Source organism: Apteryx mantelli, chromosome 34 (genome assembly GCF_036417845.1).
Source record: "Apteryx mantelli isolate bAptMan1 chromosome 34, bAptMan1.hap1, whole genome shotgun sequence".
NCBI classification, from domain to species: domain Eukaryota; kingdom Metazoa; phylum Chordata; class Aves; order Apterygiformes; family Apterygidae; genus Apteryx; species Apteryx mantelli.
This window is the reverse complement of record NC_090011.1, coordinates 1,621,320-1,687,222: the sequence shown is the minus strand read 5'-3', so window position 1 is coordinate 1,687,222 and position 65,903 is coordinate 1,621,320. Positions and strand designations below refer to the sequence as shown.

General features: G+C 56.8%; 4 protein-coding genes and 1 long non-coding RNA gene across 7 annotated transcripts; 3 read left to right on the top strand and 2 right to left on the bottom strand.

Moving 5' to 3' along the window:
• Positions 1 to 16,903: 16,903 nt before the first annotated feature.
• Positions 16,904 to 18,438, bottom strand: LOC136994876 (butyrophilin-like protein 8). The gene is made up of 2 exons (XM_067314272.1): positions 18,096 to 18,438; positions 16,904 to 17,719 (listed from the first exon to the last, which is right to left on the bottom strand). The coding sequence occupies exons 1-2, from the start codon at positions 18,340 to 18,342 to the stop codon at positions 17,388 to 17,390; spliced, it is 579 nt and encodes a 192-aa protein (XP_067170373.1). The 5' UTR covers positions 18,343 to 18,438; the 3' UTR covers positions 16,904 to 17,387.
• A 14,225-nt stretch (positions 18,439 to 32,663) lies between these two features.
• On the bottom strand, positions 32,664 to 36,772 carry LOC106496128 (zinc finger and SCAN domain-containing protein 31-like). The gene is made up of 3 exons (XM_067314343.1): positions 36,395 to 36,772; positions 35,812 to 36,007; positions 32,664 to 34,591 (listed from the first exon to the last, which is right to left on the bottom strand). The coding sequence occupies exons 1-3, from the start codon at positions 36,674 to 36,676 to the stop codon at positions 33,738 to 33,740; spliced, it is 1,332 nt and encodes a 443-aa protein (XP_067170444.1). The 5' UTR covers positions 36,677 to 36,772; the 3' UTR covers positions 32,664 to 33,737.
• Positions 36,773 to 42,209: 5,437 nt separating this feature from the next.
• Positions 42,210 to 46,874, top strand: LOC106496129 (uncharacterized). 3 transcript variants are annotated; one of them, XM_067314324.1, is made up of 3 exons: positions 43,062 to 43,810; positions 44,444 to 44,629; positions 44,897 to 46,874. In XM_067314324.1, the coding sequence occupies exon 3, from the start codon at positions 44,921 to 44,923 to the stop codon at positions 46,625 to 46,627; it is 1,707 nt and encodes a 568-aa protein (XP_067170425.1). In that variant the 5' UTR covers positions 43,062 to 43,810; positions 44,444 to 44,629; positions 44,897 to 44,920; the 3' UTR covers positions 46,628 to 46,874. The 3 variants fall into 3 exon arrangements, with proteins under 3 accessions (XP_067170426.1, XP_067170425.1, XP_013812181.2); XM_067314325.1 differs by lacking the exons at positions 43,062 to 43,810; positions 44,444 to 44,629 and adding an exon at positions 42,210 to 42,288; XM_013956727.2 differs by lacking the exon at positions 44,444 to 44,629.
• An 89-nt stretch (positions 46,875 to 46,963) lies between these two features.
• Positions 46,964 to 49,173, top strand: LOC136994905 (uncharacterized). The gene is made up of 2 exons (XM_067314326.1): positions 46,964 to 48,359; positions 48,555 to 49,173. The coding sequence occupies exons 1-2, from the start codon at positions 48,115 to 48,117 to the stop codon at positions 49,084 to 49,086; spliced, it is 777 nt and encodes a 258-aa protein (XP_067170427.1). The 5' UTR covers positions 46,964 to 48,114; the 3' UTR covers positions 49,087 to 49,173.
• A 10,219-nt stretch (positions 49,174 to 59,392) lies between these two features.
• On the top strand, positions 59,393 to 61,721 carry LOC106496126 (uncharacterized). Its single transcript, XR_010886703.1, has 3 exons — positions 59,393 to 59,460; positions 60,304 to 60,342; positions 61,435 to 61,721. It is a non-coding gene; the product is annotated as an uncharacterized lncRNA (long non-coding RNA).
• Positions 61,722 to 65,903: the final 4,182 nt, after the last annotated feature.

Genomic DNA, 65,903 nt, shown 5'->3' with positions numbered 1-65,903 from the left:
CCCTGAGCTTTGGGAAAGCATGTTGAAGTTAACTGCCATGGCTTCAGTCTCTTGCCCGTAGCGTGTGTGCTCTTAGAGTAGAGGAAAGTACTAGGGATGCTGGCCCAGTCTACACCCAAAGGGTTGAGCCACGGATGTTTTATTGTTTGCTGAGATCAGATAGGAAAAGAGGTGCCTGGAAAGAAAAGAGGCTCCTTCCCAGGACACTAACCTCATCTGTTGGAGGAGAATGATAAGAGACCGGAGGTGTTTTGGGTTGCAAGCTGAAAAAGTCAGCCTTGCTTTCCTGCGTTCAAGGATGTGGACTCTGATCCGTGTCAGCATTCACTGCGATTGCCTGTCCCCACCCAGCACCAGTGCAAATAGATGGTTGCCTTCGTCCCGCCGGGCAGGTCCATGTCCAAGAGAAGGAGGGAAGGAGGTGTCCAGACAGGGATCTGCCTGGCAGGGAGCGGAGCCCCTTCAGGGCCTGGCCAGGCTGGAATGACCAGGAACCCTTTGCCAAGGAAAAAAAAGAATTCTCTGGAGTTTTTCGAAGCTGATACAGGTGGTGTTTCAATGCCCATTTCTTTTCCTCCTTAAATATAAACCATCTGCCCTTTCCAAATAGAGACACTCAGCGCACTAAAACCACTGGGAAATGCAAAGCACAAGAAATCTATAGGTTTAAAAGTACACTTCATTTTTACCCCTCACCTCCACACTGACCCTGGGCACTACAGCAGTGTATGCATGAGCCTGTGTGGTGGCAATTACTGACCCAGGGAGACTCCCAGTATGGGTCAGGGTCTGTCCTGTACAGCAACAAGGGAAGGTGGGAACATCTGCTTGGACCGGAGAGCCTCCGTGGCAGGAGAAACACATGCACCCTGCTCTCTGAGCCCCTCCATTATTAACCCCAGGCATGGCAAAGAGATCCTTGTGACAGCCTTGCTCACAGCAAGAAGCTAACGAAGGTCTGTCTTTGTTCCTCTACCAGCGTTGTAAAAGCTCGGAGAGAAAGGTCCTTGCACCGCATCTGTATCACTGTGCAATTAAGATCTTGACGTGGGAGGGGATCATGAGGACTGTGCTGGGTCCAGGACAGACATGGAGCAAAGGGTGTCAAGTTTGGGGTGTGGAAATATAGGGAAAGGAAAGCAAATGGACAGACTGTGCAAGGATGGGCAAAGAAAGCTCCTGAGGTGAGCAAGAAATGGTCAGGTATGGGAGCCGGTGGGAAGTGCAGCACAAACTAGTGCATTTGAAGGAAGCACTGAGTCACTGCATACCTCGCAGTCCTTCCCTTCTCATGTCCCCTCCATCTACACCATTCTGGGAAAGGGATATTGGATGAGGAGAGCATCCTAGGCTGGGGATGGAGGTGGGTGGAATAGCCCAAAATGTGGGGGCTGCTGTGTGTGGGCAGCCTCTGGGATGCCAGTGCCCGGGGAGGGGTGGTGGGGAAGGACCAACCTGGAGTGCTCAGCACATCCCTGGGGTTAGTGGGAAGCACACTCAGAGTCATCTGGCCAGGTCCCGGCTCCAAAGTGAGCGCTGGGGGAGAAGGAAAGGTGGGAGAAAGGCAAGGGGGAAATTGGACCACACCCTGCTGAACCTTGCCCCAGGGAAAGGGAAAGCCCCTGGGGTTCATCACTCATGAACCTGGCAGGTGACATTTTCACCTTTGCAGAAACTATTGGTGAGGGCAGCTGTCGCGAAAGGAGTGATGCACTTCACTCATGAGAGGGAAGCAGCACTACGTTTATTGCAGTAAGACAGCGACTTAACACAGTTCAGTTGTAAATAAGAATGATTTAACGAGGTTCGATTGGCAAGGTTCACTCAGTTAGTTACTGCATGAAGGACGGGGTCAGATGCATGTGCAACAGAGACCCTCCCGTTGAGTCACAAGGTTCAGACTGGACCCCCTTGCTTTCCAAACTCCTTTGGAGAGGAGCCTAGGTGCGTCTGGATCCAGTCCTAGTCCCAGACTTGGTCAATGGTTTATGTCTAAGGGATTATGTGCACAATTAATCAAAGATATAACTCAGCAAAGCTTTGTGAAGTTTGCAAAAGTTCAGCATGCTATTAATCACTTACCGAGGATCTGTCGCAGGTAAGGAATCTCTCAACCTCGAGGAGTAACCTTGAGAGGTGTCCCTGCTCAAGAGGACGTTCTGCAGTGCAGCCCGCTGCCATGCAGGAGAGCTCAATGGGCTCTGCTGCCCCCTATTTATGAGGGGGGAGATGATTGACTCATAGTCATATTTGCATACTAGACGGGCCTTATTTGGTGCATGCTCAATTAGCCCCTACATATGTGCTGTTTACAGGAAGGTCAGGTTGAGGGGGAGAGAGCACATCGGGATGGGAGAAAGGAGTACACCGTCACAGCAGCACTAACAACCTCACCTACATGCGGATGAGATGTTGTCTTCGCAAACAGCTCCCAGCTGGAAGTCTGCTTCCACATTTTTGGAAAAGTGCAGTCTCGTGCAGGTGTCTGAGCTGCTGTGGAGCCACACAGACATGACACAGAGCTGCCTGAGCCTGCTGGCCTGGGGTGCAGGTCCCTGACAAAAATCAAGGCCGCATTTGATGTGGTGGGTTCAGCGAACATCCTCTCCTCCACCCCCACCTATAGCGCCTGTCCTGGTCTGTCTCCAGCGACGTCCATCTGGTCTCAGACTCCAGCCTTCAATAGAGATGCCATGGCTGGGGCATGCTAGAGAGGAAATGGGGAGTGGTGAGAAGCATCAGAGAGGAGGAGGGAACGGGTCAGGTTGGGGAGGAACTGGAGCTGCTCCTTGGTCACAGAACATCGATGCAGCCCCAGTGGTGCTGCAGCATTGGGGTGCTGCTCCCCGGCCCCATGGTCCTGTCTCTGGGCCTCCTGCTCCACGGTGAGTCTCTGCGCCTGGCTGGTCTGTGGGAGGGTGACGAAAATACCACTGAGAGCAGCCTTGACCATCTGGTGTAAGGGCCAGCCCTCGCAGTTTCTCCACGAAAACCAGCATGCTCATGCAGGGGTTGGCTTCCCTCTTTTTTCTCCAGCTGGATGACAGATTTCAGAGCACATCCACACCTTGGGTATGGAAGTGGCTCTAGGGCGGCCATGGCACAGGGAAAGGGTGCTGGGATGTCTGAGCTCAGTGCACAAGATCAAAATTGCAGAAGTTTACCCTGCAGAGGTGTGGGGAGGAGTGCAGTGGTCGAACAGCTGAGAGGCGTTGGCTAAGAAACCTTCCCTCTGTGCACGGCAAAGAAAGCATTCATACGAGGATCTTCAGCCCTGAAGCTCCCCGGCTCCAAGGCTGGCCCATACCAGATCCTCTCCCCATCACAGGGAAGGGGAATGGGATGGTCAGAGCTGGCCTGCCTATGCCAGGGGAACTGTCAGTGGGAGCATATCTAGCAGTGGGGAAGAGAGGTGTCATTTGTCATTCTTGGACACACCGAGAAAGGTCTAACTCAGCACTAAACTCCTTTCTCTTTGCTTTCCCCAGCTTGGCAAGCTGTCAGCCAGAAACTCTGTGAAGCTCCAGGTCAGTCTGTCTGTCTGTCTGTCTGTCTGTCCCCATTCTGCCCAGCTCACTCTCCCCTCCCTGGGAGGCTTAGGGCTTCCCCACCAATCCTGTGCTTTGTGGGGCTCCTCTCTGTTTAGGTCTCTTTGCACCAAGTCAACCAACACACAGGCTGGACAAGTGGTCTCCTTTGAAACGCAGTCCTGCACCGGGCTCTGCCCCTCTCTCTGAGACCCGGCAGTGTTGGCGCTGGGCACTCAAACCCCATCTCCAAACCCCTCTGCCCATCAACAGCCTCTCCCTACCCTTCAGAGCAGTGCGGAAGGGGGATGAAATCTGCAGGTGGAAGAAAATACTCTTCCCTGGCATCCCTGCTGCCTTGCAGCAGCAGTCTCAAGTGGGGACAGGGCACAGACACCCCCACCCCGGCATCCATCCTTTGCTGCACGGACAGATGTCTCCCTCCCTCCCTTCCTCCCTCCCTCCCTCCCTCCACTTGCTCTGTTCCATCCCCAGGTGACCTCCAAGCCCCCAGTATCTTCCTGAGACCCACAGCAGCCCGGCTGGGTGAAACTGTGCTGCTCCAATGCACGGTGGTCATCAGCAGTCCCATTACCCGCGTCATCTTCTGCCGCGACGGGCAGGAGGTGAGAGCCATGAAGGGTGAAAAAAGCATGATCTACAGCCATTACAAGAGTGTGTCCGTGGCCAGCTCCGGCAATGACTCTTGTGTATATGAGATCCGAGACAGCCTGAACCAGGTGACCTGATCCCAGCTCAGCCTCATGCAACACCTGCATGTCCAGGGGAAGGGGAAGAAAGACCTCGTCCACCTCGAAAGTGTCTGAGCCATCCCTGTCCCACCTCACCCCATCTGTGGCACGGGGACACCTATTCTGACCCCAGGGTGAGCAGCTCCCATCCCCTCTCTTATCAGCTCCATATCATTTGCTCAGGTGACAAGCCTGAAGGCCCCCAAACTGCTGCAGTGCCCAGCAAGCAGACGACTCTGGCAGGTAAAAGGGACCATGATGTGTGAGCTGGAGCTCTGCCCTGCTCGGGGGTCCAGCCAACATCTCCCTCCCACAAGGCCTCATTTGTGGGGTGAGGCTGTGCTGGGGGCCTGTTTCAGGTTGGGCCTTGCCCGATTCCAGCTCAGCCCCATGCAACGCCTGCATGTCCAGGGTGAGGGGTTGTCCTAAACATTTAGACCGCATAAGATAATTTTGCAATGTGTCTGGGTTGATTTGGGGGTCTCAGAGTATTCATTTTTAGTCCTACCCAAATATGGAGGTACAGTTGAGAACAGCTAGAGAGAGAGGGCTGTAAACTCAGTGCCCAAGACCTCAGGCCTTATTTTCGCTCCCTGCAGCATCCTCGGCTGCACAGAGCCCCACATCTTCCTCCCAGCACTTGGCGCTGGCCCAGCTCGTGCCCCATGCCTTGCCGCTGTTACGGGGCTCCGCAGGTCAGACAGAGCAAAGAGCAGTGGAGGAAGGATTGTGGCCTTCCTCCCATCTCCAATCACTCCTGCATTTATCGCCTAGGTGATGAATTCAAGGTGAATAACATTGTTCCTGGGTCCGAGGAGAGTCCTGGAGGTAAGGGACTCAGGTCTGGTGTTGGGGAATGGCACCAAGACCATTTCATGCCAAAGAAGCGATGTTTGGCTTGGCGGAATAAAAATGAAGCTGGAAGGCAGATTTGCTTGATTTCCTGATAATTTTTATTTGCATTTCATGATAGGCAGCATCCTATCTCTTGCTCTCAGAATCAGGATCCCATCTGTCCTGCTCCTGGTTGTGCTGGGATTCCTTCTGGCAAGAAAAGGTGTGTGAGCTGCTGATGCCACAAAATGCCCTTAGTGGTGCAGACAGGGCTGAATAGACCATTCTCGAGCGGTTGAGGGGCAGCATCAGAGACACAGTCATCCCCTAATTCCCAGGGCACTAGTGGGAAATTGGGATCGGAGCAATACATAGCATTTGGGTTATGGTCATGCTCTGGAGATGGGGAGAACTGCAGCTCCTGCCTGCTGCCTGCTGAGCGCAGGGCCACGGTGCAGGCAAAGTCGCTCCTTCACGGCCACCTTCCCACTTCCCTTGCTGCATGCAACCTCTCTCCCTCCTGCCTGCAGCATTGGTGGCTCCCAGATGAGGCCAGGGCCAGGGAGGGACAGGGTCAGGGTGAGGCCCTCAGTCCCAGCCTGGCGAAGGGGCACATTGGGGCTGCATCTAGGTGCATTGGTCCTTGCGTTGGGAGCTGGATCTTGCACTGCGGGGTGTGTCCGCCCATATCCCAGGTGCAGGCTCTTGCACTGCAGGATGCATTGGTCCCTGTGCTGTGTGCTGATTCTTACACCATGGGGTGCATTGATCCCTGTGCTGGCTGTTGGCTCTTGCATTGGTCCCCATGCCGGGTGTTAACACCCATCCCTCTCCCTATTTCCAGAGGCCCCTCGCTGCTCTGTGAGAGCTCCTTGCTCCAGGCAGCAAGGGGCAGAGCTCCTGGCAAAGATTTGTGGGTTAGACAATGGTCGGAATTTGCCAGCCTAGCAAATGCATCAGACTGAGAGGGCAGTCTGAGCCATTTTCTGCTCTAGAAAAGAACAGACAGACAAAGTAGCCCTTTTTGGCTCTGCTTTCCTCTGGTGCCAGCTGGTGGGTCTGGCCTTCTCTTGCTCCCTTTGCCCTCTGATCCTGGGATGTGCAAGGAAGTGCCGGCAAGAAACGTTGGTGCTGGTATTTCCTGGTGCTGTGCCAGGGTCAGAGTCCAAGACTGGGTGCAATGCTGTTTCGGTGAAGAGCCCGGCAGAGCCGGGGCAGACAGCAGGGTCCTGGCTCCCGCAGAGAAGACCTCGGGTCCCTGCTAAGTGCCTGCTGGTGCTTTAGGCTCTCCTCCCCGAAAGTGCCCCAGTGCTGAGAGCGAGGCCCCCTCGCTTCGGGTGCTCTTTGGAGTGTCTCTGCAGGCATGGAAGGAAGCTGAAACTCCCTTCCAAGTGGATATTGCCCCATCGCCCGAATGTCACAGTCTCATCAGCCGCAGCATGGGCTCCCGCTCCACAGCTCCCCCGAGCAGTGACCTGGCGACGCAAGGGATACTCTGCATGCTCAGCCTGGGACTGTCCCTCCTGGCACCACGTCCCGGCTCTGGTAATCCTGTGCATTTCCCCACCTCGCTCTCCCTGACCTCTTCTTTTTTGCCAGCTGCCACTCAGAGTGCACAGCTCCTTCCTTGCCTCCAGGCATGGTGCATGGGCTGTGCGTGTGGGCCCTGGCTTGGCCACCCTGTTCCCCCTGCTTCTTCCCGACGTGTCCTGGCAGGGTTTGACCCCCTCTCCGCCTTCCCCCCATGTCATGGTTTCTCGCGGTTGTTTGTTGCAGCGGAGATCTCACTGTCCACCTCCCTGCTGCCCGTGGTGGGGGAGCTGGGCCAGGATGTGGTGATACCCTGCCAACTCTCCCCACCGGCCCCCCTGCCCAGCCTGGAGGTGCGCTGGAGGAAGTATGGTCTCAGGACTGTCAGTGTCCACCACCATGGTGGGGAAGGAGCTCAGGAGATGCCGGGCAAAGGCTATGAGGGCCGGACCGAGCTCTTCCCCCAGGAGTTCAGCCGTGGGAACGTCTCTCTGAAGCTGAGGAGCCTTCGCATAGAGGATGCAGGGAGCTACCAGTGCTTTGTGGGAAGTCAGCAAAGAAACTTGGAAGCCATCGCTGTGCTCCAAGTAGAAGGTGAGGCGAGGGCTGTGGAAGTGCAAGGGTCTCCTCCGAGATGGGGTGTTCTTGCCACAGATGGTGGTCCATGGGTGGCAGGCTGAGGTGGAAGCTGCATCCCTGCAGGATTCTCATCGAGGTTGCATCCTTGCGGGATGCCTGCAGAGGCTGCATCCTTGCAGGGTACTGGCAGAGGCTGCATCCTTTTAGGATGCTCATCAGCCCCTTGTTTGGGAGGCAGGGCAGAGCCCATGCTGGCAAGGGCAGGATGTGTGCAGCAATGGGACCAGTCGTGCACCACTTAATAGCCTCCCAGACAGGGATCTGGAGGGCATGCTTGGCCGACACCTTGATCTTTGCTCTCTGGATCAGCTGCTGGGGTGCAGGTGCTCACTGATGAAGGATGAGGACCCTGGGTGTGCTGAGGGTGGGACAGGGCTGCCATCCCCACTGAGCCACAGGATATTTTCCTTGTCTGTCCCTGCAGCTGTAGCCCTGGTTTACTTACATGTCACGAGGCCCGAGGGGTCAGGGCTGGGGCTGTCCTGCAAATCCGCCGGATGGTTCCCCGAGCCCACGGTCCGCTGGGTCACGCAGGACGGGCAGGCCCTGGCAATGGAGCCGGTGACCACCATCACGCAGGACCAGCAGCAGCTCTACACTGTGGAGAGCCACATCACTGTCCCCGGAGGAAAGGACACTGACAAAATACTCTGTGTCGTGCAAAGCAGCCTGACGGGCACCGAGCAGCACTCGGCTGTTGAGCTCGGAGGTGGGTCTCGAGTTGCAGATACACAGCTGTAGGGAGGATGAGGCAGTGATAAACCCCATCTCCCGCAGAGAACGGAGTGCGGGGGATACCAAAAAGTGACTTCTTGGAGTGCGGGGGGTGGGGACAGACACTTCTCTTGCAGATGCCACATGCCAGCTGAACGGGATGGGCAATGTGGGTAGCCCAGGCTGCTGTTTGCTGTTTGCTGGCAGCAGGAGGGATTTGGGCAGGGTGTCGCTGCAATCTCAATGATTTCCACAATTTCTCTTGGCAATGCCAGGAGACATCTTCCCTCATGCATCTCCCTGGCTGCCCGCCTTCTGTGTGCTGCTCGTGTTGTTCCTCCTGGCCCTTGCAGCTGGAGCATTTGTTATTCACCGAGGTAAGGGGAAGGGAGGGTCTTGGGCTGCGCTTTGCCCCTGAGGTACTGCTGGCTGCATGATCGTGGGGAGGTGCAGGGGGCAGGTCCATGCCTGGCCAGCAGTTGCATGGCTGTTGGCTGTAGGGAGCATTTCCCCACATGTGTTGTGTGGCCTGATGGCCCCAGGCTGTCTCATGGTGGAGGGAGTGGGGACACCACACATCACAAGGCAGTGCCCACTGTTGTGGACCCTGGGTGTCTGCTTGGCACAATCTGCCACCTCAGGGGTGAGGGGAGGCTGTCCCAGTTTGGCCAACCCTGAAATGTCTCCAGAGCTTGGCCCCATGCCCTGTCCCATCCCACGGGACACACCAGGTGCCCACCAAGAGCCCAGCTTGGTGGTCCCTGGTCAGGGGGGTGGCCTGCCTGCTGGATGCAGGGATGAGTCCTGCAGGAGTGACCTGCTACTGCAGGCTTTGTGCCATCTGATGGGACATCTCTTGCTCCTCTGCAGCCAACGGGAAGGCAGCCGGCAGGAAAGTGGAGCAGGAGGCGGCTCTCCTGGACAAGGGTAGGTGTCCTGTGCCTCCCGCCATGCCTTGTGCCTCCTCGTGCTCCATGTGAGGCCAGCAGTGCCAGTGCCATGCGGGGAGCTGGGCTGCGTCTGCCCAGCGCCCTCGCTGCGGAATGGGTGATCACACTGGGGGGCGGCATGGCCAGCGAGGGTGCCACGAGCCCCTCTGCACCATGGGCAGGGTCTGGCCACGGAGCGACCCTGGGGATGTGCTCCATCACCTCCAGCCACACTGGGCTCTGCTGGGGATTACCCCAAGGCATTGGGGGCACCTCTGGCCCCATGTGGGGCAGGCTGTGGGGTGCCTGCACAGCCCTTGCAAGGCATGCGTGTGGCACCTGTCCCAGGGGCTCTGCTCTACAGACAACACCTCCTTCTTCCTCTTGCAGATGCGCTGCTGAAGACCATGGAAGCAGGTACTGGGAGTGCCCCTGGGTGCTGGTGGGTCTGCTCCTCCTCGGGGAGAGATGCAACTGCCCCCCTGGCTATGCCAGCTCTCAGGGATGGGGTCAGGGCAATGCCCAGCTCGGGTCCCCACCTGAGAAGAGAAGCACCTTGGTGCCCGATGTGCTGCCCCACCAGGGCAGCAGCCCTGGCTTGTGGCCAGGCCCCTCATACCTCCTTCTCTTCCCTTCCAGAGAACACAGAACTTCGCAAGAGTAAAGGTGAGCTCTGCAGAGAAGGAAAAGGGGAGCTGCCAAAAAAGCATGGGGTGGGATCCCGCTGAACCCCCAGCAAGGCTGAGCACCTCCTGCAGGCTCCCATGGGAGGAGGTTGACCAGGGATCAGCCTCCAGAGAGGAGGCTCATGCACGACACCACACAGAGCTCCAGGCACTTTTGCAGCTTGTCCACTCTGCCCCTGCCATCTGCCCCACGGCACAGCACCTGTAGCACTCACCGAGGGAGAGAGCAAGGAGGGGAGTGAGGCTTCTTTCCCAGAGCCCTCGTGCAAGATGAGTAGTCCTCACTCAGCACAGCCTCCCAGGATTGCCCGAGCAGGCCTCAGCAGCTTGGGACGAGGGCCAGAGGGCCCCAGGCAGCTCAGGGCTGGGCACAGTGTCCCCATGGTGAAAAGCCATCCTGGACCAATGTGAAGGACAGGTTGGGGGGAGTTCCTGTCTGTGGTGTGCAGAGTGCATGGGGAGTCTGGTGGCTCCAGGTCCCCTCCAAGCTGTTGCCACAGCTCAATACTGGCAGGGACCAGGAGCAGCCAGGCAGGAATGTGCCCAGAGAGGTCCAAGAGGCATCGGGTGGTATCCCTGGGGTGCAGGAGACCTGCAGGCAGCACAGGCAAGGGGTCTTCTGCCAGCATGCCTCAGGGAGAGGTGGGCAGTGCCCACAGGGCTTCCGGGAGGGATTGCAGGTGCTAAAGACCCTCTTTTCATTTCAGAGAAAGCCACCCAAGAGCTGGGTAAGAGCTGATGCTTTCTGTCCTTCTCCATGGAGTCTCCTGCACCCTTGTGCACATCCCCCACCTCAGCACCATCTCCCACCTCCTGCCCGACCCCTTGGCCAGGGCTGGGCATTGGCTATCACCCAGGAGGTGCCCGGGTACCCACAGTCCCAGGGAGGGGCCTGGCCCTGGCAACATGGGGCATTTCCTGTCATCCCCTGCCCCACAAAAGCCATCCCAGAGCTTCCCGAACTAGGGCCCCTGCACCCCTACCCTCACAGCCCCTCTCCTAACCATTCACACACCTTTTCCTTTACAGCTTTCCGAAGGGCGCGGAGCTACCAGGGTGAGTGCTGGCTCTGGTGGGAGCTGCAGGGGGTGGCATCTCCTGGGAGAGGGGTGGGTGGAAGGTGCTTGTGGTGCCAAATCTGGGTCACGCTGGCAGCTTGTGTCTGTCTCCCCGCGCTCGGAGCTGTGCAGGGATGCTTGACTGAGATCAGCATAGCATGACCCTGTCAGTGGCACGAGGCCATCAGGTCTCTGCCCACTCTCCATCACCCGGGGCACGTGAGCAGCACAAAGCTGGGGTCTGCCCTTCCCTCCGGGGCTGGTGGATCCCAGCACGCCCCACGGATGACAGCACTGTCCTACTCTCTCCACAGTGGCCATCACCCTCGACCCAAGCCATCAGCACCCTGAGCTCATCGTGTCAGAGCAAGGCCAATGCGTCCAGTGCCGGCCCTCCTCACTGGGGCCAGCCCCCTGCATTGCCGTGGGGCACCAGGGGTTTTCATCCCAGAGGGCTTACTGGGAGGTGGAGGTGGGGGATGGGGAGGACTGGGAGTTGGGGGTGCTGAGCGAGAGCACCAGGGCCCGGGTGAGACGAGGGGAGGTGGAGGAACGACCCAAGGAGGGCTTCTGGGCCCTGGGGAGAGCGGGTGGACGGTACCACCCCCTCGAGGCCGACACACTGCTGCAGAGCCAGGAGAAGGCAGTCGTCATCGGGGTGTATCTGGATGGAGAAGCGGGGAAACTCATGTTTTATAATGTTGCCCAAATGGCCCTGATTGTGGACATCCCCGTGCCTGACTCGGAGATGCTCTACCCCTTCCTCAGCCCTGGCCCCGCCATGGGGGGAGCCGCTGGGGATCCCCTCCGCATCTGCCCCCCCAGAGACTGGGATTTCCCACAGCAATTAGTGCTGAAGAGATCTGCCAAAGATGCCCAGAGCAAGGATACTACAGAGCATCGTGACCACGCTGCCCAGGAAGGGCAGGGAAACGATTTGGGACCGTCTTCAGCAAGTCCAACCCCCATCACCTCCTGCTCCAGCAACTGAGAGCTGCAGGAGTCCCAACAGCCACATCCAGACCCATCCCAAAGGCCTGGGGAGCTTCGGGGTCCCCCCAATGGAGACAAAGCTGGGACCGCAGCAGAAACCACTGAGGAGAAAAGCTCCTCGCACCCCACCTGGTGCTCAGAGCCAGAGCAGAAAGCCTAGGCATGACCTCAGTAGCATTGCTCCTGGTGTCAAGACAGGCTGGCCACCCCCGCAGAGCCAGGCCCGGCTGCTGGTGAGGCCAGGTGGCTTTGGGACAAGGGACATCCCTCTCCATGTGGGGAGATAAATGCAGTGGGGAGGGGGGGCAGCGGGTGGACAGGGCTGCTGGCGAGGGGATGTGCAGTGCCCAGGACTAAATCTGGGGTGCCCCACACCCATTTGCAAGCTTTTGAGTAGGAAAGTTTGAAAGCTTCTTTCCACTTGCAATTCCCAAATACAGCAATCCTTTCTGCACCTTCCTATGCCTCTTGTGTCTCACTGAACCTCTCCCCACAGCTCCTGTCAGGAGTTTTCCTGCACGTCTCCCCAGGTCTGCGTGCATGAGGCTGTATGTCCCTGTGCCCACAGCAGTCCCGTGCACCACGTGCTCCATGTGCAGAGCCCTGTCCACCTGACTTAGTTTAGTGGGTGCTACAAACACATTTAGAGCATGCCACAGGCACAGGCTGAGGGTCGGGGTGTTGTGCAGACCTGCAGGTTTCCCAGGATGATGCTTTATCCATACAGCAAGCAAGGGCTGTGGTGGAAGTTGCAGCCAAAAGGCTAAGGGGTGTGAGAAAGCAGTAAGGGGTTTCTAAATCCTATCCAGAGCTGCGGCGACGAGGCCAGAGACAGCAAAACGTGAGGCCTGGACAGACAAGGTGGAGGTGCAGGGTTGGCTCGAAATAGCATCAGCTGCTATTAGTGCAGGCAAAGTCTCTGCTTTCCCTCTGCTCTCCTGCTTCCCCTTCCCAGGCTGCAGCCACCCTCCCTCCTGCCTGTGGCATCGTCTGCACCCGTATCGGGCTGGGGCTGGTGAGGGACGGGGGTCAGGGTGAGGCCCTTGCCCCAAACCTGCTGAAGTGGCACACTGGGGTTTGTCCCAGTGCAGGCGGGTGCTGGAATGAGGCCCTGCTCCACTGCAAGGCCGTGAGGGGAGGGAAGAGCCCTGGGGACATGCAGGGGCAGTGCTGGATTTCCCCTTGGGAGAATGGGGCGACCATCTCCCCGTGAGCTCATGACAGAAGCGTTGCTGGCCACATGGATAAAGGATCATCCTGGGAAACCTGCAGGTCTGCACGACACCCCGACCCTCAGCCTGTGCCTGTGGCATGCTCCAAGATGTGTTTGTAGCACCCACTAAACTAAGTCAGGTGGACAGGGCTCTGCACATGGAGCACGTGGTGTGCGGAGCTGCTGTGGGCACAGGGACATACAGCCTCATGCACGCAGACCTGGGGAGACGTGCAGGAAAACTCCTGACAGGAGCTGTGGGGAGAGGTTCAGTGAGACACAAGAGGCATAGGAAGGTGCAGAAAGGATTGCTGTATTTGGGAATTGCAAGTGGAAAGAAGCTTTCAAACTTTCCTACTCAAAAGCTTGCAAATGGGTGTGGGGCACCCCAGATTTAGTCCTGGGCACTGCACATCCCCTCGCCAGCAGCCCTGTCCACCCGCTGCCCCCCCTCCCCACTGCATTTATCTCCCCACATGGGGAGGGATGTCCCTTGTCCCAAAGACACCTGGCCTCACCAGCAGCCGGGGCTGGCTCTGCGGGGGTGGCCAGCCTGTCTTGGCCCCAGGAGCAATGCTACTGAGGCCCTGCCTGGGCTTTGCTCTCTGGCTCTGAGCACCAGGTGGGGTGCGAGGAGCTTTTCTCCTCGGTGGTTTCTGCTGCGGTCCCAGCTTTGTCTCCATTGGGGGGACCCCGAAGCTCCCCAGGCCTTTGGGATGGGTCTGGATGTGGCTGTTGGGACTCCTGCAGCTCTCAGTCGCTGGAGCAGGAGGTGATGGGGGTTGGACTTGCTGAAGACGGTCCCAAATCGTTTCCCTGCCCTTCCTGGGCAGCGTGGTCACGATGCTCAGTAGTGTCCTTGCTCTGGGCATCTTTGGCAGATCTCTTCAGCACTAATTGCTGTGGGAAATCCCAGTCGCTGGGGGGGCAGATGCGGAGGGGATCCCCAGCGGCACCCCCCATGGCAGGGCCAGGGCTGAGGAATGGGTAGAGCATCTCCGAGTCAGGCACGGGGATGTCCACAATCAGGGCCATTTGGGCAACATTATAAAACATGAGTTTCCCCGCTTCTCCATCCAGATACACCCCGATGACGACTGCCTTCTCCTGGCTCTGCAGCAGTGTGTCAGCCTCGAGGGGGTGGTACCATCCACCCGCTCTCCCCAGGGCCCAGAAGCCCTCCTTGGGGCGTTCCTCCACCTCCCCTCGTCTCACCTGGGCCCTGGTGCTCTCGCTCAGCACCCCCAGCTCCCAGTCCTCCCCATCCCCCACCTCCACCTCCCAGTAAGCCCTCTGGGATGAAAACCCCTGGTGCCCCACGGCAATGTGGGGAGCTGGCCCCAGTGAGGAGGGCTGGCACTGGATGCATTGGCCATGCTCCAACACGATGAATTCAGGGTGCTGGTGGCTTGGGTCGAGGGTGACGGCCACTGTGGAGAGAGCAGGACAGCGCTGTCATCTGTGGGGCATGCTGGGGTCGACCAGCCCCAGAGGGAAGGGCAGACCCCGGCTTCATCCTGCCCACATGCCCTGGGGGATGGAGAGTGGGCAGAGACCTGGTGGCCTCGTGCCACCCGCCGGGTCATGCTATGCTGATCCCAGCCAAGCATCCCCACACAGATCCAAGCTTCTGGCATGATCCAGACTTGGCACCACAAGCACCCTCCACCCACCCTGCTCCTGGGGGGCTGCAGCCTACGCAGATCCCACCAGACCCAGCACTCACCCTGGTAGCTCCGTGCCCTTCGGAAAGCTGCAAGGGAAAAGGGTGGGCACTGTTAGGAGAGGGGCTGTGAGGGTGGGGGTGCAGGGGCCCCAGTCCGGGAAGCTCTGGGATGGATTTTGTGGGGCAGGGGATGACAGGAAATGCCCTACATAGCCAGGGCCAGGCCCCTCTCTGGGTCTGCGGGTACCCGGGCACCTCCTGGGTGACAGTCAACACCCAGCCACAGCCAAGGGGTTGGGCAGGAGGTAGGAAACAGCGCTGGGGTTGGATGTGCACGAATGGGTGCAGGAGACTCCTTGGAGAAGGCCACAAAGCATCGGCTCTTACCCAGCTCTTGGGTGGCTGTCTCTGAAATGAAAAGAGGGTCTTTAGCACCTGCAATCCCTCCTGGCAGCCCTGTGGGCACTGCCCACCTCTCCCTGAGGCATGCTGGCAGAAGACCCCTTGCCTGTGCTGCCTGCAGCCCTCCTGCACCCCACGGATGCCACCCGATGCCTCTTGGACCTCTCCAGGTACATCCCCACCTGGCTGCCCCTGGTTCCAGCCAGTCTTGAGCTGTGGCAACAGCTTGGAGGGGACCTGGAGCCACTAGACTCCCCATGCACTCTGCACCACAGCCAGGAGCTCCCCCCAATCTGTCCTTCACCTTGGTCCAGGATGGCTTTTCACCGTGGGGACACTGTGCCCAGCCCTGAGCTGCCTGGGGCCCTCTGGCCCTCGTCCCAAGCTGCTGAGGCCTGCTCTGGCAGTCCTGGGAGGCTGTGCTGAGTGAGGACTACTCATCTTGCATGAGGGCTCTGGGAAAGAAGCCTCACTCCCCTCCTTGCTGTCTCCCTTGGTGAGTGCTACAGGTGCTGTGCCGTGGGGCAGATGGCAGGGGCAGAGTGGACAAGCTGCAAAAGTGCCTGGCGCTCTGTGTGGTGTCGTGCATGAGCCTCCTCTCTGGAGGCTGATCCCTGGTCAACCTCCTCCCATGGGAGCCTGCAGGAGGTGCTCAGCCTTGCTGGGGGTTCAGCGGGATCCCACCCCATGCTTTTTTGGCAGCTCCCCTTTTCCTTCTCTGCAGAGCTCACCTTTCCACTTGCGAAGATCCGTGTTCTCTGGAAGGGAAGAGAAGGAGGTATGAGGGGCATGGCCACAAGCCAGGGCTGCTGCCCTGGTGGGGCAGCACATCGGGCACCAAGGTGCTTCTCTTCTCAGGTGGGGACCCGAGCTGGGCATTGCCCTGACTCTGTCCCTGAGAGCTGGCATAGCCAGGGGGGCAGTTGCATCTCTCCCCGAGGAGGAGCAGACCCACCAGCACCCAGGGGCACTCCCAGTACCTGCTTCCATGATCTTCAGCAGCGCATCTGCAAGAGGAAGAAGAGGTGTTGTCTGTAGAGCAGAGCCCCTGGGACAGGTGCCACACGCATGCCTTGCAAGGGCTGTGCAGGCACCCCACAGCCTGCCCCACATGGGGCCAGAGGTGCCCCCAATGCCTTGGGGTAATCCCCAGCAGAGCCCAGTGTGGCTGGAGGTGATGGAGCACATCCCCAGGGTCGCTCCGTGGCCAGACCCTGCCCATGGTGCAGAGGGGCTCGTGGCACCCTCGCTGGCCATGCCGCCCCCCAGTGTGATCACCCATTCCGCAGCGAGGGCGCTGGGCAGACGCAGCCCAGCTCCCCGCATGGCACTGGCACTGCTGGCCTCACATGGAGCACGAGGAGGTACGAGGCATGGTGGGAGGCACAGGACACCTACCCTTGTCCAGGAGAGCTGCCTCCTGCTCCACTTTCCTGCCAGCTGCCTTCCCCTTGGCTGCAGAGGAGCAAGAGATGTCCCATCAGATGGCACAAAGCTTGCAGTAGCAGGTCACTCCTTCAGGACTCAGCCCTGCATCCAGCAGGCAGGATGCTGCCACCACCCTGACCAGGGACCACCAAGCTGGGCTCTTGGTGGGCACCTGGTGTGTCCCATGGGATGGGACAGGGCACGGGGCCAAACTCCGGAGACATTTTAGGACTGGCCAAACTGGGACAGCCTCCCCTCACCCCTGAGGTGGCAGATCATGCCAAGAAGACGCCCAGGGTCCCCCACAGTGGGCACTGCCTTGTTGATGTGTGGTGTCCCCACTCCCTCCACCATGAGACAGCCTGTGGCCATCAGGCCCCACACCACATGTGGGGAAATGCTCCCCATGGCCAACAGCCATGCAAGCTCTGGCCAGGCACAGACCTGCCCCCGCAGCTCCCCACGATCATGAAGCCAGCAGTACCTGAAGAATAAAACGCAGCCTGAAACCCTTCCTCCCTCTTACCTCGGTGAGCAACAAATGCTCCAGCTGCAAGGGCCAGGAGGAACAACACGAGCAGCACACAGAAGGCGGGCAGCCAGGGAGATGTGTGAGGGAAGACGTCTCCTGGCATTGCCGAGAGAAATTGTGGAAATCAATGATATTGCAGTGACTCCCTGCCCAAATCCCTCCTGCTACCTGCAACCAGCAGCCTGGGCTACCCAAATTGCCCATCCCGTCCAGCTGGCATGTGGCATCCTGCATGCCTCAGTTCTCCGCTTTTGCAAAGGACAGATAAGGGGGAAATCATCTTTTTGCAACCTTCCAGAAAAGTTGTCTTTTTGCAAGATTTCCTCCAAGTCAGACCTGACAGAGAGGGGTTTGGACATGCACAGTGAGAGAGAGAGAGCATGCTGATATTAGTGCCCTGTGGAGATCATGCTAATTAGTGAAAACCCGCTCAGGAAGCCACTTTTTGGTGTCCTCGCACTCCATTCTCTACAGGAGCTGGGGTTTATTGCTGCCTTGCACTTGGCTGCGTTTCTGCAAGTTGGGACTCACCTCCAAGCTCAATGGCTGAGTGCTGCTTGGTGCCCGTCAGGCTGTTTTGCACAGTGCACCATATCTCACCAGCATCCTTTCCTCCAGGGACAGTGATGTGGCTCTCCACGGTGTAGAGCTGCTGCTGGTCCTGTGTGATGGTGGTCACTGGCTCCATTGCCAGGGCCTGCCCGTCCTGCGTGACCCAGCGGACCGTGGGCTCGGGGAACCATCCGGTGGATTTGCAGGACAGCCCCAGCCCTGACCCCTCGGGCCCCATCACAGAAATGCGCACGGGTGCAGTAGCTGCAGGAAGAGGAAAGTGGGTGCAGATAATGTGGTGCCTGGGCTGAGGACACCCCTATCCCACCTTGTAGTTTCCCTCCTTTTTTGGCTGCTGCTGGAATATTCTCTTAGCAATGGAGCAGGATTGATGGTGAAGGTTTCCCTCCTGGCCAGAGTTGCCTCTCCCATCCCAGACCACTTTTCTCCTTTTCACTTATTCAGGTGTTGAGTCTTGCAACCTTTTTTCTGGGGGGTCAATGAGAACTCCGAGTTGTGCAAGTCATGCATTCCTATGGAGGCCTGGATCCTCTACCTGCAGCTACCTTCCCGCACTTATGTAGGCAATGCAATGCCCGCTGCTCGAGAAGACCCTGGAGTGCCCACAACTGCATCTCACCTTCAATCTGGAGCTCAGTGAGGGCCTCGTGGTTTCCTTCTGCACTTTTCACAATACACTGATAATTTCCAGCTTCCCTCACCCTCAGACTCTTCAGCTTCAGAGAGAGGTTTCCCCTGATGAACTCATCGGGGAACACCTCCGTCCGGTCCTTGTAGTCTCTCCCTTGCGGCTCCTGCTTTCCTCTGTCCTTGTAGCTGTGTATAATTATATATTCGGGTTCGTATTTCCTCCAGAGCAGCTCCATGTCACGTAGGCGGACAGGGGGTGACAACTGGCAGGGCAAGATGATGTCCTGGCCAAACACCCCCACGACTGGCTGCCGGGAACTGGAGAGGGAGACTCCGCCTGGAAAAAACAACAGGATTAACATGAGTGAGACAGGATCCTGGCTTGGGTGAACAGAAACAACCTGGCATCCCTGGAAGACCATGCACCCCATGTTACGGGGGGTATCTAGGTGAGGATCAGATGAAGGGCCTTACCGCAACTGGGACATACTGCCCAGAAGAGGACCATGCAAAGCCATTGATGCATCATCTCAGGGGCTCTGGGCAGAGACCTGCAGAGAGAAAGAAGGGATGGGAGATGCTCTGGGGACATGCAACGGTCGCACATCTGGCGGACGCAGCAGGCTTGAGGCACAGAGCCAAACTAGGATGACACCATCTTGCAAAGAGGCATGAGATCCCATCACCTGCACCATCCCGCCTCTCTGGATGCTCAGTAAACCCCCTCGCAGATACATTAGGGATGCTGCAGCTGGAAAGCATCTCTTGGCTGCAAGAGTCAGTGTGGGGCTGAGCTGGGGGCTTCTGCGGGGGGTTTATCACAGCCCTTGAAAGGCCAGGAGGACAGAGAGACCTCCCTCATTAGCCCTGAGCTTTGGGAAAGCATGTTGAAATTAACTGCCATGGCTTCAGTCTCTTGCCCATAGCGTGTGTGCTCTTAGAGTAGAGGAAAGTACTAGGGATGCTGGCCCAGTCTACACCCAAAGGGTTGAGCCACGGATGTTTTATTGTTTGCTGAGATCACATAGGAAAAGAGGTGCCTGGAAAGAAAAGAGGCTCCCTCCCAGGACACTAACCTCATCTGTTGGAGGAGAATGATAAGAGACCGGAGGTGTTTTGGGTTGCAAGTTGAAAAAGTCAGCCTTGCTTTCTTGCATTCAAGGATGTGGACTCTGATCCGTGTCAGCATTCACTGCGATTGCCTGTCCCCACCCAGCACCAGTGCAAATAGATGGTTGCCTTCGTCCCGCCGGGCAGGTCCATGTCCAAGAGAAGGAGGGAAGGAGGTGTCCAGACAGGGATCTGCCTGGCAGGGAGCGGAGCCCCTTCAGGGCCTGGCCAGGCTGGAATGACCAGGAACCCTTTGCCAAGGAAAAAAAAGAATTCTCTGGAGTTTTTCGAAGCTGATACAGGTGGGGTTTCAATGCCCATTTCTTTTCCTCCTTAAATATAAACCATCTGCCCTTTCCAAATAGAGACACTCAGCACACTAAAACCACTGGGAAATGCAAAGCACAAGAAATCTATAGGTTTAAAAGTACACTTCATTTTTACCCCTCACCTCCACACTGACCCTGGGCACTACAGCAGTGTATGCATGAGCCTGTGTGGTGGCAATCACTGACCCAGGGAGACTCCCAGTATGGGTCAGGGTCTGTCCTGTACAGCAACAAGGGAAGGTGGGAACATCTGCTTGGACCGGAGAGCCTCCGTGGCGGGAGAAACACATGCACCCTGCTCTCTGAGCCCCTCCATTATTAACCCCAGGCATGGCAAAGAGATCCTTGTGACAGCCTTGCTCACAGCAAGAAGCTAACGAAGGTCTGTCTTTGTTCCTCTACCAGCGTTGTAAAAGCTCGGAGAGAAAGGTCCTTGCACGGCATCTGTATCACTGTGCAATTAAGGTCTTGACGTGGGAGGGGATCATGAGGACTGTGCTGGGTCCAGGACAGACATGGAGCAAAGGGAGTCAAGTTTGGGGTGTGGAAATATAGGGAAAGAAAAGCAAATGGACAGACTGTGCAAGGATGGGCAAAGAAAGCTCCTGAGGTGAGCAAGAAATGGTCAGGTATGGGAGCCGGTGGGAAGTGCAGCACAAACTAGTGCATTTGAAGGAAGCACTGAGTCACTGCATACCTCGCAGTCCTTCCCTTCTCATGTCCCCTCCATCTACATCATGCTGGGAAAGGGATATTGGATGAGGAGAGCATCCTAGGCTGGGGATGGAGGTGGGTGGAATAGCCCAAAATGTGGGGGCTGCTGTGTGTGGGCAGCCTCTGGGATGCCAGTGCCGGGGGAGGGGTGGTGGAGAAGGACCTACCTGGAGTGCTCAGCACATCCCTGGGGTTAGTGGAAGCCCATGCAAACAGTCATCTGGCCGGGTCCCAGCTCCACACTGAGCGCCCGGGGAGAAGGAAAGGTGGGAGAAAGGCAAGGGGGAAATTGGACCACACCCTGCTGAACCCTGCCCCAGGGAAAGTGAAAGCTCCTGGGGTTCATCATTCATTAACGTGGCAGGTGACATTTTCCCGCCAGGAACTCTGCAGAAACTGTTGGTGAGGGCAGAAATGCCAACCTCACCCACATGCGGATGAAATGTTGTCTTTGCAAACAGCTCCCAGCTGGAAGTCTGCTTCCACATTTTTGAAAAAGTGCAGTATCGTGCAGTTGTCTGAGCTGCTGTGGAGCCACACAGACATGACACAGAGCTGCCTGAGCCTGCTGGCCTGGGGTGCGGGTCCCTGACAAAAATCAAGGCCGCATTTGATGTGGTGGGTTCAGTGAACATCTTCTCCTCCACCCCCACCTATAGCGCCTGTCCTGGTTTGTCTCCAGCAGCGTCTGTCTGGTCTCAGACTCCAGCCTTAAATAGAGATGCCGTGGCTGGGGCATGCTAGAGAGGAAACGAGGAGTGGTGAGAAGCATCAGAGAGGAGGAGGGGACGGGTCAGGTTGGGGAGGAACTGGAGCCGCTCCTTGGTTGCAGAGCATCGATGCAGCCCCGGCAGTGCTGCAGCATTGGGGCGCCGCTCCCCGGCCCCATGGTCCTGTCTCTGGGCCTCCTGCTCCACGGTGAGTCTCTGTGCCTGGCTGGTCTGTGGGAGGGTGGCGAAAATACCACTGAGAGCAGCCTCGACCATCTGGTGTAAGGGCCAGCCCTCGCAGTTTCTCCACGAAAACCAGCATGCTCATGCAGGGGTTGGCTTCCCTCTTTTTTCTCCAGCTGGATGACAAATTTCAGAGCAAATCCACACCTGGGGTATGGAAGGGGCTCTAGGGCAGCCATGGCACATGGAAAGGATGCTGGGATGTCTGAGCTCAGTGCACAAGATCAAAATTGCAGAAGTTTACCCTGCAGAGGGTTGGGGGGAGTGCAGTGGTTGAACAGCTGAGAGGCGTTGGCTAAGCTGTAAGTGATCAGGGACATGCCTGTGATAGAAACCTTCCCTCTGTGCACAGCAAAGAAAGCATTCATACGAGGATCTTCAGCCCTGAAGCTCCCCGGCTCCAAGGCTGGCCCATACCAGATCCTCTCCCCATTGCAGGGAAGGGGAATGGGATGGTCAGAGCTGGCCTGCCTATGCCAGGGGAACTGTCAGTGGGAGCATATCTAGCAGTGGGGAAGAGAGGCGTCATTTGTCATTCTTGGACACACCGAGAAAGGTCTAACTCAGCGCTAAACTCCTTTCTCTTTGCTTTCCCCAGCTTGGCAAGCTGTCAGCCAGAAACTCTGTGAAGCTCCAGGTCAGTCTGTCTGTCTGTCTGTCTGTCTGTCCCCATTCTGCCCAGCTCACTCTCCCCTCCCTGGGAGGCTTAGGGCTTCCCCACCAATCCTGTGCTTTGTGGGGCTCCTCTCTGTTTAGGTCTCTTTGCACCAAGTCAACCAACACACAGGCTGGACAAGTGGTCTCCTTTGAAACGCAGTCCTGCACCGGGCTCTGCCCCTCTCTCTGAGACCCGGCAGTGTTGGCGCTGGCTACTCAAACCCCATCTCCAAACCCCTCTGCCCATCAACAGCCTCTCCCTACCCTTCAGAGCAGTGTGGAAGAGGGATGAAATCTGCAGGTGGAAGAAAATACTCTTCCCTGGCATCCCTGCTGCCTTGCAGCAGCAGTCTCAAGTGGGGACAGGGCATAGACACCCCCACCCCGGCATCCATCCTCTGCTGCATGGACAGACTTCTCTCTCCCTCCCTTCCTCCACTTGTTATGCTCCATCCCCAGGTGATCTCCCAGCCCCCAGCATCTTCCTGAGACCCACAGCAGCCCGGCTGGGTGAAACTGTGCTGCTCCAGTGCACGGTGGTCATCAGCAGCCCCGTTACCCGCGTCATCTTCTGCCGCGACGGGCAGGAGGTGAGCGCCATGAAAGGTGAAAAAACCATCATCTACAACCACTACGAGAGTGTGTCCATGGCCAGCTCCGGCAACTACTCTTGTGTGTATGAGATCCGAGACAGCATGAACGAAGTGACCCGATCCCAGCTCAGCCCCATGCAACGCCTGCATGTCCAGGGTAAGGGGAAGAAAGACCTCATCCACCTGGAAAGTGTCTGAGCCATCCCTGTCCCACCTCACCCCATCTGTGGCATGGGGACACCCATTCTGACCCCAGGGTGAGCAGCTCCCATCCCCTCTCTTATCAGCTCCATATCATTTGCTCAGGTGGCCAGCCTGAAGGCCCCCACACTACTGCAGGGCCCAGCAAGGAGACAACTCTGGCAGGTAAAAGGGACCATGATGTGTGAACTGGAGCTTTGCCCTGCTTGGGGGTCCGGCCAACATTTCCCTCCCACAGGGCCTCATTTGTGGGGTGAGGCTGTGCTGGGGGCCTGTTTCAGCTGGGGCCTTGCTTTCCTCTTCTGGATCACTGAAGCCACCCTTTCCCCTCAATCCCCCCAAAACACACTGCAGAGCTCCCCATGAGTATGGGGAACCCTTTGGGACTCACAGGGCAGGAGATGAGACCAGTCCTGCCCTTTTCTGAGCTTCAAACTCTTCAAACGGGGATAGGAGAAAATGAAGTGAAACTGTGAGAATAAATGTGTATTTAATGTCACCCACCCCTTGCAGCTCCTGCATCCTCTCCAGGACAAAATTTCCTTCTCATCCTGGGCATTTCAGTTCCTTGTATCCTGCTTCTGGCTGCACTGGGATACCTGCTAATTAGGAAAGGTCTGTTGGAGGGGTCTGTCCCTGCCTGGGGGACAATGGGCGAAGGGTTGGCATGGGGAGGCCAAGTGTCTTTGGCACATCTGGGCTTGGGCCTTCACCCTCAGATCTCCAGGAGCTGGGGACTGAACAGCATCCTGCCACAGGGGAGGCAGGCAAAGCTGCTGTGAGAGCAGCTGAAATGCTTTGCACAGGGGCAGTGAGGAAAAGCGTTAGCTCTTGCAGATTCACTCCTGTCCTCTTTTTCAGGGGTTCCCGGCTTCCGGACTAAGAGGTAGGAGCCAGCATCAGGCAAGGGGTCAGACACATGCCAGGGGATGGGGAGAGCCAGGAGACAGGGGACACATGCAGTCCCTCAATGAGGGAGGTGCCTGGCAATGCCAAACACTTCCTTTCTCCTTCCCTTCCAGACATGGAAGGTGGGAAAATGCCTTTCCTTTAGCAGTTCTGGTCCCAGAATTGCAACGAGGACATCTGTGCTCCTGAATCTTAGCAAAGTCCTTCCAAGGACAAGCCTGCAAGGTGGTTCCTAGTCGCTGTCTGATAATCATCCATGCTCCCTGGAGCTCTCCACCTTGTATTTTGGGATCTTCACCTCTTAGCCCCGGTGTCCAAGCGAGAGACTTGCTGGGGTCTGGGGGGGTGATGGCCAAGGCACGGGGATGAGATATCCCTGTGGGGCTGGATGGGGTTGTATCATTGCTTCTTCCTCCCTTGCAGGGGCCAGAACAAGCAGGGCGACAGTCCAGAGGATGAAGTTCAATGTAAGGAGCTTGAAACCCTGGGGGAGGCCTCATGGGAGAGAGGAAAGGAGCTGTTTGGAGGACGACCCCGGTGGGAGGTGCAGGGGGGGTTGGCCAGCGGCGAGCAGCCTTCTGTGTGCCCTTTTGGCAATGAAGACCAAGCACATCTGGGGTTGGACTGGGAAGGGCAATGCCAGGAAGTTGAGGAGGGGATTATTCCCCCATATTGGGCACTCTTAAGACCACATCCAGATACTGGGCTCCACAGTATAAGAAAGGTGAGGATGTTTTTCTCCTTTCCCCAGATGCCGCCATCACTGTTGCACGAGTTTCCAAGGTGAGTCTTGGATTTTAGCGGCACCAGCTAAGAGAAGCTCCCAACCCTGATCTCTGCAGGGGCCCTGGCTGGGACATTGGATGGACTCCTGCCCCACAGTGCAGGTCTTGGAAATCCTTCCCCTGCCCAGGCAGCACCCACTCTTTCATGGAGAGATGCTCATCACTGGGCCAGGCTACTGGGCACGGTTGTTTTGGGGAGGGTATCAGCAAACCTTCTGGGGGGGGGGTCATGCAGCCAGTGGGGCACTTGGGGGTTCCTGCTCAGCCCTGATTCCTTGCCCTCTTCTGTGCTTTCAGGAGGGGTTGGCAGAGCAATAATTTCTCTGTTGTATTTACAGTCAGCTCGCCCACCAGAAGATACGGCATCGACATATGCAGCCATTGCACCGCGGAGGAACCAGCCTCGCTAAGGCATGGCAAGCTGATATCAGGAGCACAGAGGAGATGGGATCATCGGTGGAAGGCCCTGGGTTGTCTGTGGTCCTCTGCCAGGTTCGTGCACCCAGCAACGTCCTTGCACGTCTCCCCTGGAGGAGCATTTCGTCCGCATCCACTCCCTGCTCCACTTTCCTCCTCCTTGTTCTTGCGTCCATCCACAAGCAAACCGCACATCCTCTGCTCCAGTGAGAATTTTCCCCATCAACATTTGGCATACGTGAATGAAATCCTGAGATGGGCTTAGAAACCCCACTTTTTTTTTTAGACTATTTTTTGCAGCATATGGTTGACTTTCTCCCTACTGGTGTATCAGCTAGAAGCAGTGGGACATTTAAATCCAAAACAGAGATGCTCACACAACCCTGTGATATCAGGCCCAGGCTAGATGGAGGAAATCAAGTCTTGAGGACATACAGCAAAATTAGAAACCTTGGCAACACTGGGGCTGATTGCATCGTGGCACCGCCTTTGACCACCCTGTGACGCAGCTCTGCAGCTTTGGGAATGCTGTTTATTTTATGTATCCCTTTTAACAAGTTTTTACAGACAGCATTGCCCAATGTTCATTGATCCTAGCGGGAGCATCGACACCCCATTCCATGTGCAGGCACCAAAACTGAGCACTTTTCTTTTCTGCAGCTGAGCCCCCTCCCCTTGGGACTCTACCTACACAATATGACTCTGGACTGGGGGGGGGAAACACCAGTTCTGCGAGATGTTTGCAGGAGCTGCCCACCCTGGGCAACATGACTGCTGTTATTGCTTGGTGTGTGCCAAGTCCTTGCAGTCACGGCAACTCCAGAGGGACTGTGCGGACTGATATTGTTTGTCTCAGTCCAGCTGAAAATTGCAGAGCACTGGGATTTCGTCCTCGGCAGGCTGGTTTAGTCTCTTGTCCTTGGGATTTGTCTCTACCCTCTCGCGAGGTGGGGAAACACTGATCCCAGCCTGCACCTTCCCCTCTCTCTGTTGCTAAACTTTCACTTTGGCCCAGGAATTTCATTTCCCTGTTTCTGCGACCACAAACAAACCTTGCCTGTGCACGGTGCTGTTGAAAATCTTCAATAAAATCTGCTTTTAATGAAAAAAAAAACATGTTGAAGCATAGAATGCTTTCCACCTCTGTGTTTTAATTACAGCTGAATTGTTGTTTCAGTTCCGGCAGATCAATTATACCCAAAAAGGGCTGTCTGGGTTTGTTAGAGAATGCATTTGTTGCCCTTTTGCTCTGATGGGATTTTCTGAATACATTTAAGGTGAGCTTTCTTCCTCCCCCACCAAGCACAGAAAGTGAATCTTTTTGCTGCTCAAAGAGGCAAACATGTCTCTGCTGCCCGCAGCCGCCACAACACGCTTGCAAAATACAAAAAAAATTCCCAAATATAAAAAAATGCAAAAAAAAAAATCCCCCTTCCCCATGGTTGTCCTTGAGCTGCTTGCACTCACGCCACTGTGTGATTGTGCAAAAGCTGATGCTATGGAGGGAAGGGGCTTGGGACAGCTCACCATGAGGGAACAGGTTGTCCAAGAGCAATTCCAGATATTGCAAGGATATTGCAAGCCCAAACCCCAGAGGGTCCTTTGCAGGGAGGATTTTGGCAGCTGGGAGCATCCTCCTGTCTCCAAATGTCAGGGTATAATTGCCTTGAGAGGGCTGTTGAGAGCTGTCCTGCACCACAGCATGAAGAGCTCTGCAGGGAGGGGACCAGGGCTTGCCGGCTGGAGCAACCCAAGGGATGCTCATCCATCAGCATCACCTGGAGATGCATGGGCCAGGAGATTTCAGACAGTGGATGGACGCTGACTGGGGTTCATGGAGCTTATGGGGCAATTGGGTGGCTGACTATCTTGCAAGAAGCATCAGGGCTGCACCAGTGCAATGCAGAGTCTCAAACCCAAGCTGTGGGTCCCTGACGCAGCCAAGGCCACGTTTGATGTGGCCGCTTTGTCCGAGGTCCTCGCTGCGAGTGCCTGTGACGTGCATCTGGGCTTATGCTCCAGCCCAAAATAGAGCTGCTCTGGCTGAGGGAGGAAATGGGTGTGGTGACAAACGTGGGAGAAGAAGGGGGGACCAGGCAGGTTAGAGCTGGAGCTGCAGAGCAGCAATGCAGCCTAGGTGGTGTCACGGTGTTGGGGCACCACTGCTCAGCCCCATGATACTGGCCCTGGCCCTTCTCCTCCGCAATGAGTTTGGGACATAATATGTGGCATTCAGGAAAGGGCATGAGTGGAGGAAGCAGCTTGTTCTCCTTGCTGTCCACACCTTTAGGAGCCCACCCTGGATGAGTTTTGGCTCAAGCCCCCACACCCTCCTGCGCACTGGCGTGATGTGTGGCTGTGCTTCATCTTGCCTGTTCATCCAGAAGTGACCCTGTGGCACTGTCTCCATCCCGGCCAGGATCCTGCTTCCAGGTGCTGCCTGCGCCCTGGTGGGTCCCAGGATGGTCAAGGACTGCCAAGCCCTGAGTGACCTCCAGCCCCAGGGGTGCCCCAGCCCTTGCAGGGTCCCAAGTGGGGCCAAATGTGGGGCTGGGGTGGTGGGAGCTCTGCATAGCCCTAGGTGAGTTGGTCGGTCTGTCTGCCCCAGTCCTCTCCAAACACTGCCTTGAGCCTTGCCCAGACCTGGCTGCACGCAGGGCTGGGGGCTGGTGTGGGGCACAGAGGGACCAAGGGCTCTAGCATCCCCATACTTTGCTTTGCAGGATCTGGGCACCCCCCCCAGACATCTCCCTCCCTCCCTCCACTTGCTTTGCTCCACCCCCAGGTGATCGCCCAGCCCCCAGCATCTTCCTGAGCCTCATAGCAGCCTGGCTGGGTGGCTTCAAGCAGCTCCAGTGCACAGTGGTCACCAGCAGCCCTGCTACCTGCATCATCTTCTGCCATGATGGGCAAGAGGTGAGCACCTTGAGGGCTGAAAAAAAAAGAGCATCTACAACCGCTACAAGAGTGTGTCCATGGCCAGCTCCAGCTTGGGACACCTTTTCTGACCCTGGGGTGGGCAGCCCCCATCCCCTGTCTCATCAGCCCCATATTAATTGCTCAGGTGACAAGTCTGAAGGCACCCGTGCTGTTGCAGGGGCTGGCAAGGAACCGACTCCGGCAGGTCAAAAGGACCCCAGGAGAGCACACGTTTCCCCTCCATCCTCATTCCACCCTGCTCTTCCTCTTTGCTTTCTGCTCCCATTCCTGAAGTTTCTTCTCCAGCTGTGAAAAAGAGCTTTTTCAGACTGGGAAGTGCAAAATTCCCCCAGGACCAGGTGCCCCAGCACAATGCTGTCTGCAGAGGCTGGGTTTGCTGCTATCTACAGTAGCACAAGTCTTCCTGGCCCTTCAGCGTGTTACCCCAAGGTGGGACTTTAATATGAATTTCCCCTCCAGTTCAGTCCCGACCATCTTTCATTCTTCTCGTTTTTCCCTGCATTTTCAGAATTTATTATTATTATTTTTTAATCAAACAAAAATTGCACCTATCCTGAATCTCACCCAGGATGGGCAGCTTGGAGATGCAAACCTCAGAGTCAGAGATGATGAGCTGCAAGATGAACCGTGGTAGTGGCTTGTTTCATGCAAGATCTGATGGCTGGGGATTTCCAGCTGGGCTCCGTGCCCAGAACCTCCAGTGCTACAAAATCCCCACAAAACCCAGCATCCTAGAGCAATGCCTTAGTTTCTTCTTGGTGTCCTCCGGCTCCTCTCAGTTCCCTGGGGATTAGGCAGGGTTTCTGAGGAGGTGGATATTATTGCGTGCAGCCCTGCATCTCCTGAGGATGCACCAACCTGGATGTGGGCAGTGCTTGGGTGCTTCCTGGGTGCAGCAAGTCCTGCTGCGCTGGGTGCTGGATGTAATGAGGTGCACCGGCAGTGCCTGGGAATTTTTTCCCTGGTACAGGTAGAATGACACACACAGGGGATTTTTGGATACTGGGAAACCCTCTGGGCTTATCCCTCTCTGCAGTGCCCTTTCTCAAGGTGTCCTCTCTAATCCTCTCCCTGGGGCCAGTCTGTATTCGAGGAATAAAATGCACTGAGGGTGCAGCACTGTGCAGGATACATAAATGGGTTAACCCCAGTGTGAAATGTCCACAGTCCCAGCGGGAAATGTCCATAACTCCATGCCCGGGACACTCAGTAAAGGGTCCAGACCTCCTTCCCAGATACCTGGGCCATGGACATGGTGTCTATCCCAAGGCAAATTTGCAAGTGATGACCTAGCCGCGGGCTCCTGGCAATGAGGAGCAAGGTGGTCCAGACACCAGGAGCCCCTTCTTGCCCCTTCCTCCTTCACCCTGTATTTTCCTTAGCAGTGGGCTCCCTGTATGGATAAATTTGTTATTACCACCCAGCATCACCCTGTGTTGTGCTGCTCATCGCAGTGATGAGTTGGTGTGGTCTCAGCCTGAGCTAGGAGCCCCCAAAGCCCAGCAACAGCACCGCTTCCCCCGCCATCCCCTCCACAAGGTCAGCAGAAACCCAGACAGCAGCAGAGCATGCCCGTAAATCCCAGCACCTGGCTAGCTTAAAAAGAAAACAAAATCCACCCCTGCTAAGGATTGAATGCAGCTTGGTTTTAAATATAGCGTGAAAGCAGCTTTTTCTAATCTTGTCTGTTTGTAATGCTATTGGTATTTAAGGTGAGCTTAACACGGTGATGGGGTCAGGTTTTGAGAGGTGCATTTAGCCGTGGCCCATCTAAGAGCCAAGGCTCTTAGACGAGCTCAAGTTCATACCCGTGCCAGCTGCCGAGCCCTTTGCAAGGTGCCCACGGACGAGTAATTGAGGTTATAACATTAATTACTGGGTGTTTTCTAATGGTGGGACTGTGATTGGCAGAGAAGATGATACTGGCTTGGTGTTTGGGTATCTCACGTGCCTGATGGTCCTTGATGTGCAGTATTTAACACCTTCACGAGCCCTTTTTGGACAAGAGCAGCGGGGGTTCTTGCTGCTCTTCAGAGCTGGTGTTCCCCAGAAGAGTTTTGCATCCTGCCTCTCTCACTGGCCCAGCTGGAAATTTCTTGCCCAGAATGTGATTGGGGCAGTTTTGCATGTCACTAGGTCTCAGTGGAGGCTAGTACAGTCCCATGGGGGGCCTGAAGAGCCCCAAGCATCCCCCAGCACTGGGACGTGACTGCATGTTGCTTGCTGTCCCCCAGCACAACCACCTTCCTGCACAGACAGGTTTTCCCATGCAATTTTCCCTTTTGTACTGCTACTTCACCCCTACACAATCTGCCCCCCCGGCCCCATGCAACCTCCAGCCCCATGCAACCCCCTCTTGCTCCATGCACCCCGTGCAACTCTACCCCAGTCCCCGGCCTTGCATACTCTGTTGCGGCCCTCACCCTGTGCAGCCCACGTACACCCCATGCAACCGCCTTGTCCCTTGCACACCCATGCAACTCCCAAAACCCATGCAACAGTTCCTCTGTGCAGCCCCCCTTGCGCTTCGCACCCCCCTGAAATTCCCAACCACCTTCCATGCACCCCTGTGCCCCATACACTCCACGCGGCACCCCTGCAACCCTCCACCCCTCGCACCCTATGCAAGCTGTTGCCCCCCCATGAAACCCCCCACACTCCCTTGCACCCCAACGTGTGCCTCGAATAACACCCTAAACAACCCTTGCCAGAAGCAACCCCCCGCCCCCGCTGCAGGTCCCCCGCTGCAGGTCCCCCACCCCGAGCAAGGCTGGCCAGCAGCGCCGAAGGGGTTAAGCCTCTCCTTTCCCCCCCCTTTCCCGCAAAGGCAGGAGCGACAGGGCGGCGGACCAATGGGCGGGTGGCCTGGGGGGACGCCCCGCCCACCCGGCGGGGAGGGAGGGGTCAGTGCCCTCCTGGCAGGGGCGAGCGCTGCTGGCTCCCTGCACCCGCAGGGGCTCCCAGAGGGCTGGGAGGGGGCCCACGGGGAAAGGGGGGAACCAGAGATGTGGGGGGGTCCCAGAGAGCGAGGGTGGGACCCAGAACACTGGTGGGAGGGGGTGGAAATCCATTAGAGCACCTGGCTGCAGTGCGAGAACAGCGCCACAATGCAAATGGTACGCCACACTGCAAGCGCTGCAGTGCAAATGATGCGCTGCAGTGCCAGGGCCACGCTGCATTGCAAGCGCCACGCTGCAGTGTGAACGCGATGCGGCAGTGCAGGCACTGTGTTGCAGCCCAAATGCAATTGATGCAGTGCAGTGAAAGCGCCATGGTGCAGATAATAAGCTGCGTGCTGCATTGCAGGCATGGTGCTGCAGTGTAAATGACACGCCGCAGTGTAAGCACAATGCACCACGCTGTAGATGATGCTCTACACTGCAAGTGCAGCACTACACTGCAAGTGCAATGGCACAATGAAAGCACCGCGCTCCAGCTGCAATGCCACATTGCAGGTGCAGTACTGCACTGGAAGCACCATGCTGCATAGTACCATGCTGCATCACAAGCACGACGGTGCATCAGAAGTGCTGTGCTGCACCGCAAGCACCAGGGTGCATCACCTCCACCATAATGCAGTGCAAACACTGCACCACAGTGTGGCTTGCCATGCTGCATTGCAGGTGCTGCACCAGAGCATGAATGCAACACTGTGTTGCAAGCACCACTGTGTTGCAACCACCATGCTGTATTCCTAATGTTGCATTGCAAGCAGCGTTGCGGCTGCACAGCCAGATTGCAGGCACTACATTGCGTGGCAAGCTCCATGCTGTGGCACAAAACCCATGCTGCATCACTGCAGCAATGCTGCATTGCATGTGCCACAGTGCTTTGAAGGTGCTGTGCTGAAATGCAACTGCAAGGCTGCATTACAAGTGCAACAGCACATTGCAGGTACAGTACTGTGTTGCAAGCACCATGCTACGCTGCAAGCTCCATAATGCACCCCAAACACCATGCCTTTTTGCAGCTGCAACGCTGCATCGCAAGTGCAACAGTGCATTGGAAGTGCAGCACTGCATTGCAACTACAGTGCTGCAAATTCCAGGCTGCTCTGCAGGCACCACGACACATTTCTGCTGCAATGTCACTTTGCAAGAGCAACACTGCAAGCCCCGTGCTGTGTTGCCAGGTGCTACACTGCTCTGCAAGTGCCACGCTGTAATTTCAGGTCCATGGCACACTGCGTTGCCAAAACCATGCTACAGCACAAAGGTGAGGCTGCATCATAGCTGCTGCACTGCATAGCAAGCACCATGCTGCATTGCAACCGCAGCATCATATTGCAACCACCATACTTCACTGCAAACACAGCAACCACATTGCAAATGCAATCCTACCCTGCAAATGCAATGCTGCTTTGCATAGCTGTGAGTTGGGTTTTATGGTTACTGCTCAGGGAGACCTCGGAAATCCAAACTGTGGCTTTCCTGAGGAAGATGCATGCATGGAACAGCGTGCGCTGCATACGGTGGCCATCCCCTTTGAACCCCTCGGCATCGTGCTGATGATGATCTGGCTGCTCCGGTAGTTCCCACTGCCACCATTGCCACTATTTTCTTCCCCATGCAAACAGCTGAATCAAGTTAGAGCATCGTTCTAAAACCTGGGATCCCCAATCCCTCCTTGCTGAGGTTGCAATACTTACCTCGGCATTGCCCCAGAGCAGCTGCAGCCTCCCAAACTTTGGGACAATGCACGCTCCGTAGATTATTTTGCATGCCGTGGAAAAATAACCAGCTGTGCTTCAATGGGACAGGAAGGGATTTTCCACGATTGGGGCTTATGTTGCCCATTTGACATGCTCGCAGCATGGCCTCTTGTCCTCATCTGCGTCCAAAACCCTATTTCTGGTTGTTCCCGCTCCTACCGTGAGGAGTTTCTCCCCAGACTTGTTCTCACCCCCTTTCCATGCTCCCCTGCAACACAGAAAACAAAGGACGCGCACAGAGATTGCTAAAAATGTCGTTACAGTGATGGGGGCAGCAGGGCGGCAGAAAGCAAGGAGCAAACCCAACGCAGGGCGGATGGCAACAGAGACCCATGGAGGGCAGCAGGGAGGACATTTCCACACAAACAGGGAGCACGCAAGTAGGAATACAAAGCAATAACTGCTAAAAAGCGCTATTCAAGTGACCAGGCATTCAAATAAAGTCTTAAGAAATTCAGAGAAGCAGCAGATGAGGTAGGTCAGTCTTCAAAATTTAAGGCCCTGCGTACAGGGAGGTTGCTACCGGCATGATGGGACAGGAGTCACTCGCTGCGGCGGGACAGGATGGACGGAGCAGCCTCCTTGAACCAAAGAGGGTCTGGCCCGGAGGGAAGGGGGTGGCGGGTGAGGAAAGCCAAAGGAGCAATGAATAAATACCGAAAGGAATAAAAAGTGAGCTGCGCATGGAAATGCATAGTTTGGTGGGACAGGTAGCCCAGGCAAGGGGATGATGGGGTGTCTGGGCAGCAGGCTCTGGACACAGCGATGGGGCAGAAGCAGGGGGCGGCGGTGGAGGAAATCTTTCAGCTGGAGCGTGGAGGAGAACCATGTGCCCAGAGGGAACAGCCGAGAAAACGGCCGAGAAATGCCAAGTACGTCCTCGGAGGTATTGGACCCGCTGGGCTTGCAGGACCTCAGCGGTGGGGAGCGAGGGGACGTCGCTCATCAGCTTATCTTCACCCCAACCCACACGAGACCTCCTTCGGGCTCCCAGCTCCAGTAATGCCCTGGCTCAGTGAAATCCCATGGAGAAAACGTCCGGAAAAAAAAAAAATATATGGCATAGCCGGCTCACATATGGCTGGCGAGAAAACCGGGAGCAGACAGACGGAGGGATGGGCTGCTCCGCTGCTGGCTGAGCAGGCGCAGGACCACCCCATGTGCCGAATCCTCGCGTTTGGGTGAAGAGCCCATCGTCATCCTCTGCTTCTCCGCGGAAGTGGCACAAGTGGAGAGAGCGGGGACGAAGCGGCTTTGCCCTCCCCTTCCTCTCCATCGCCGGTAGGTGCAGGCACCCGGAGCTGGCCGCCTGTCACTTATTCCTGGCCGCGGCCCTGGCGTGGATCCGCGTGTGCCGGGCGAGGGAGGACTTGTTGCTGAAGCTCTTGCCGCACTGCGGGCAGGGGAAGGGCCGCTCGCCCGTGTGCGACCGCTCGTGCACCGTGAGGTCCGCCAGGTACTTGAAGCTCTTGCCGCACTCGCTGCAGGGGTAGGGCCGCTCCTCGGTGTGGCTCCGCTGGTGCATGGTGAGGTTGGACTGCTGGCTGAAGCGCTTGCCGCACTCGGCGCAGGGGTAGGGCCGCTCGCCCGTGTGCGACCGCTGGTGCTTGTTGAGGTCCGAGGGGTTGGTGAAGGTCTTGGCGCAGGCGCCGCAGGAGTAGGGCCGCTCGCCTGTGTGCAGGCGCTGGTGGGTGGTGAGCGTCGAGAGGTGCCCGAAGCTCTTGCCGCACTCGCCGCACGAGTAGGGCTTCACCCCCGTGTGGGTCCGCTGGTGGGTCTTGAGGTGGGTCAGCCGGTTGAAGCTCTTCCCGCACTCGGCGCAAGCATAGGGACGCTCCTTCTCGTGCACCTTCCCGTGCGCTGCCAGCTCGTGCTTCACCCAGAAACGCTCCCCACAGTCGCGGCAGCGGTGGGGCTTCTCCGGCCGGTGGGCACCGCTCTCCTGGCTCTTGATGTCCCTCACAGTCCCCAGCAGCCCTTGGCCGGGATGTTGCGGGAAGACTGAGGGATCCCGTGGGATCCCTTTCTGCCTCCTGTAGATCTCTCTTTGCATGGGGCTCCGGACCACGATCCCATCAGAACCACCCTGGAGGGCCCTGGGCAGATGCGGGGTCTCTTGTCTTTGCAAAATGGACTGGTCTTCCCCTTTGCTCCCCATTCCGGGACCTGCCGGGTGGGAAAAAAAAAAAAAAAAAAAAAAAAGAGAGAGAAGCTACTTCACAAGTTGCTTCTTGCTGGGGAAGCCACCTCTGCTGTACCAGGACTTGACTGAACGCAATTCCCTTCTTTCCCCTCCGTCCCCACCCCGTATAAGCCCACCCTTAGGTACAACATGGCCTTGAAGGTACCATTTCCTCAACTCTCCAGCATCGCTATCTTCTCTGCCTTGGATGGCAGAGAACAAGCAGTGTCCCTACCCCAGAGACAGTCCCGCTCCCACCACTGAGCAAACATCCCGAATCCCTGGCATCACGGGAGGTGGTCAAACCACGTCAGGGAACGACGAAGATGAGGCCACCTCGAGAGAGGAGCTTGGTAGGGAGGCCATGGCTGGTCCTGCAGGGAAGGAAGTCCACTGAGGCAGTCAGAGAGCCCTGTGTGCTCTGAGCATCATCCCTGAAAGGTGGAAATTGCTCAAAGCACTGTCTTGAGGATCCCTGCAGGGACCGGAGGAAGGGAGCAAGGCTTTGGGGCTCAGGGTTTCCTGGGAAAACAAACGGCAAGAACAAGAGCTCTCTCAAGGATGCTCATGATCTTTACTCCAAGACTTCTTTCCTTCACCTTCTTTGCAACCAAAGAGATCAAGATCTAGTGAGATCTTGGTGAGATCTCTCCCACAGCAAGAAATGCCCACCTGGCCATCTCAGAAACCTTTCCCGGTCCCTCTTCTTGCTTCAGCTTGGCTTTTGAACACAAGCAGCAGCCAAGACTATCTTTGCTATACTGGAGAAGGGCTCAAGGTCATGCATGGTGGCCCCAGCATGAGTAGTGGGTCCGAGGGAATTTCTGTTTCGCTCCTCTTGGGGGTCACTTTTCTCTCCCTTTCCTCAATGTCCCGTGAGCTTTCATGGCATCGGGACCTTCTTTTTGGCCATTTTCTTCGCTCTCATGCATTGGCTACCAAGGGCAGAGAAAAATCCCCAGAGGAGAGTGGAGACAGCATGGGAGCTCAGAGGAAGCATCTGGAGGAAGGTGGGGAGGACTGCGCCAGACAGAAAAGCTCATCACATGAGACACTGCCTCCACCCAGGAGCAATCCCAGGGGACACATCCCTCAAACAAGCTTTGTGCTGAGGGTACTCACCTTCCAGGAGCTCCCCAGCTCCTACACCAGCCACCTCCCCAATTCTTTGGGGGAAAAAGTGCCTCTTCCTTGTGCTTATTACCTGTTTCTTGCAGGCTCTGCACCTCATCCTCAGGGGCACGGGGAAACTTGAACTTGCTCCATGCCGCTTCCTCCTGGGAATCATCGTCAGAGATGAGCAGAGGTGGCTCTGATGGGGGGCTCTGAGACTGCCACAGGTTTTCAGGGCTCTCCATGTCCTCCGGGGTCACCTCCTCCACCTTTACGCGCACCGTGACCTGAAGGATGAAGGCACAAGGGGCACCTAAGAGCCACGGTGAGGAGTTGCGTCTCAAGAGGCAGCCTTCTGGCATGGGAGACTGCAAACAGGCCCCATGCCCTGAGCACCTCTTGGGAGGACCGCAGAGCCCTCCTGCACCTTGCGCCTCGCTCCTGGGTTTTTGGAGCTATTTGGGGACAACGACCTCCTGAGCACAAAGCTCCCACAGGAATTTGTGGAATGCTTGTCGAAACGAGCTCCGAAGGCGACAAGCGACGCCGGGAACCAGATTTGTGACCAATTTTAGAGGCGAGCAGATGCAGGAGGGCTGCCGCATCCTCTGGCTGAGGATGGGAGCGTGCAAGTGGGGCAAGCTCTGCAGAGCGCTGGCTTGCGCCGTCCTCACCTGCTGCTCCCAGATCCCGGCCTCTCGCTGTCCCAGCTGGAAACTCTCGGCCAAGGCCACGGCTTGAGCACACGACTCGGGGTGCCGGACCCAGACCCAACTCTGGATCTCCTCGGGGAGGATGCTGAGGAACTGCTCAAGGACGAGGAGCTCCATGATCTGCTCCTTGGTGCGCACCTCAGGCTGCAGCCAGCGGTGCGACAGCTCCCGCAGGCGCCGGTAGACATCGCGCGGCCCTGCCGCCTCCTGGTACCGAAACTGCCGGAAGCGGAGACGCCGCATCTCCGTGCCCACGCTGCAGCCGCGCAGGATGGCCGCCTTCACCTTCCCGTAGTCCCCCGCGTCCCCCGCCGCCAGGCTGCTCACAGCTTGCTGGGCTTTGCCGCTCAGCGCCGGTACCAGCCGCGTCACCCACTCCCCGCGGGGCCAGCGGCACATCTCGGCCACTCGCTCAAAGGAGGCCAGGTAGGCCTCCGCGTCGTCGTCCGGCGACAGCTCGGGGAGATGGGGGCTGCTCCTGGTGGGGTCCGGAGCCGCCACGAGCCCTGGCAAGGTCCTCAAAGCCTGTGGCCCCTTCGGCCGCTGGGCTGCAGGGCGCCGCGAGAGTCCCTCTTGCTGCAGCTGTGAGCGTGGCCAGCGTGGTCCGGAGGATGCTGGCGGCTCCTTTGCAGCCTGGGCAGGCTGCCGACAGGATTTGGGCTCCAGCTCTGTGGCTCCTTCTTGCATCTCCATGCTCTTGGCGAGCCGCTTGGGCTTGCTGCGCTCCTTCACCGGCCTTCCCGGGAAATGCGATGCCGTGAGGGGCTTTGCAAAGCGCCGAGCGAGGACAGCACTACAGGTGAGAGAGCGGGGCACAGTGAACACAGCCGGTGGATCTTGGCTTTGCAAAGCCGCCCCTAACCCAGCTCCCAGCCTTGCAAAGCCCCCAAGAAGCTTGCAAAGTTGCACCCCCAGCTCCTGGCCTTGCAAAGCCCCCCTGAATCATGCAGTGCTCTCTCTCCCCCAATTCCCAGCCTAGCTAAAGCTCCAAAAAGCTTGCAAATCCACCCCCACCACAAACACCATTGCAAAGTCCCCGGGACCATGCAATATGCTCTCCCCTGATTTCCAGTCTCCCAGAGTTCTGGGAAGCTTGCAAAGCCACCTCCTTCAGTTCCCAGCTTTGCAAAAGCTTCGGGAAGCTTGCAAAGCTGCCCCCAGCCCAGCTCCCAGCCTTGCAAAGGCTGCAGGGCCATGTAATATGCTTCCCCCCAACCCCGACTGGACCCCCAGCCTTGCAAAGCCCCCAGGCTCTTGCAATGTGCTCTCCTCAGCCCCCAGCTGTGCAAAAGCTCCAGAAAACTTGCAAAGCAACAGCCTCTCCTGTCCCAGCTCCTGGCCTTGCAAAGGCCCCCAAGACCATGCAATATGCTTCCTGCTGACTGCCAGTCTTGCCAAACTGCCTGGAGGATTGCAAAGCCACCCCCCACCCAGCTCCCAGACTTGTAACCCCCCCAGACCCTTGCAACACCCCCAGGCCTTTGCTATGTGTAAAGGATCCAACCCCCAACCGTTGAAAAGCTCCAGGAAGCTTGCAAAGCCAGACCTCAGCCTTGCAATGAGCCCCCAACCTCCCCTACCATGGCTCCCAGCCTTGCAAAGGCCTCAGGATCATGCAATGTGCTCCTGCCTGACCCCCAGTCTTACAACCCCCCCCCCCCCCGGCCCTTGCAAAGCCCCCAAGCTCTTGCAATGTGCTCCCCCTGAACCCCTAGCCTAGCAAAAGCTCTGGGAAGCTTGCAAAGCCACCCCCAAGCCTTGCAATGTGCTCCCCCCAGCCTTGCAAAGGCCCCAGGAGCATGCAACGTGCTCCCCCAGGCCCCCAGCCTTGCAAAAGCTCTGGGAAGCCTGCAAAGCCATCCTGAAGCTTTGCAATATGCCCCCCAGCCTTGCAAAGGCCCCAGGAGCATGCAATGTGCTCCCCCAGGCCCCCAGCCCTTGCAAAAGCTCTGGGAAGCTTGCAAAGTCCCCAAGCTCTTGCAGTGTGCTCCCCCCAGCCTTGCAAAGGCCCCAGGAGCATGCAACGTGCTCCCCCAGGCCCCCAGCCTTGCAAAAACTCTGGGAAGCCTGCAAAGCCATCCTGAAGCTTTGCAATATTCCCCCCAGCCTTGCAAAGGCCCCAGGAGCATGCAACGTGCTCCCCCAGGCCCCCAGCCTTGCAAAAGCTCTGGGAAGCTTGCAAAGCCATCCTGAAGCTTTGCAATATGCCCCCCAGCCTTGCAAAGGCCCCAGGAGCATGCAATGTGCTCCCCCCAGGCCTCAGCCTTGCAAAGCCCCCAGGCCCTCACAACATGCTTCTCCTCCCGGCCTCCAACCTTGCAATAGCTCCAGGAAGCTTGCAAAGCCGCCTCCAGCCTTGCAGCGTGCTCCCCCATCCCCCCGGCCTTGCAAAGGCCCCAGTCCCTTGCAATGTGCTCCCCCAGGCTTGCATAAGCTCCCGGGAGCTTGCAAAGCAGCTCCCCCCAGCCTTGCACCGTGCCCCCCTCCCCGCCCCCAGCCTTGCAAAGGCCCCAAGCCCATGCAATATGCTCCCTCCGCGGCCCCCAGCTTTGCAAAAGCTCCGGGAACTTGCAAAGCCGCCCCCCCAGCTTTGCAACGTGCCTCCGCGGCGCCCGACCTTGCAAAGCCGCCCCCCACCTCCCCCGGCCTTGCAAAAGCTCCGGCAAGCTTGCAACCTCCCCCCGAGCAAAACCACGCGACGTGCCCCGCCGCACCTGGCGGGGTGCTCGGCGCTGCACGCCCCGCAGCGCCCGGCTCGCAGGGGCTGCCCGACACAAAGGGCCGGAGCGGCCGGGCCCGGCGCCCCCCCCGCGGGGGACCCGGGCTCCAGCAGCCGGGACTGGCCGCCATCGCTGTCACTCAGAGGCAGGAGGGTGCTTTAACCCTTCCCAGCCCTTCGCTGGCACCCGGGGAAGGCAAAGGGTTAAGCCCTGGCCGGGCGAGGGGGTGGTGCAATGCACCCGTGGGTGCTGCAGTGCGGCCCGGGGGTGTGTGTGGGAAGGGTCTTGCGGCCCCCCCTGTGCATGGGGGGTTTGGGATGCACGCAGTGGGGCTGAGCACCCAGCACCCAGCCCTGAGCATCCCTGCAGGGTGAGCACGCAGCCCTGAGCATCCTGCAGGGTGAGCACCCAGCACCCAGCCTTGAGCACCCCCGCAGGCTGAACACCCAGCCCTGAGCATCCCTGCAGGATGAACACCCAGCCCTGAGCATCCCTGCAGGCTGAGCACCCAACTCTGAGCATCCTGCAGGGTGAGCACCCAGCACCCAGCCCTGAGCACCCCCGCAGGCTGAACACCCAGCCCTGAGCATCCCTGCAGGCTGAGCACCCAGCACCCAGCCCTGAGCATCCCTGCAGGGTGAGCACCCAACCCTGAGCATCCTGCAGGCTGAGCACCCAGCACTCAGCCCTGAGCACCCCTGCAGGCTGAGCACCCAACCCTGAGCATCCTGCAGGCTGAGCACCCAGCACCCAGCCCTGAGCACCCCTGCAGGATGAACACCCAGCCCTGAGCATCCCTGCAGGCTGAGCACCCAACCCTGGGCATCCTGCAGGCTGAGCACCCAGCACCCAGCCCTGAGCACCCCTGCAGGATGAACACCCAACCCTGAGCATCCCTGCAGGGTGAGCACCCAGCACCCAGCCCTGAGCACCCCCGCAGGCTGAACACCCAGCCCTGAGCACCCCTGCAGGCTGAGCACCCAGCACCCAGCCCTGAGCATCCCTGCAGGATGAACACCCAGCCCTGAGCACCCCTGCAGGGTGAATACCCAACCCTGAGCACCCCTGCAGGCTGAGCACCCAGCACCCAGCCCTGAGCACCCCCGCAGGCTGAACACCCAGCCCTGAGCATCCTGCAGGGTGAGCACCCAGCACCCAGCCCTGAGCACCCCTGCAGGATGAACACCCAGCCCTAAGCACCCCTGCAGGCTGAGCATCCAGCCCTGAGCACCCAGCCCCCAGGGCTGATCCCTTCCCCCCGGGGCATTTGAGGATGCTCCCATCCCAAAGTGATTTACACCCCGCTCACCCAGCACATCCCCAAGAAACTCCAACAAACCACAAATCCTGAATTCTTTTATGTCTCCTGGCCAGCAGGATGTGGACCTTCTCTTGCATTTATTAATGTACCCAGACACTTGCACACCCTCGGTACCCCCGGCTGATTTTGCACCCTCCGCCGCGGCCGATGGGCATGATGGGGAAACCTTCTTGCTCCCTGCACCTACCTGCCTGCGGGACATACGTCCTGTCCAAGAAAAATACAACCCACCCCCCCCAACCCTCCTGCAATGTCCCTTCCAGCTCTCTCCCTATGCCTGTCCCTTCTTTGCACCCTCTCCCCTGTATCAAGCCCAGTGGATTTTGGAGATGTTCCCAGACCCTTGTAAAGACCAAACCTCTAGGAGATCCAACCAAAACCCAAAGCATATTTACACCTTTCATCTGCAAAGAAGTCCCTAGCAGACAAGCTTAGATGCAAAAAGGTTTATGCCGCACATCCGAGTCTGGCAGCGGTGTTTTTTTTTCCAGGGGAATGAAGCTGTCTGAGCCCCAAAGGGATTTTTTTAGGGTTTGCGGCTCTTTTTGCAAAGAGTTTTTGTGCTTGCAGGGGATGGGTGCCTGTTCTTGGGTGCTCACGTCACGGTACCTACCCAGGGCCCATCGGGGACTTACAGAAAGGGGCCTCATCCTGCACAGATGCCCACCCCAGCACACCCTCCACCCCTCTCTGCCCCTGTGCGAGTCCCTCCGCAACCCTCGGGGCTCTGCACCCCATGCAGCACCCTCCTCTTTGCACCCAGGCAGCCTCCTTCCCTTTGCACCCCCTCCCTTTTGTACCCCCGTGCACCTCCTCCCCCTTGTACCCCCCCCATCTTTTCGCCCCCATGCACCCTCTCATTTTTGCACCTGCTCCCTTTTGCACCCACCTCCCCTTTGCACCCCCATACACCCATTCCCCTTGCACCCCCATGCACCTCTCTTCCCCTTGCACTTCCCTTTCCCCTTGCACCCCCTCCCCTTTGCATACCCTTGCAGCCCCCTATCTGCTTGCACCCCCTTCCCTTGCACCCCCATGCATCCCCTCCCCTTTGGACCCATCAGCCCTCTACCCCTTTGCACCCCCCTTCAGGCCCCTAACCCCTTGCACCCCCCCTTTGCAGCACCTTCCCCTTGCACCCTCATGCATCCCCTCCCATTTGCATCCCCCTTCAGTCCCCTACCCGCTCCTCCCCTTTGCACCCTCCTTCCCCTTGCACCCCCTGCCCCTCCCCCCATTTCCCCTCGCCCTCCCCACCTAGCTCGCAAAACCCCCTTGGCCCATCTCGGCCGCCGTATCGGCGGCAGGCAGCGGGGCGCAGGGCGCTTCCTCTCCGCAGAGACCGGAACCCCCGGCAGCGCGGCCCATTGGGCGTCCGCGCTGTCAATCGCGGATAGACACGGCCGGAACCGCCCTCCCTGCCAGAGGTGGTGCCGAACGCGTTAAAGAGCGTCTTTACCCGCCCCTCGGGCAGGAGGCGGGAGTGACAATGAAGGCGGCCAATGGCAAGGAGGAAAGGAGAAAGGGGGCGGGGCTATGAGCAGACGGTCACGCCCCATGGGGGCAGGGTGCTCCTCCGCTCCTCCGTCACAAAGCGGGAGTGACAGTGAGACGAACCAATCGCAAAGAGAGAAGAAGGAGCAGCGGGGCGGGGGCGGGGTGAGCCCGCCCCGTGGTAGGGCCCCGCCCCGCCCTCTCTGCCGGAGGCGAGAGTGACAGCGCGGCGGGCCAATGGCCTCACGGGAAGGGGGAGGGGGCGGGGCGAACACGCCCCCCCCCCCCACGTGGGACCGCGGCGGTGGGGGCCGAGTGCGGTGAGTGGGGTGCGCGGCGCTGTACGGGGGGGGTTGGGGGTGCGGGTGCGCGGCGCTGTACAGGGGGGGTTGGGGGTGCGGGTGCTCGGCGCTGTACAGGGGGGGTTGGGGGTGCGGGTGCTCGGCGCTGTACGGGGGGGGTTGGGGGTGCGGGTGCTCGGCGCTGTACGGGGGGGGTTGGGGGTGCGGGTGCTCGGCGCTGTACAGGGGGTTGGGGGTGCGGGTGCTTGGCGCTGTACGGAGGGTTGGGGGTGCAGGTGCTCGGCGCTGTATGGGGGGGTTGGGGGTGCGGGTGCTCGGCGGTGTACGGGGGGTTGGGGGTGCGGGTGCTCGGCGCTGTACGGAGGGTTGGGGGTGCGGGTGCTCGGTGCTGTACGGGGGGGGGGTTGGTTTCGGTGCTTGGCGCTGTACAGGAGGAGTTTGGTCGTCGGTGCATGGCGCTGTATGGGACAGGTTTGGCCGGTCGGTGCACAGCGCTGCATGGGACAGGTTTGGCTGGTTGGTGCATGGCGCTGTGCAGGGTAGTTAGGTCATCAGTGCATGGTGCTGTACAGGACAAGTTTGGTCATCGGTGCACGGCGCTGTACGGGATGGTTTGGTCATCGGTGCACGGCGCTGTACGGGACAAGTTTGGTCATCAGTGCACAGCGCTGTATGGGATGGTTTGGTCATCGGTGCATTGTGCTGTACGGGATGGGCTTTGGTTGTTGGTGCACGGCCCTGTACAGGAGGGGTTTGATTGCTGGTGCACGGTGCTGTACGGGATGAGTTTGGTCATTGGTGCATTGTGCTGTACGGGATGGGCTTTGGTTGTTGGTGCACGGCCCTGTACAGGACGGGCTTGGTCGTCGGTGCACAGTGCTGTATGGGAAGGGTTTGGTCATCATTGCACGGCGCTGTACAGGATGGGCTTGGTCGTTGGTGTACAGCGCTGTACAGGATGGGCTTGGTCATCGGTGCATGGTGCTGTACGGGGTGGTTTGGTCATCGGTGCACAGTGTTGTACGGGATGGGCTTGGTCGTTGGTGCATGGCGCTGTATGTGAGGGGTTTGGTTGTTGGTGCGCAGCGCTGTTTGGGGTAGTTTGATCATCAGTGCACAGTGCTGCACGGGATGGGTTTGGTTGTCAGTGCACGGCGCTGTATAGAATGGGTTTGGTCATTGGTGCACGGCGCTGCACGGGGTAGTTTGGTCGCTGGTGCACGGCGCTGTACGGGGTAGTTTGGTCATTGGTGCACGGTGCTGTACGGGACGGGCTCGGTCGTTGGTGCACAGCGCTGTACGGGAAGGGTTTGGGGCTTTCGCTTCCTCCCTGCTCGGCGGCCCCGTGCCCAGGGCGGGTTGAGCTTCCTGGGTCAGCGGTGGCGGCGGAGCAGGAACCGTCTCCACGGGGCCGAGCATTGGCGCCCACCGGGCTGCGCGGGAGCAGCATCCGGGGGCGACGGGCCGAGGGCGCCCGGGCTCCGGACCCCCACGCTGGGGCCCTGTGGAAACGGCGCTGCTTTGCAGGGAGGTTTGAGAAGTGAGTTTTGCCTGAAAAACTCTCCTCCTCCTTCCTCTCTTTCTCTTCTGTCCTTCTTCTCTCTCTCGCTCTTGTTCTTTTTGACTTTTTTCTTTCTGTTTTTTTCCCTCCCTCTCTCCATCACTTCCTCTCTACTTTCTTCATTCTATCCCTCCCCCCATTTTTCCTTTCTCCCTTTTCTCCCTCTTCTTTGTTTTCTTTTCTCTTTCTTTCTTTTTTCTCTTCTTTCCTTTTTCTTTTCTTTCCTTTTTCTCTTTTCTTTTTTCTCTCTTTTCTTTTTTCTGTCTTTTCTTTCTCTCTTTTCTCTCTCTCTTTTCTTTCTTTTTCTCTTTTCTTTTTTCTCTTTTCTTTCTTTTTCTCTTTCTTCTCTTTTTCCTCTTCTTTCATTTTCTCCTTTTTCTTCTTCTTTTGTTTTTCTCCCGTTTCCTCTTCTTTTGTTTTTCTCCCCTTTCCTCTTTTCCTTCTTTTCTTCTTTCTTTTCTTCTTTCTTTTCTCCCTCTCTTTCTCTCTCACTTTTCTTTCCTTCTTTATGTCTCACTTCTTTTCTTCTCCCCTCCCCTCCCCTCCCCTCCCCTCCCTCTCCCTCTCCCTCTCCTCCTCATCCCCTTCTCTTCCCTCCTCTCCTCCTGACAGGTTTCCTCGGTGCCCTCTGTTCCCCAGTGGAGCCTCTCTGCGATGCTCCCGGCACCTCCCTCCACTGCCACGCGTCTCGGCATCCCACCCCGTTGCCGGTCCGCTGGGGAAACGGACTGATCCTGAGCCCCTTCGGGGCTGTGCGTGGGATCTGGCTCCATGGCTCATGGTGCCAGCGCTTTCTAGGTGCGAGTCCCTGCGGGCGCCCACCTGGGCAAGGGTGGGTGCAACCTGCTGGGCAATGCAAAGTGCTTGAACTCTTGCAAATTGTGATTGTGCCCATTTTGGGATAGCTTCTGCCATAGATGCAGAAATGTTTGGGCTTGTTTCACAGGCCTCTGGGGCGTTTGGGATGCATCCAAGCATCCCCATGCAGGCGACGGGTATGAGATGGGAGAACACCCACAGGAGCACTGTTTTGCAGGTTTTCACTCTCCTTCTTCTTGCTTCCAGGCTGAGCCGAGTCTTGCCCGGATCATGCCGAAGCGGAAATGCAAATTTACCGAGGAGCTCCAGGCCAAATACCCCTGCTTCCGCGTGGGCCGGGAGAGATGGGAGGCCGAGTGCCTGGTGTGCCAGGGGGGCACCTACGTCTCCGTGGCCAACAAGGGCTCCCTCGACCTGGAAGCCCACGTGCAGTCCATGAAGCACAAGAGGAACGTGCTGGGGGGCGGCTCGGCGGCCAGGCTGGCCGGCTGCTTCCTCCCTGCTGACTGCCAGCCCTTCGATGTGGCATCCGAAAATGACCTGGGCTTCTCCACCACTGTGCTCCAGGACTGCTGCAACTCCCTGGCCGGCTCGCCTGGCTTGGCCAAGATTCCTGAGCCTGGCGTAGATGTCTTGGGCTTGCAGATCAAGACCGAGGAGAGGTTGGAGGAGGCGCTGGCTCCCTTTGGGCTCGACCGCAGCGCGGGGGACCTGCTGGATGGGGTCCCGTTCTGCGGGGTGGCCCTGGGTGTCAGCGCCGGCGATGGAGGGATGCCGTTTCCCATCCAAATCCGGTATTTTGACTGGAAGAGGGGTGGCCTGCAAATGAGGATGATGGCTGTGGAGCCAGAGCCGGGCGAGCCGGTGCCTGCCGCCACTGCCGCCGTGCTCGCTTGGGAGATCTTGGAAAGGCACGGCCTGCGTCAGAAGTGCGTCGCGATAGTGGGTGACAGCCGTAACGCCATGTTCGGGGGGCTGGGGCCGACTGATGTCCCGGCCAACGTCCCTGGGCTGCGGGAGCTGCTGAAAGGCGCTTTCATCGCCACCGACTGCCCCGCGCACATCCTCAGCAATTGCATCCAGCACGGGGCAGATAGCCTGGAAGTCGACATCCAGTCCATCGTCTGGAAGATCTACACCTATGTCTCTGTCTATGCTGTGTGGACAGAGCCGCTGAAGGACTTCTTGGAGTTTGCCAAAAGGGAGTACCGGCGGTTGCTGTATCACGGCAGGACGCCCTGGCTGCTGCTGCTCCCGGCGATCACCCGGCTGCTCCAAGCATTCCCAGCCTTGAAGTCTTTCTTCCTCTCCCTTAACAAGCCCCCCTTTGCCATCAAGAGTTTCTTCGAGGACGACTTCAGCGAGATCTATCTGCAGCACCTGGCCTCGCAGGTGGCCGTCTTCGACATGCACCTCAAAACCCTAGTGAGGGAGGACAACTCTCTTTCAGAGGTGCTCAGCATCCTGGCCTCGGTCCGTCGCACCCTCCTGGAGCGCCGAGCCCACAACTTCATGTCACTGCGGGTGAAGGAGCTGCTGGCAGAGAGGCGCGCCGCTGGGAGGGACAGGCAGTGCGATGCCTTCTGCCGCTGCGTGCAGGGCCTCTATGTGGCTTTCGTCGAGTACCTGGACGCCCAAACGGGGCAGTTCGACGCGCTCTCTTGTTTCCAGTGGATGCAGCTGCGGGGGCCTCCGTCATGGGAGGACGTGGAGGGCTGCATCAAGTACTTGGCGGACCGTGGGGTCGTGGTGGACGACAGTAAGTGCTTCGATCAGTTCTGCCACCTCATCACCTTCCTGAGGGACTGCAAAAGCATCAGCGATTTCGGCGCTCTGCAAACCCACCAGAAATGGGTACGCTTCTTCAGCAGCTCCCGCAGCTTGGCTGGCCACTCGGAGCTCCTGAGGATGGCTCAGGTTTTCTTCGCCATCCCCTCTTGTGGGGCCGACTTCCCAAGGGGACTTTTCCTTAAGTGAAGCCCACAGGACCAGGCATGGATCTGCCATTTCTGGGGAAGATGTCCCCTTGGCCGGACTAACGGGAAGCCTGTGGCTTACAAAGATGGTTCTGCATCGATAGACCCTATCTCTGTTTTTTTTAATCAGTCAGACAACCAGGAAGGATTAGTTGTCGGTGTTTTTAAGGGCTGTACGCAATCCGCAGGAGAGGTGATTTTGCTCTTGTGGATACCTTGTGCAAATAAATACTTCTGGCGTGCCTGAATGCATTTCTCTGCCTGCTCGTGCAACGGCAGCTGCTTTGCTTTTTGCAGTGCAGCAGCTCTGCCAGGAGCCTGGTTCGAGAGGAGTGATTCGAACGAGCTCTCTGAGCTCAGATGGGCCTCTCGGGGATGCCAACCATGGACCGAACGAAGCCCTTAGAGAGGTTGTTGGGGGGGTCAGTGTGGGCCCATATATCTGATCTATGCTCTGATCATCTGTGGGGTGAAGAGGGGTAGCTGGAGGTGAGATAGCTTCCAGGGTGGAGGTCGGCCAGGACTCAAAGGACTTGTTTCTTTGGTTGGAAAGAGGGAGGGTGAGTCTCTTGCCTTGCACTTACAGCTTCCCCCAGGGCGCTAAGCTTGGATGCAAGCCCTGAAAAACAGAGCTCAATGGCTCTGCTCCAGCTCTATCTGAGGGATGGAAAAGGCTCTTGTGATGCCACTGAGGCACCTGGAGATCTCGGAGAAGCTTTTGGGGTGGGGTGACTTTATCACCTGCCCGCCCATTTTGGTCGTGTCCTCTGGGGTGTGTGAAGGGCCCTCCCAAGACCAGATGTAAGAAAACACGTGATGAAGAGAGTCCTGCCCTCCTTCTGCCACTCACCGCCCTCGCGCCATAAGCAAGAGGATTTATCTTGGGGATGCAGGGCACCTGAGACATTTGTTGCCTATGCTAGTAAACACAGCAGAGAGAAGGTGCCCAGCCAGCAGGTATTAAAGTGAAATAAATATTTGCTCATTTGGAGCATTAAGATTCACTTGCTGCCAAAGTATCCTTCATATATGTGTATGTCCACATGCGAATATCTTCCTCCCTTGCAGTTTTCCTCCTGTGATCGCCCTGCAACTTGTGCAGCTGGCAGCTGCCGAAGCAACGGGTCATGAACATGCACGGCCTCAACCCGTCGGTCTTCCAGCCTCTGGATTTACAGCGAGACTCCAGGAAAACCCTCCTGCCTGCTTATCTGTGCCATGGGCGAGGGCTTCCTTCCCGGTTTATCATTAGGCACGCAGCAATTAATTGCTCCTTCCAGCTTTTTACCAAACAGAGGGTGAACCTCTGTCCTATGTAACTTCACAGTTCCATCTGGTAGTCAGAAAAAGCTCTCTAAGTTAATGCTATCCCTGCCATCATGACACCAAATTGCAGCAGATTCAGGGCTCTGCCTTGAAAGCAATCGCAAGAACAGCACTGTCTGTCCGAAAGTGCCCTGCCCTTGAATTTGTCACTGACAAGTCACAATGTTGACGCAAGCACACCCTGCCCAGGGGAGGACTTTGCCTGGGTGTGATGAGAAGGTTGCTTTTGGTCAGCGCTGTGGTTTCCTTCTCCAGAGCCTGCCTTCCTCCAGAGAGCTGGTTGGAGCAGCCACCCTCTGTTCCCCGCTAGACATCTGGACGCTGCCCGAGATGAGCTCTCTTTTTGTGCGGAGCGTGGAAATTGAGATAGCCAACAAAACCCGGAATGTGACCCTGCATACCCCCAGGTAATGCTGCAATAAACAGCTCCCTGGCAGGTGAGAGGGTACAGGGGGGAGGTGAATGCGAGGGGTGGAAAAAACATTGCCAGAGAGGACACCCAGGATTCATGCAGAGTGCCGAAGTCAGAGTATTTTCCTTGGGGCACGTAAAATATGTCCAAGTGCTCTCCCCTTTCCTCCTCAACTGTGCTTTCCTTGCAGGAGCTACTGCTACAGTGGCTACAGCTATATACCACCCAGTCCCAAGATCCCCCCTGGTGCCACGGAGAGCTGCCAATTTGCTAATGTAGCGCTCAGCTTCCGGGGGAGTGTGGGGATCCTGGTGTATGAGGCAGACACCTTCACACTGGCCATCCTCTTTTCCAACCCCTATGACTACAACATTTTCTATATGGAGGTTGCCCTGGAGATCTCCATGGAAAAAGCCCACCTCGGCAACTTGGAGGATGTCTACAAGAGGATGTACAACAGCGTGCCCACTGGCAACGTTAATGGCACCACCTTCCAGCGAGCCAAACTCCATGCATGCCAGGAGACCCTCATGGTCTCCGCCAACCATGTGCAGGTCATGGCCACCATGTCCAGCGCTGCTAACTCAGTCCTGAAAGTAATTGTGGAGGATAAAGATAGTCCCCCCCCATATTCAGAGCAAGCACCACCTGGTAGCCTTGGGCAGTATCAGCCTCGGCCGAAGAATTGGAAGAACCTGCTCAAAGGCAAGACGGGCAGGTGATATGTGCTCTCTGTTTTGGTTCTTGCTTGCTTTAGATGCCAGGCAACATGTGCTTCCTTCAATAAAGGCTAAAGCCAAGTATCCAGACTGGTGCTGTGTTGCTCGAAGGTAGGGGACTCAGAAGGCCATGGAGGAGGGAGGATGCTTCTGTCACCTCCTAGCTGCCTTTTTAACTGGTTCGGAGGACTCCCCTTTGAGCAATGAGGACTGGAAGCAGGGTTTGAAGGTCCTGCACAGAGTTGGGTGGGCTATGCTGTGCCTGGGGCTTGGGAGCTTGCTTGCACCCTCTGCCTAGGGGAAAGCTCCTCTCCTCAAGGAGTTCTCTTTGGTTAGAATTACAGCTTAGATTTCGTTATGATGTTTCTCCATGCTGGGTTCAAAAAGCTACCGTAGCCCTACATCTAACAGACCATCCCTCTGTTTGTTGTTCCCATGGCCATTGTGCCAGTCTATCAGTCATCTCTCTCATAACATGACTCGCCTCTGCTTGTCCATCCATCTGCCTGCCCATCCATCTACCTGCCCATCTACCATCCCTCCATCGTCTCTTGTAGAAGGGTACATTTTTGAGGTGAAAAGCTGGTGTAACTGGACTAGCTCCAGCCAGGTACTGGGAGCCATGGCCAGCTATGTTTTGAGCAAAATTTCTTTTGGGTTCTGTTGTTCCCCTTCTTGTGCATCAAAGGAGGAGAGAACAGCTCTGGGCTTCCTCATGTGCTGCTGCTTATCTGATGAGGTTAGTGGTTACCATGAATTGTGTCACATTCAGCTATGAGATATTGCCTTCCAGGGTTACCATTTCCTTCTGATGAACAGATTTTGCTCAGGGCTTTTTTCTTTTTGTTTGGCTTTGTGGTTGGAAGTGGCAACGGCAGCCAAGCAAACCAAAGAGCATCGCGGTGACCTGGGGGAGCAGAGGTGGACAGGGTCTCATGGGCTGTGGTTTAGCTGAGGCCCTGCGGGCAGAGGTGAGAGCAGGATGAGGTCTGAAGGGTTTTGTGGGTAAGAATGGCACAAGACAGCTCTGAAATGCAAATCTATGCCTTTTTTTTTGGCCCTGGATCCCCCAACAGTTATTGTCTGAAGGGTTCAATGCAGCTGAAAGGGGGAAAGAGCAGAGTGAGGCGGAGATGTCTCCATCACCATGTCCGATGACCTGACACCCCCCCACTTTCCTCCCTCCAGAGAGTGGTATTAGGGGCAGGGCGATATGGAGCAAACCCAGCTTCTCCCCTTTCCCTTCACCCTTTGTCCCTGTTGAATGGGTCTGTTGCATCAGGTGTTTGGTGAACAGTGTGCAAAATGGCTCTGATGGAGAGTCCTGCCAGGTGTAGCCTCTTCCTCTCTTGGGTGCTGCTGGCAAGCGGTTCTTTGTGCTGGCTGTGCCTTTGCGAAATGCAGTCCAGCCCTTACATCTTTATGGGCTCCAACCGTGCCTGTCTGAGGCAAGCTCTACAGCTGAGACTCCCCTAGGACTCTGGCTCCTAGCTGCATCTGGTGGAGGATCTCAGCTCCTAGCCTTTCAGAGACCACTAAAAAGGACCAAGAATCAGAGGGTGAAGCACCTTTTTAATGAATGCACCTTCTTGCTCCTGATCCACTGCAATGTTCACAGCTGCTCCCAGGAGCCTGGAGCAAACTCTGCTGGCTCTGGCAGTAGAGCTGCATTTTGTGGCTGAGTGCTGTGTCTCTGGGGCTGCAGATGGAGCAGCTGGGTGCTCAGGACACTGCAAAGGCTGAGGAGGTGCTTTCGGCAATTGCCTACACAGTGCAGGTGGCACTGACCCAAGGCATATCATCCTGGGCCAATTACCCCTGACATGGCTGTGGGGCACTGCAGATATCAGAGTGGCTTGTGCAGCAGTCCTCAGCACCCCAATGCATTTCTCTGGTCCAGCAGCAGGACTGCAAAAGGCTCCTGGACTTTTCTTCCTTCACAGTGTTTGTGAGGTGTTGTGACCTTCTAGCAGGAGATGAAAGCCTTTAACTTGGCCAGCTGGACTCGCTTTCCTGCAAGGCAGACGTAGCGATATGTGGGTAAACATGCTCGCAGAGAGGAACTACCACACCATAAACATGAGACAAACACAGCACCACGCCTGTGCAAGGGCTTTCAAAACAAGCCGAAGGACTGACAGCCCAGTTTATGCCTCCTAATCTTGAAGGCTGCCTTGAGCTGCTCACCTTAAGCATGAATGCACGTAAATGCAGGCTTGGTAACCACAGCATGGCACCATGCACTGCGCAACGGCCAGCCACGCTGACCGGGGCTGTTCTTACCTATCTGCAGCAGGAGATGGACCACAAGAGCCAGAGTCAGGAAAGAGAGAACCACAAAGGCCAGGCTGCCTGAGACTCCCAGCCCTGGGAGAAAGAAAGCAGCCAGCAGTGAGGAGGAGCACTGGTTCCCAGGGGACCCAGGCCAGGGGGGCAAAGCCAAGCTCTGCACCATCCCCACCATGTCCTCGGCTGCTTGGCTCATTTCCAATGATGCTAGGAAACCTGGAAAGCTGCCACTGTGTTGGTGCAAAGGGACCTGTACTCCAAACTCCCCCTCAAAGTGGGACTAGCTTCTGATAGCTTGGCCATGGCTTGGCATAACCCAGTATTGAAAAACTGCTGAGGTTGGAGACTGTCTGGCCTTGCTGGACCCATCCCAGGGCTACAGCTATCCCAGGGCTGCCCCACCTTCAAGGGAAACAAGCTTTTGCTAATGTCCTGTCCAAACTTCTCAAGCTACAAGTTGTAGCTGTTTGCTCTCATTATATTGTCTGCAAGGGCCGAGAGGAGTTTGGATCTGTCATTTTTTTTAAATGGAGCCAGACTTGCGTACTAAGAGGGTAGCTACCTTCAGCCTGCTGGCCGTGCTGCTCCTGACACAGCCTGGTAGTCACTTTGCTTTCCTTGCAGGAAGAGCTCATGGCAGAGTGTATTCAACCCAGGAATCCCCAGGTCCTGTATATTGGGAATATTGTCCCTTCCTCAGCTGATTTTCCCCAAGTCCCCATTGGTGAGCGATGGTGAGCTGAAGTGAGAATGCCAACACCGTCAGCGCTGCAACACCTATTTCAGGCCGCTTCAGGGAAAAGTTCTGTATACCCCCATGACCAGGGAAGGAAAAATGAGGAATTTCCATTTGCAAGGAAGCAGCCACCTTGGGTGGCTAAAAGCTGCTTTCTGGAAGCTGTGTTGTGCTGGAAGGCACCCAGGGGTAACACTGTGAGTCTTCCCATGAGGACGGGGGTGACCAAGTCCATGATAAGACCTGGCAGTCCTTGTGCTGCTGGCTAGCAGAGGATGGCACCCTCCCATTCCCCTTTCTGTGCCGCAGAGACTGTCCAATCTGGAGCAGGTAGTGACACCAGAACTTGGAAACTGGCATGCTTGGCCAAAATTTTATCCCGTGGGGTGCCACAGCAAGAACGGGGAATGCAACTTCTTACCTTCAGCTGCCAGCTCCGGACTCAGGGCAACGCTGTCATTCCTTGGAGCATCCTTCCTGCCTGGGGGACAAACACGCAGAGAAGGGGTCGCCCCCAAACCACCCTGTCCTTGTCACATCGTGGGGATTGCCAGAGCGCAGACAAACAGGGATTTGGGGGTGGACCCAGGATGCTCTACTATGGTTAACGAGGAACATTGCTGCACCAGGCTGATCTTGCTGGTAGGGTCCCAGCGGGGCTGCCACTGCAGGGCCCCTGAGCCTGTGCAATAGGGGCAGCCACTTCTGGGGTTGTTCAAGGGGTGTTCTGGATATGGGGCAGAGAAAACCTCCCCTTGTCCTTAATCCACTCACCTCCAGCACTCAGGAGCCACGGGACACTCAGCCTCGAAAGCTTGACCTGTCCGAGGCTGCTCAGGCGCAGGTACCCGCAGGAGTAGGTGCCGCTGCTCTCTGGGGAGAGCCGGAAGGTGAGCGTGGAGGTGAACTGCCCTTTCCCAACTGGGTGGTTTGCCAGCTCCACCCCGTTCTTGCAGAAGAAGATGCGGGCAACGGGGAAGTGGGAAAAAACAAGGCAGCGTGCCAGAACCAAGTCGCCTTCCTGAGCTGAAGAGCTGTTTGAGAAGAGTGCTGGTGGGGGAAAGTCACCTGAAATGGCAAAGAGACGCAGCTGTGGCATGCTAGCACAGAGGGAGAGGTGCTGGTGAGCAATGACTTTTAATCTCTCCGATGGCAGCATAGGCTTTGCAGCTGCCCCGGCGCTTTTTGATGGAAATAGAAAATTGAAGGGGAAAAAAGGAACAAGAGTTGGAAGAGCCTGTCCGTTTTTAGCCAGCCGGTGAGTCATGGAATAAATTTGAAAAAAAGTAAGAAATACTTTGACTCATGGAAAGCAAAAGCTCTGCTCATGTCAGGAATCAGCACTGAAGCAGGTAAAGACAGAAACAGACCTGGGAAGAAAAGAGCTGGAGGGTAAATATATTAAAAAATGTGGGTTTTAGTAACCAAAACAATTTTTGCTTCCTGGCTAAGTAGGCAGAACATTCTCAGGCAAAAATATGTAAAATGTGGGGGGACCGAAGCACTTAATGATGGTATTTCCAAAGGGAAATGTTTTCCCCTCCATTAATTTCTAGCCAATCTTTTGTGCTAAGGTGCAATTATATAATTAAAACTTGCAGCTGCCTCCATCAAAATGTTCCCGAGCAACTGTGATACCTTTCACAGTGCATCCACAGTCCCTACAGGAAAATCACATCTTTGGTGGGTTTGTTTTTTCTTTTAGTTTGCCCTCTAGCTTGAAAAGAAACCTCTTCCCACAGCTGCACAGAGGAAACTGCTTGACACAGAGCTAAGCAATGCCTTCCCCTTTGGGCAAGCATGCAGACACTGGGGTTTTCCAGGCTTGCAGCTGCCTTGTGGTCAATGAATCCCAGCCCCCATGGCCAGATGGTCACCAGGACATGCTGTGCCAGGGGATGGGAAGCAAGGTTGCAATTCTCCTTGGATGGAAGAGCCATAGTGGGTTTGGAGGGCCTGGAGAAATGAAGAGACAGCGGAGGAGTGTTTTGTTGCAAGCACAAGGGAGAGAGAAAGGCCTCATCCTGCTGCCATGCCAGAAACCACATGTCTGCTGCCACAGGATATCCAGGATCAGGTCTGGTTTTCTGGGCATTTCCCATGAGCTGATATCAGGCCACCTGTCCAGAACACACATGCAGTGCAGCATGGTGCAAAGCATGAGCATTGCAGTGCAGTCTCGGTAAGGTGTCAGGAATCGAGCCCCAAGCTTTCTCCTCTCACTGCCATGGCCCAGGACACATGCACATTTGTGTGTGTGTGTGTGTGTGAAGGGTATTTTTCTGACCATCCCCTCTGCGATGCACTCACCTGGGGAGCTGCAGGTCTCCGTCTCTATCTCGCTGGCACCTGTGTAGGGTAGCAGAAGGGGTTAGTCTAAGATGGTCTGCCAGGCTCCTTTGCAGCTGGTGTTTAGAAGAGGGCAGGCTGGCTGGTGTAGAAAGGGATACATCACTCTTAGGATGCTGGGGCAAGAGAACCTGCCCTGGGAAAGCTTGTAGAAGATGGGGACAGTTTGCTGCAGAGCTCTGCACAAAGGTCTGAAATCACTAGTGGGGATTGAAAGGGGCTTTTAAGTGATGCCTTGTCCTTTCCTGCCCGGCTAGGTACAGCCACACCTGTCCTATGCTTGGTCCTGCCCCAAGAGGGATACAATGCCATGTTCATGCACATGGCTCAATGCAAGGATAGGATTCCCTCCGTGGGAGCGTGGCACGTTTCTTACATCCCTGTTAGCAAGATAAGCCCTCCATGAACGTAGCAACCGGCCAGGGGATGCCCACACATCCCTCTAAGCACCTGACACAGCAGACACAGACCTTCAGACTGTCCATGAAGCTCTATGTTTTTAGACTCTTTGGACCCCTTAGCAATTGCTCCAGAGACTCATGGTTTTGCCTCTCAGATGGGGCTTTTTTTCCCCTAGTAATGACACCATGAAGGATTTCCCAGGGACTTGTGCTCTCATCCCTTGATGCCATCCTGGACGTGACTCTCAAAAGTGCCTCCCTGCGCACTGCTGGTGGATGTTGCTTTCTGGTCTCCACCTGCCACGCACGCGTTAGTGCCTGTCTGACCGTGCTGCAAGCCCACCCTTCTCCCAGAGCTGTGGAGAGGACCCAGGAGTCCTGATATCCAGGTCCTCCCCTGCAACACCCTACTGGGCAACCTGCCCACTTACCTGCAAGCCAGCTCAGCAAGAGCAGGGTACCAGCACCCCTGGCATCCCAGCTCCTTCTTGCCATGCCCAAGGCACGTCTGCACACAGCGCTGTGCTCCCCAGGATGAGGCTGCAGCGAAAGAAAGGGGAAGTAAAGGCTGGTTTCCTGCCTGTGATGCTTCGCTGGGGCATGACCCTGGTCTCAGGGAGGAGAATGCAAGAGGATGGGACAGGCAGGACACATACCTGCCGTGCTGGGTGCACCGCAGGCAGAAAGCACACACCCGGGCTTGCAAACTGTGGGGCAGCACCTGGTGCCTTGCTGCCCATGCTCCCCTGCAAAAGCCCCCAGAGAGGCTTGGGTGTGACTTTGCTTTGTCACAGCGTGTTGCACTATGTCTGTGAGCACCAGCCTCCATGGGAGACTCGAGGTATGTCACAATTTCCCCTGGGCTCAGCACAGTAGCACAAACCAATGCATGGCAGGTTTCCAACATCCTGAGGGCAAGGCTTCCTCCAAATTTCTCAGCCTGTACAGTCTCAGCCCTGAGATTCCTGTACTTCCACACATTGTACTGGAAATGTGCAATATCCGTTTGACATCTCTTGGACAAACAGAATTTCCTTTTTTTTTTTTTTTCCCCCCCCTAAAGAACCTCAGCTGATCAAGTCCAACCTGATCCCAAACAGGCATTTGTATCCCCTGCAAGGATTATCAGAGTGGCACCCAGCCTAGTACCTTGACCCTTAAATCTAACCTTTGGTAGGTGCAGCAGCCCGTTGTCTGGATCACTAGGACACTGTCATTTATAATCTTCTTCCCCCAGGCTTTCTGCCCCAACAACATTGTGCTGTTTGGCTTGTAGGTTCAGCTGCAGCCCAGGGACCACAGCAAGAAACCCCTCACACACACTTTTCTGTGAATACATGCTTGAGCCCCAGGGTTGCAGCCTGACCTCCCTGCAACCCTCTTTTCATCATTAATGCCCTAATCATCCCCTCTCCTATCTGTCAACGGGCAGTTATACCCAGGTGAACTGAATAGCCCTGCAGGCTCCACTGAGCTGGTGTGCAATCCAGTTTTGGTGCCATTTGGAGAGCCCAAGGGGAATCTGGGCTTATGAGGGAAACCCAGAACATCTCCAGAGTTGTTAAACACCTTTGCATGGGAAGAGGGCCCTGGATCTCCACTGTCGGGAGCTCAGGCTCTTGGCTTTTAAACTGTGCAGTGGGAGAAGGCTCCATAATCCAGTCTCCTCTTTGCTTGCCTGGGTGGAAAGGGGTCTACATGGCCCTGTATGCATCCTCTCCCAGGCTAGACACTCCTGACCCCACATACTCTCCCCATTTTCTGCGGAGTCCCTGTCCCCCTGGTTTTAGTCTCTGCACTGGGGAGCTCTGCCTCCCTGGAGGAATTCACCCTGGTGTGATCTGTCCTTCCCCAGTGGGTCTGTCCAGCCATCTGCAGGCAGATATGGAGATTAATCCAAGGAGAGGAAGCTTCTGGCCAAGGGCAGTTTGCATGTGTGGCTCTGAACTGGGGGCCAGATGCAGAGGGCATTGCACCAGTTGGCAAATCAACAGTGGGGCCTTTTTTTTCCCCTCCTGTCTTTTCTCACAGATTGCACCAAAGAAAAAGGCGGACAGTTTTCTTATCTCATTTCCACTTCCTTCCCTTTCTCTCCTCCCCTCCCACACACTTTTGTATTCTTCTCACTTTCGGTTTCCTTCTTGAATATACGCTTATGTTTCCTGCTCTGTGGTGTTTTGCAAGCCTTGTAGCCCAAAGAGTGAAACACGACATGGGGAGGGCTTAGGCCTGATGCTGGGGAGGTAAAAAGCCTGGACCTCTAAATCTGAGTGTATTCAATTGCATTTCCTGAGAGCGGGGTATAAAAAAGAGAAGAGAAGACTGCTGATTGCTGAAAAGGAAGAAGGATAAACATGACACTTAGATGGGAAACAGAAGTTTTGAGTGGGGAGATTTCAAAATTTCCCATGGAGAAGTGTGTGTGTGGGGAGATGTGGCTGAAGATGGAGTGAGGTCCCAGGAGTTTTGCAAGGCCTGTCAGGCCTTTCCAGGCTTTTTCAATAGAAAACAGTCACAGTCCTTCTTCCCAGAGCACAGAAGACTTTGGAAATTTCTGTTGTGTTTGGAAATCATTGCTGTTTTAAAGAAAAATGCAAGCAATAATCACCCAGAAGCTTTTGGAGCTAGTTTTCCCAGGTGTTCTGGGTCATATCATGCCTAACTGAAATGCACCTAAAGCAGTTTGAGAGAGAGCATTTCATATGGGCCAGAGCAGCCCTCTCAGGTCAAATTCTGAATTACTAAGTGGTGACTTGTTTCCTACTGCAATGGAAATTATAAAACCAGAAAACAGACCAAGAAAGACCAGAGCTTGCCTGCCTCCTATAAATAGTGCAAAGGTGGGCTGGGGCTTGTAAGCAGACTCGTGCAATGCTCCTGCACTGCTGGAGGTGCAACACTGGTGCGCAGGGATGCTGACACAAACCACTTCCTGAATTGTGGCTCCGCTCACAGGTCTCCTCACCACCTCCCAGCCCCACATTGCAGAGCTCTTTTTTTTTTTTTTTATCACTGTGGCCTCAGTCGGCCAGCTCCTGTGACACTCTGTTGGTCTCAGCCTGACAGGGTGCACCCCATAGCTCCATCCTTTAAGGGTGCTGCCAGAAGAGAAGGGGTTTTGGGAGCGTTGCTGAACTAGTCAAATCCCACATCCAGGGCTGAGCAGGACTTCTCTGCCATGCCACAACTTCGAGCATCATGGTGCAAACCCTGGGGAAGGGGTAGGGCATGGGGCAAGGAAATGCCCCTGTGCCAGGGCTATAGCTCCACGCAGCTGTTGTGACACCCCAAGAACATTTGTGATGAACATGGCCAGAAAGAGCATCAGGTTGCCCATCTGAGGGCCTATCTCCTGCGGGCAGTATCTGCTGCTTGGGGGCAGGGAGTGGCTTATTCTCCTCTTTTGGGTTGAATCATTTTTCCCAGGGAGGAAATCAAGCCTCCCACCAGAGATGCAGCTTGCTGGGAGTAACTCAGTGCATTAACCCAAACTCATGTGTGTGGTGGGGTGATTCTTGAGCATGTTCAGAGCTTGCAGAGAGATGAGACAGAGAGAGGAACACGGTCTGGCCTGGAGGAAGGGGTGGGTGTGAGCGATGTTTCGCTTTTCACTCAGAAGCGAGGGCCACGCTGGCCACAGACACACATCAGCCCCATCCTCAGATGTGACGCAGGATCCCACAGCCCTCAGTGCTGAGCAGAAAGCAGGGCGTCGGGGCAGACGATCACAGGGGATGCCTTCCTACAAAGCGTAAAGGTGCTTTGGGATAATATTTGGGGTCAGAGCCCCCATCCTGACTTCCCCACCATCCTATTGTGGATGCTCTGTGAGTCTGGGGTGGGGTGAGGGCTGTTTGCTTTAGGCTTTAGGATGGGGCCAAAATAGGCTGGGGCCGGGGCAAATGGGCTTTTGGGGGAACTGTGGAGAAGAGAAAAGAAAGTAATCTCAGGAGGTGATATAGTGTAAAGGCTAGAGTACTGATTTATTTGCAAACTTTAGCATACTTTTTTTCTTCCTCAGCCATGACCTTGTAATTGGCTTTGGATCAATTCCTGAGATTTACTGAGAATTTTAGCACTTCCAGGGGCATCAGCCTCAAACAACGAGCCTAATGACACGCTGGTCACTCCACATAGGGACCTGGGCAGATGCTCGCAGGTGAGCCTGGTTGCTGCCTCTCTGAATACTCACTCATCTGCTCTGCAATGCAGGTGCCGGTGTGACCACGCAGGACATCGGCAGCTCCCCAGGTGAGTCTGAACACGGGGATGTTCCCAGACAAGGGAGGCATGTGGGGAGCAGCGAAGGGATGAGAAAAGGGTTTTGTTCCCCAGGACTGAAGCCTTGGAGGAGCGACCATCCTGGATGCAAGCTGTTTTGCAGCCCTACAATCACTGATAGTAGCCCCTGACATCCCCCCATCACTGCCTCTTCTCTGGGTGACCTCCCGGCTCCTCAGCTGAACCTCCACATACCTTCTGCTCAGCCTGGTGACACAGTTCTCATCCACTGTTTTGTCTTTCCAGAGTCACCCATAACCCCAAACTTTTTTATGTAAGGACAGGATGGCGGTTCACAGCCTGAATGTTGAGCAGGGACAGGTGAGTTACTCTGTTCTCCTGAAGGTCTGCCAGGGGAGCACAGGGAGGTACATGTGTGGGTACCAGCACAGAGATGGGAGCAACTGGCTGAGGAGCTCTGCCTGCAGGCTCCCCAGAGCCTGGAAATCACGGGTGAGACGGGGCACTGAGGTGTGAGCAGGCACTCCAGGGCCCCAGCAGACCCTGGAGGAAGGAGAGGACTCTACCGGTGGCCTGTGTCCAGTTTTCCCTGTGGGACCTCGCTATGTCTGCAGGAGCTGGGGATGCTTGGGGTTGGGCTGCTGCTATGATCATATTTCAGCCCTGACTTTGCCACCTGGGGAGAGTTCCCCCAACACCATCCCAGTGACACCCTCACTGACCCTGCAGGGGATGGGGACCCGGGGCTCCGGTCTGTGTGAAGCCATCCACATTGTGGCTCTTAGAGGGCAAGGGGAAGGGATGCTAGAAGGGACAGGGCCATGCCAAGGAGTCTCTTGAGCCTCCATGAACCCCACAGATATTATCCCCTTCCCAGGAAGAGCATCCTGACCCTCTCTTGTCCCCAGCATGATGGAAGCAGGGGGGGTAGTGGGGCCAGATCTAAGTAGGACTTTAATCTTTATGATGCATTTTTTTATTTATCATGACATTTGTTAGAGTGACAGTAAGCGGATCCCCATGACTGCAACACAGTTGCATGGATTTTCTTGATTTTCCCTCATGGGGATCTGGCCATGGGTTTGTACTCCCTTTTCCACAAACATTTGCTCAGCATGGTTTGCAGGACGTGTTCTTGAGGGAGGTCTGTGCAAGTAGCTGGGGAGAGCTGGAGGCACTAACTTTGCCTGCTTTTCCTCACAGGCAGTGGGTCAAGGTCCCAGGAGGAGCCTTCAGCCAGAGGTGAGTGATTCCCTCCCTGTACACGCAGTTTCCCAGAGCATCGGGTCAAGCGATGCTGGGCTCTTGGCACGAGGGTGTGGGGTTCAGCAACCAGGCTCTGGTGCCTGAGGTCTCTGGGCTCTATGCAGATGTCCTGCTCTCCGCTTGTCCCCATCCTCACCCTGGCATTTCCTCTGCCCGAACACCCTCCACCCTCCAGATTTGCTCCTCCTCACCCTCCCCTGACACTGAACCCTTGGCTTTAGTCTCTCATGGGGTCCCTTCCTTCACTTGACTCCCTCCCAGTTTCTGCTGCCTCTAAAACACCCTCCTGCTCCTGCCATGCTGACCCCATGCTTGTTCCGTCCCCATCTGGTCCTTGCTCCGTTGTTGATGGGGGAGGTACAGAGGGACCCAGGCAATCCTGGGAGGCCCTGGGAAAAGCCCCAGCGACCAGGGGATTGTAAAGGGGCTTGGCCCTGCTCTCCCTGTGCCCGGCTCTCCCCTCAGCACTGACAAAACAGGAGCGCAAGAGGGACGGGGGCACCTGCCGTCACAGGGCTCCTGCCCTGTGGCTGTTGTGAGGATGGAGATGTGTGTTGGTGCAGGCAGGACATGGCTCCTGTGTCGTTCCCCCAGGGTGAGTGTCCCATCTCCGCTAAGGAGGGATGCCCTAGAGAAGGGATCCCCTCTCCCTCCAGCACCCACCTCTGCTGCAGACATGGGGCTGGGGGCTTGGGCCTCTGCAGTGCCAAACCCACAGAAAGCAAGGGGTGAGGATGCTGATGCACTCTGGCTGTGCCAGAGATGCTCCCAGGTCTCTCCCCTGCCTGTGGGAGTCTATGTCAGGGAAGCTGGAGAGATCTGCACCAGCTGGGTCTGTCCTCATGTCTCCAGGGAAGTGAGACATGAGCTCTGGGATCTGTTTGGTGTCTGGGATGGTCCCAGTGCAGGAGAGTGAGAGACTCATGACGTCTCCACTCCTTTCAGGCAGCAACCCCATGCATGAGACAGTTTTCTCATCCAGAGGTGAGAGATTGCTCATGAGTCCTTGCCAGCATGTCCTTTCTTCTGGACTTGCCTTGTTCACGCTGTGACCGTCCTCTCTTCCAGGGTCAGCTATGCCCCTTTGGGTCTGGATCCTGCGCTCTGCCCTCGCTCTGCTCCTCCTGATGTCTGCCCCCATCATCACCCTCGTCCTGGAGAGATGCACCCACTGTGCCACCAGAGCCAGCCCCACTGGGGCAGCCTAGAGACATCGCTGCCCCCATTGTCCTCTGATGCCCTCACTGTCCTGGCTCCCATCTGTCCGCAGGCCCTTCCCCCATTTCCGAGCATGGCCCGCATCATCCTCAGGCTCCCGCTGCAGCTGGATTCAAGCCAGCAGCCTGGAGGGATGCCCCAGGGACGCGCTGCCATTGCTGGGCTTTACTTCACTCACCCCTCCTCTGTCCTCACCTCCCTGATGAAGGGTAATTGAATCTCTCATCCCCCCAGGTGCATACAACCCCCACAGCCAGGTGGCTGACCCTCCTGCTCACAGAAAGCAGCCTGCCTGCTGCATGGTCCTCCCCTGCAGCTCAGGAGGACACAGGGCCTGGTTTCACGGTGGGCCCCCACGCCCCACATACAGCGATGCTCTCCAGGTCCTGCGTCACTTCAGTGCTTCCCATCACCCAAGGCTGGTACTGGCAGCCAAGGACAAGTCCCTGGGCACTGCCGGGGGGTTACGGTGTTGTGTGGAGGCACTTTCGTCTGCAGGGGGTCTGTGGAAGTGGAGCTATAAAGAATTTGTTCAAAAGTCATCAGTTCATCTTCTCGTCTCTGCTTGAGGCTAAACCCTCTTAATAGAGCTGGGCCAGCTGCTTAAAAAAGCCCTGGCTTTCAGGGCCACATGTGCTGGAAGGGAGCTGTGTCCCACAAGCTCCGCAACAGAAGGCTTTCCCTGTCTGCCGGCATCCCCCTGGTAAATGGGGCCAAGAGAATTGCAGAGCTGAGGGCAGTGCAGCTCATCTCACCACACACAGGGCAATGAAGTGGCCGTGTGGCACCCTCGCCACCCCATACTCAGCTGAACCTCCCCCAGGAGACATCCCCCAGCAAGGACACTGTGCCCGGGTGTGACTGCAAGGCGGTCAGAGGGTCAGATACCGGCATAGAGAGGCACTCAAGGCATGTGAGGGGTTAAACAAAGTAGATTTAGTGAAGAACTTGCACTCTAAACCATGTGGGGAGCTCCAGGAACCACACAGAGGGGTCACTGATGGGAGGCTGCGGGATGCATGGGTTGGACACCCAGGCAGGACGCACTCTTGTGTATCTTAAGGGCCCTTTTAACTACTAGAACTATTTCCTTATCTCGACTGTGCTACCGTTGGGTAGCTACTGGCTGTGAAGCAGCTAGACATCGGTGACAGAACAGAATATGCATGTCTGGCCTTGACGGGTTTTGGTCAGTGTGTAAAGAGCACGCTCTGGGGTTGGTTTCACACACTCTGCCAGTCCCCTGACTCCTCGCCAGATCTCCTGCAGGTGTTCTCACTACACTGGGGATATCCAGCTGCTGGGGAGATGGGAATGTGGACTTTCAACATAGCCTGGACGCTGTCTTTGGGGCTGTGCCTGCGATACAGCCTCTCCTGTGCTGAGACAGGGCAGGCGCTGGGCCAGATCCAGGCAGGCCTTCCCAGATCTTCTGGCTGCCCCCGACAATCCCCCAACCCCTATAGACACAGGCTGGCTCTTCCCAAACCTTGCACGGGGTCTCAGGCTGTCACATCCAAGCCACCCCCTGGGCATTCACCCCAATTCCTCCAGGCTCAGGCAGCTGGGAGCGCAAGTCCCCCGGCCTGGCAGTACCCTGCACAGCATCGGCAGCCCCCAGACCCTCACCCCACTCCAAACTTCCCCCCATGAACCTAAAGCCTCCCACACTAATGCCCCAGGCACTGGCCCAGTGATCAAATTGCAGAGACCTCCATCACAGCAGCTGCACTGAGGGAAGAAGGAGGCATTAAACTCAGGAACATGCAGGGCTTGAGCTGACCCACTGAGGTTCTGCACTGAGGCATGCAAGAAGAGATGTATGAAGGAGGTTCAGCTCTAGATGGGAGCAGAGGGCAGAGATGGGCAGAGACAGTCGGGGACAGCAGCATCCCTGCCCTCCATCCCTGGTCCCTCTCCTACAAACACCCCCAGGTATAAAACTGCCCTTGCTGGGCTTTGGCCCCACGGTGTGCGCTACGGGCCAAAGGCTGGGGTACAAGGAGGAGGAGATCACCTGTGCTGTGAAGCATGAGGCAGCATGGGGGTTTCACGGTCAGGAAAGGGGATGGGGAGGTGGGAGCCAAGCTTGAGGAGAGAGGCTTGGTGGCAGGACTAGGGGTGGGCAGGGGGGAAGTGGGTTTCAGGCTCCTTCCCACAAGGACAGTGCCTCTGACCTCTGGGGAAAAAAAAGTGTGCAAGGAGTCCCGCATTCCCACACCACCACAACCCTGCTTGATGAAGGAGTCCGCTCTCTGCACAGGAGAGAAGGCTGTGGGTGGCAGGAGAGAGTCTCCCTGTTGGCTGACTGCTTGGGGGCTGTTTTGCTGGTCATAGACAACCTTCAAATTTAGAAACGCAGTACTGAAAGTGAAGGCTATGGCAGACACTTTTTCCATCCTCCATCTGCCAGACCAGGCAGTGTCCTGGTGCTGGTGGTGAAACCAGAGCACAGCCTTTCCTACATCATCCAAAGCACATATTCGAGAGATGCGGCAGAAAACTTCTCCAGTGCCTCCTTCGCAGCTGTGAATATCCCCCCCACCCCTGATTTTAGCTTCTCGGGCAGGTGTCTCTAGTGGTTCTGCCTGTGCGTGGCGAGGAGCACAGCGCTGCAGCTGTGTCACCGAGGAGGCCCCACACCCTTGATTCCAAGAAGCAGCAGGAGCATGCTGAGCCCTGCAGACCACCTGGCAGGGGGAGGGGTTCAGGCTGCAAAGCCAGCTCGCAGGGGGCAGCTGCTGCAGTGAAACTGCCGGGGACACGTTTGGCCACTGAAAGGGTCACAGCTGCCTACACAGCAGGCAATATGGGCTAGGACAAGGACTCAGAAGGCTCTGGGAGAGGCTACATTTGTTTTCTCACCCATGGGGACTTTGGCACATCCAGTTACTGGTGATAGTCTGGGTTGTGAGCAACAGTGGTAGTTCCTGCATCGAGGGGAGCAAGGCACACTCCGGGTCAAGGGACAGAAGAGCTGTGCAGAGAGGATGCTGCCTGAGGGACAGGCAAAGCTGACCTTGTGACTTGGTGTCCGAGTGTAAGGAAATGAAAGCGGAAAGCAGCCTGCTTGAGCTTTGAAGACGTAGCGAGTGAGGCAGGGGCTGAGGCAGGGCCTGAAATGTGGGGACGCTGAGCTCGTCACAGTCTCTCACTGCAGGAAAGACACCGCCAGCCACAGATGTGCAACAGGACGGTTCCCAGATGTGCTGCAAGCCAGCAGCCAGGCAGGTCTTGAACCACTGTCCAGAGCTCAGAGGAAAGCAGAGACTTCAAGGACGGAGTGTCTTGTGATGCTCAAGAAAAATGCTGGGGCGTGCAACCCTGGCTACTTCTTGCCTTGCCTTGCTCCTGCTGATGCTCTGTGAGTTGGGAGTTTTCTCTGTCTTTGGGCTCACAACTGATAGCTGGCAATGGGTGAGGGACAGGGCATGTCCTGGGCAAGGAGGAAGATGGGGAGGCAGCGTATGGAGCACAGAAGTCCAGAAAGGACCGGAGGGATTGGTGTGAGACTTGCCAGATTCTTGAGTGCTTAAGGGACAAACATCCTGACCAATGGACCCAGCAAAACTGGCCTGGAAAGTTCCAAGTGGTGAGACCGGTCTGAGGAGGTGCAGGATGGAGAAAAGCGGGAGGGAAGGTGTCTGTCTAACAAGGACATGCAGGTGGTACCATGTGCTGACCTGGGTGCGTGCTTGCAGGTGAGCCTGGCCATTGCCTCCCAAACCACTCTCCCCTGTGCCCACAATGCAGGTGCTGCTGTGACTGCCCAGGACTTCTGCAGCTCCCCAGGTGAGTGTGAGCACAGGGACGGGCCTGGACAAGGGAGGTGTGTGGGGGTGGGCATGAGAAGGGAAAGGAGGTTTGTTCCCCTGGTGCAAACCCTTGGAGAAGAGACTCTTCCACTGAGGAGGCAAAGTGTTTTCCAGACCCACAGTCACTAACACTGGCCTGTGGCTTCCCTGTGTCATCCCTCCAGGTGACCTCCCAGCTCCTGAGCTGTTCCTGAATGTGACCAGGGCTCAGGAGGGAGAACTGGTTTTGGCTCGCTGCTCCATGGACGGAGAGTTTCCCGCTACCCGAATAGTTTTCTGCAAGGACGGGATGGAGGTGCACAGCCTGAAAGCCAAACAGGGACAACTGAGTTTTTCCATTCTCCTGAAGGTCTCCCGGGAGAGCATGGGGAGGTACACATGTGGCTACCAGCACAGGAATGGGAGCAACTGGCTGAGAAGCTCTTTGCTCAGTGCCCCCCGCGACCTGACCATCACAGGTGAGGCGTGGTGCCAAGGCAGGGGCAAATGCGCTGTGGCTGCGAC

What these genes read in the sequence shown, in the direction of transcription:
- LOC106496129 (XM_067314325.1), top strand. Translation starts at nt 44,921, where the DNA reads ATGCCGAAGCGGAAATGCAAATTTACCGAGGAGCTCCAGGCCAAATAC.
- LOC136994905 (XM_067314326.1), top strand. Translation starts at nt 48,115, where the DNA reads ATGTTGACGCAAGCACACCCTGCCCAGGGGAGGACTTTGCCTGGGTGT. An exon ending in GTGACCCTGCATACCCCCAG is followed by an intron (nt 48,360 to 48,554) that starts GTAATGCTGCAA and finishes CTTTCCTTGCAG; the next exon opens with GAGCTACTGCTACAGTGGCT.
- LOC136994876 (XM_067314272.1), bottom strand. Translation starts at nt 18,342, where the DNA reads ATGGAGCTGCTCTGGAGGAAATACGAACCCGAATATATAATTATACAC. An exon ending in CACTGAGCTCCAGATTGAAG is followed by an intron (nt 17,720 to 18,095) that starts GTGAGATGCAGT and finishes CTCTTCCTGCAG; the next exon opens with CTACTGCACCCGTGCGCATT.
- LOC106496128 (XM_067314343.1), bottom strand. Translation starts at nt 36,676, where the DNA reads ATGCGGCGTCTCCGCTTCCGGCAGTTTCGGTACCAGGAGGCGGCAGGG. An exon ending in CCGGGATCTGGGAGCAGCAG is followed by an intron (nt 36,008 to 36,394) that starts GTGAGGACGGCG and finishes TTCATCCTTCAG; the next exon opens with GTCACGGTGCGCGTAAAGGT. An exon ending in GCAGAGCCTGCAAGAAACAG is followed by an intron (nt 34,592 to 35,811) that starts GTAATAAGCACA and finishes CCCACCCGGCAG; the next exon opens with GTCCCGGAATGGGGAGCAAA.